The sequence below is a fragment of the Tachysurus fulvidraco genome, chromosome 10, assembly GCF_022655615.1.
Source record: "Tachysurus fulvidraco isolate hzauxx_2018 chromosome 10, HZAU_PFXX_2.0, whole genome shotgun sequence".
Taxonomy (NCBI): Eukaryota; Metazoa; Chordata; class Actinopteri; order Siluriformes; family Bagridae; genus Tachysurus; species Tachysurus fulvidraco.
In genome coordinates, this window is record NC_062527.1 from 23839423 (window position 1) to 23902282 (window position 62860).

At 39.7% G+C, this 62860-nt stretch overlaps 6 protein-coding genes and 2 long non-coding RNA genes across 10 annotated transcripts in view; 7 read left to right on the plus strand and 1 right to left on the minus strand.

Annotated features, from left to right (window-relative positions):
- The window catches only part of LOC113656494 (tenascin), a 31605-nt gene extending 24024 nt beyond the window's left edge, over positions 1-7581 (plus strand). For both annotated transcript variants that reach the window (XM_047819900.1, XM_047819902.1), the window contains 11 exons: positions 477-599; positions 1067-1210; positions 1383-1493; positions 1850-2005; positions 2095-2237; positions 2795-2927; positions 3557-3708; positions 5049-5145; positions 5755-5916; positions 6512-6675; positions 6993-7581. In XM_047819900.1, coding sequence (XP_047675856.1) covers positions 477-599; positions 1067-1210; positions 1383-1493; positions 1850-2005; positions 2095-2237; positions 2795-2927; positions 3557-3708; positions 5049-5145; positions 5755-5916; positions 6512-6675; positions 6993-7091 — 1484 coding nt within the window. In that variant the 3' untranslated portion in view covers positions 7092-7581. The remainder of the gene's footprint in view (positions 1-476; positions 600-1066; positions 1211-1382; positions 1494-1849; positions 2006-2094; positions 2238-2794; positions 2928-3556; positions 3709-5048; positions 5146-5754; positions 5917-6511; positions 6676-6992) is intronic.
- A 508-nt stretch (positions 7582-8089) lies between these two features.
- Positions 8090-9479, plus strand: LOC113656433. Its single transcript, XR_003443909.2, has 2 exons — positions 8090-8308; positions 9230-9479. It is a non-coding gene; the product is annotated as an uncharacterized LOC113656433 (long non-coding RNA).
- A 1480-nt stretch (positions 9480-10959) lies between these two features.
- psmb10 (proteasome 20S subunit beta 10) lies at positions 10960-14744 on the plus strand. Its single transcript, XM_027167791.2, has 8 exons — positions 10960-11158; positions 11709-11802; positions 11885-11982; positions 12526-12666; positions 12780-12895; positions 13500-13558; positions 13639-13790; positions 14548-14744. Exons 1-8 carry the CDS (start codon positions 11094-11096, stop codon positions 14654-14656), a joined length of 834 nt encoding a protein of 277 aa, XP_027023592.2. The 5' UTR covers positions 10960-11093; the 3' UTR covers positions 14657-14744.
- LOC125145761 lies at positions 14082-15549 on the minus strand. Its single transcript, XR_007144198.1, has 2 exons — positions 15189-15549; positions 14082-15089 (listed from the first exon to the last, which is right to left on the minus strand). It is a non-coding gene; the product is annotated as an uncharacterized LOC125145761 (long non-coding RNA).
- A 160-nt stretch (positions 15550-15709) lies between these two features.
- Positions 15710-24178, plus strand: LOC113656496 (histone H3-like centromeric protein A). The gene is made up of 5 exons (XM_027167792.2): positions 15710-15855; positions 19628-19751; positions 19834-19949; positions 23162-23236; positions 23347-24178. Exons 2-5 carry the CDS (start codon positions 19661-19663, stop codon positions 23473-23475), a joined length of 411 nt encoding a protein of 136 aa, XP_027023593.1. The 5' UTR covers positions 15710-15855; positions 19628-19660; the 3' UTR covers positions 23476-24178.
- A 9905-nt stretch (positions 24179-34083) lies between these two features.
- Positions 34084-34713, plus strand: LOC125145788 (pyroglutamylated RFamide peptide). Its single transcript, XM_047820032.1, has 2 exons — positions 34084-34140; positions 34242-34713. Exons 1-2 carry the CDS (start codon positions 34108-34110, stop codon positions 34596-34598), a joined length of 390 nt encoding a protein of 129 aa, XP_047675988.1. The 5' UTR covers positions 34084-34107; the 3' UTR covers positions 34599-34713.
- Positions 34714-39365: 4652 nt separating this feature from the next.
- Positions 39366-58478, plus strand: LOC113656382 (major histocompatibility complex class I-related gene protein-like). Of its 2 annotated transcripts, none has more exons than XM_047819469.1 (9): positions 39366-39522; positions 41232-41504; positions 41611-41898; positions 41991-42284; positions 42442-42570; positions 43128-43184; positions 43720-43755; positions 44106-44183; positions 57900-58478. In XM_047819469.1, exons 1-9 carry the CDS (start codon positions 39462-39464, stop codon positions 57920-57922), a joined length of 1239 nt encoding a protein of 412 aa, XP_047675425.1. In that variant the 5' UTR covers positions 39366-39461; the 3' UTR covers positions 57923-58478. The 2 variants fall into 2 exon arrangements, with proteins under 2 accessions (XP_047675425.1, XP_047675424.1); XM_047819468.1 differs by lacking the exon at positions 57900-58478 and adding an exon at positions 44564-45784.
- LOC125145679 (class I histocompatibility antigen, F10 alpha chain-like) lies at positions 50484-58478 on the plus strand. Its single transcript, XM_047819494.1, has 7 exons — positions 50484-50678; positions 55093-55365; positions 55569-55856; positions 55949-56242; positions 56400-56528; positions 57474-57520; positions 57900-58478. Exons 1-6 carry the CDS (start codon positions 50603-50605, stop codon positions 57503-57505), a joined length of 1092 nt encoding a protein of 363 aa, XP_047675450.1. The 5' UTR covers positions 50484-50602; the 3' UTR covers positions 57506-57520; positions 57900-58478.
- Positions 58479-62860: the final 4382 nt, after the last annotated feature.

The window sequence follows — 62860 nt, forward strand, 5'->3', positions numbered from 1 at the left end:
CATCATCACCTTCATCATCATCACTGTAACGTCTTGTTTGTGCTGTGTCCAGGATCACTCCGTGTGTGTGTGTGTGTTTGTTTGTTTGTTTGATTAACCCTTGACTTTATGTGGGTTTATGTGGGTGTCAGCAGTGTATATATGCTGTGATGTATATACTGTATATATGTTTAGTTTGTACATATATACACCAGTACATAAACCCTATGTACACTTGTTATAACACATAAGATTATAAATTAGACAGAAAATATCTTTATATATATTTGTTTATGCTCACTTCTGGGTTTTTTTTTTTTTTTTGCCTGTTTGTTTAGTTGTTTAATTTTATTCCTTTTTAAATGGTTCTGTTTATTCTTTCTTTCTATATTTCTTTCAAATACTCCTCCCTTCCTTCCTCCCTTCCTTCCATCCTTTCTTCCTTCCTACCTTCCTTCCTTTCTGTCTTTCTAAATTCTGTGTGGTGTGTCCTTTAGGTCCTGAGCCTCCTTCACACCTCTCCTTTACTGACATAACTGACACGTCACTCACTGTGTCATGGAGACGACCAAAAAGCTCTGTGTCCGGGTTTAAGGTCACATACATACACACTAAAGAAGGTGAGGCTACACACACACACACACACACACACACACACACACACACACACACACACACACACACACACACACACACACACATTTTTTCTTTCAGCAGAAAGGGGTGGATCATGAATAGGTACTTGACTTTAGCATTTTTTTTATAGTAGTATATTTATATGGCTACAGTCACCAGGGTAGGGTGAAGGTCAAGCTACTCACTCTTATTTCCATCCAAGTCATTTTACACTTGGTTACATCTTTTTATGCAGCTGAAGATATGTGTATTTTTTTACACTCACCTCTTACACTTGCCTCACAGGCTGCAGACTGAGTTTGTCCATAATAAGAGTAAAAACAGTCATACAGGAAGTTTGTCAGTTTTGTTTGTGGATCCAGTCAGATGTAGGCACTGGAGTTATTTCCTCTGGGAATGTCTGTGAGCGATTGAGTGTTTATTACAGTAGATGTGTTTGGTGTAATGACAGGAGAACCAATCTCAGTTATGGTGGACTCGTCAAGATCCACCCTCTCTCTGACCAAGCTCTCCCCTGGATCTCCTTACGAGGTCAGCGTTATCTCTGTGCTGGGATTGGACGAGAGCGATGCAATCAAGGACATGGTGATCACAAGTACGTCAGAATCAGTACATCTGACACCAAATATGCAACACAATTTATTACACACACATTTACATGTTTCCATCTTTTGATTATTTTGCTGTATTTATTTTGCTGTTGATCTTCTTGTATCTACTTCTCCTTCTATTATTTCTCAATTTGCTTTCTTTCCTTTGTATCTCAGTGCCTGACCCACCCACCAACCTCAGGGCCATAAACATCACAGATTCCAAGGCACTGTTGGTATGGCGACCTGCCCTGGCAACAGTGGACCAGTACATCATCACGTACGAAGGTCAGCTCCCTTTCTGTCTATCTCTCATGTTACAGACATAACATTAAATGTGATAGTTATCTTCATATGGATATAAAGTACAAACTATCATCTGTTATTTAATTAAACGTAGAGAATAAGAAGTAACTTACTTTGGGTTGTGCTGCAATAGAAACATAAACCAGTTCGGATTACTTTCCCATACCATCATGTCCCAAAGTGTAAATAAACAGTAATGGTTGAAAAAGTGTAACAATAACAAAACAGTTCTTTGTAGTCACTTCAGTAGCTAGCTAAAGCATGCTAGCATACTGTATGAGATCGCAGGTACACTGAAGACATGCGCCTCTGACTCTCAGCTGTATTGTGTATATTAGCTCCTGGCTCAGAGCTGAGCATCAAGGTGTCAGGTAACGCAGTTGAACAGCAGCTCCAGACTCTAAAATCTTCCACCAAGTATAGTGTCAACATCGTCAGTCAGCTTGGAGACCAGAAAAGCTCTGGCACACACACCACCTTCATCACGACCAGCGGTAAGAAACTGCTCTCTGAAACACTCGCTAATATACTGAGATGTGACTGTGAAAAGTCATAACCAAGCCTCTATTCTCTATCCTGATAGGCTCTCCTGGAAAAGGGGAGGCACCTCGAGACCTGACAGCCAAACATGTAACTGCACGTACTGCTTTGCTGTCATGGAAACCACCAGCTTCAGCTGTAACGAGCTACAAACTGACGTATTTCATCAAGGGTGGAGAGCGCAAGGTGAGACCAGGGATAAGTCACCAAACACCACATTTATATTAATAATCATTACAATGTCAGAGTGACTTCAACTTATAATGAATCAGTTAATTATCCAGTCATGGACAAGCTATCTGTCGACGTTTTGTCCATGTTATGTGGAAAGTGAGCATGCTCAGATGTTTTTTACCAGTGATGCTACAGTACTACTATTAAGGAATGAAATCATGACACAACTGAGCAAAGCGTATCGGTAGAAATTAACGTCATTGGAATGTGAAACACATTAGCATTTTAGGTACATTTGTGTGCACCGTTTTCTGACAAGGACATACATAGCTAGTAGGCACATAGCTTTTGAGTTGTGCTAATTGGTTAGTAACAGACACAGTTGTAGTTTACAACCTGTAGTGATGCTGCTAATTTTGCATTAAAGCAAAATATTTACCATAATAATGATTAACTGGTAGCTCAAGCTCTAAGTGAAAAAAAAAACATTGTTAGCACCTTTGAACTATACTTACCTGTGTACCTGATATTAAATACAATATTTGTTTTACTGTTTGGACACCAAACAGGAAGTGACCCTTAACGCTGGAGTCTCTGAACATAAGCTGGGAGGCCTGCGCCCCTCTTCCACTTATACAGCACTACTGCAGGGAGAGAGAGGCGGAGTCTACACTGCGGCCATCTCCACTGACTTCACTACAGGTGTCATTACTTTGTTTGTTGCTTGATGTTTATCAGCAGATTCTGGTGTTACTGATGTGTCCACTATATGATTGACATTGTTTGGTTTTATGACCCAAAGCTGTACAGCCAACAGCCCCAAAGTATGCTGTTGGAGCAGCGTGGACGCTGTGTTGTAGTTACAGTTTCCAGAAGAAGGTTTATTGTTCCATATTGTAATAACTCATGACTTAATAGCATGGTCCATCCTACTGTAGCTGAGAGATCAGGATGTGGAACCACAATGATGAAGTCATCAACATACTGATGCTCAAGCATGTGGCAAGTGTGTAGTTTAGATGTTACTTGTAAACACTTGGATGATAAAAGCTTGTAGTATTCCAGTCATTAGACTAGCAGTTATACTATTTTTTGTTATTTTGTTCTCTGGCTGTAAGATTCTGTGTGGTTAAGACCATACTTGGTAAGAAATTTAAACCGAAAGAAATGCTAACTGTTAATGAGAATCTTTTTTTAATCATTATTATCGTATTATTCATTCAACTTACTTTGCATTCAGACTGCATTCTGACCTCATGCTAATTTATTAGCTGATGATAATTACAAAGTTCCTTCTAAATGAAATGCGTGATGCTCTGCCTCTCTGTCAGAGACTCTGCGCTTCCCGTACCCCTCGGACTGCTCTCAGGAGCTGCTGAATGGAGAACTGAAGTCAGGGTTGGTGGAGATATTCCCTGGAGGGAAAGACGGAAAACCTGTCATGGTGTACTGTGATATGGAGACGGACGGAGGAGGTTGGACAGTAAGGGGCGGAGCAGCTCACAACACAGGCCACTCCCGCCAAATTAAACACTGTTTCTCTAATGTTATGTTTTTTGTTAAAATGTGTTCCAAAAAGAAAACATATAAGACATGGAACATATAACATCCCTTTCAGAATTACTTAATTAGCAACTATTAACAGAATAAAGAAAATACAAGCTACAAAGAAATGTGCATGTTACATCTACTCTACAAAACTACATCATTGTGATTCTGAGTAATGACCTGAATCTTAAACTTTAATGAGGGGTCTGGATTTATTATGATAAACACATGTTTATTAATGATTTTTCATGATCCATGAAAATAAATAACACATCAAGAACCTCAGAAAGGGGCTTTTTACACCTGGTCACTTGCTGTGTTTTCTGTGATCAGATATCTATCCGATGGTAAAAAGACCAGGTCTAAATGCCCTCCGAAACGTTTTCGAGAAGGATATAAATCCGATGGTACAAACCCCTTCAGGAGGTGGTCTGGGACGCGTTTCAGATGAAACTGGACAGGTGTAAATGAATGTGGTTGTTCAAGCCACATACGTCAGCGCTATACTCCTCCCAAACGGACGTACAGTACGTCACTCGCAGGTGACTCACGAGTCGCGCATCGTGCCAGAAACAAATAAATGTAAATGCTATTATTTTTTTTGTAGCATAACCATCGTAACAAGGTTTTTCGTCTTCTTTTTGATTGCGTTCTGAAAACCGCATACACCTAAACGTGTTCCATTTCAATTACCCTTGAAATGACGTAAAATATATTTGCATATTGGGCGGGAATAGAAAGATCGGATCGATATCCAATTCGCCAAGACGCATTTATGTGGCCTAATGTAAATGGAACAGTTTTAACAAATCAGATAGCTATCGGATCAGCGACAACACACAAAGTGACCAGGTGTAAAAGGGCCCAAAGAAAAGGCATGTAAGTGGTCCATTACATTTTGTTTAGACTGACGGACATCCACTAAGTTAGTTACTGTTGTCACTTATGTTATAGCAGCTACTGTATAAACAGTGGTTCCCCACCAACCTCTTAAGTTAATTAAACAAAAAAACATGTCTTGTCATGTCAAGAAAACCTCTCTGTACTGATTCACCAACATCCCGGTTTAGCCATACTTTATATGTCATATGTGTGATGGTTATGACCTCTTAATCAAAGGAATTTAATAATAGAGGAATCAAATCATTCTTGAACAGGACGTAATGATGCTAAGGCTTCACTGCTTAGCCAGTGTGTGTGTGTGTGTGTGTGTGTGTGTGTGTGTGTGTGTGTGTGTGTGTGTGTGTGTGTGTGTGTGTGTGTGTGTGTGTGTAGGTCTTCCAGAGACGAAAAGATGGTAAGACCAACTTTTTCAGAGGCTGGCAGGAGTACAGAAAAGGTTTCGGAGATCTGGAGGGCGAGTTTTGGCTTGGTGAGGAACTCAATAGACGTCATGCACATTGTTACACACGACTAAAATCTAATTAAATAGAAACTGATTGTGCCCTGCGATGGGTTGGCACTCCGCCCAGGGTGTATCCTGCCTTGATGCCCGATGACGCCTGAGAAAGGCACAGGCTCCCCGTGACACAGAGGTAGTTCGGATAAGTGGTAGAAAATGAGTGAGAGAGTGAGAGAGAGAAACTGATTGATTTAGATGAAGGCTAGCGTTAATTACACACAGGTGAGTGACATGTAAAGTATCAAAAAGATACAAAACAAAATGGGCTTCTGGTTTCTTGTAATGATAAGAAAAATAAATAGATACCATGGTTACAGATTATGGTGGATGATTATATAACAGACCATAATATTAAACTCCGATAATATTGTTCACATGTCAAGTTATTGTGACTTTCTGGTTCAGTGTGACGTTTGTAATGTACATTTAATTGTATATTTCATTCAGACAGTAAAACAGTTTCATTGTTTCACTGTCATAGACTGACTGAATAAATCATACAAGGCTCTCTAGTGCCGCCTGGTGGACACAAATAATCTACACATGTTGCATAGAAATCATAGCTCTGTCCCTCCTTAGGAAACGACTTCCTCCACATCCTCACTACAACGATGCCCATGACTATGAGAGTGGACCTGAGATCTGAAAACGAGGCGGTGTTTGCACATTACTCCACGTTCTCTGTGGACACTATGAAGAAACACTACATGCTGAGATTGTCTGGATATTCAGGCACAGCAGGTGAGCGAGCTCCTGTTGTGTGTCTGATCAACACTGTATTGTGCACCGAGGTGTTTGTTGTCATCAAATAATCTATACCTAGATCTATTTTACACAGTTTCTTACATTACCCACAATGCTGCTTGACTACTTGATAGCAGTGCTGTGCTATTTATCCATCCCTTCTTCTCTACCTGAACAGAGGGATGCAGCAGCACTTTAGTTCCTCACTCTTTTCAGTCTGGGCTTTGTTTTTGTTTGTTTTTTGTATTTTGTGTTAAATGCTATTGTAAGTACAAAAACAGTAACATGAGCTCCCCCGTGACATCACAGTGACACATAATCACTAGCTTCACATGATTAACAAGAACAACTAAAAATATAGCACCAACTAAAATATTGGTGACATAATTACAATGTAATTATCTTTAAGATTATCTTAAAGAGAAAGATAAAATAATTGCCAGTTATTTTGGAATTGGCTGTAGTTCTAAAGAGTAATTTGTCACTGGAACACAGTTGCTAGTTCATGATGTATCTGATGTACTGTACTGTAGGTGTGTGTAATCAACGTGTTGCTCAGTGTGATGTGTTGTTGTGATAATGTGGTGTACAGGCGACTCTCTGAGGTACCACGATAAACGGCCTTTCTCCACACACGACCGCGACCCTCAGCCCTTCATCACACGCTGTGCCATGTCCTACAGAGGGGGCTGGTGGTACAAGAACTGCCATGAGGCTAATCTCAACGGCCTGTACAACACACACACCAACCATCAGGTACCCATGCACACAAACACACACACACAAACACACACACTTACACACAGAAACTCACACACACAATAATGACCATCAGGTACACACACACACAAACTCACATTAATTACATTAATCACATTAGTTACTGTTAATGCTCATGGCTTTGTGAACCTACATTATCATATAAATGTGGCAAATCCTTATTGTGTGTGTGTGTGTGTGTGTGTGTGTGTGTGTGTGTGTGTGTGTGTGTGTGTGTGTGTGTGTGTGTGTGTGTGCGCGTGTGTGCGTGTGTGTGTGTGCGTGTGTGTGTGTGTGTGTGTGTTTTGTCTCAGGGTGTGATCTGGACCGCATGGAAAGGAAAGACTTACTCCATCCCTTTCGCCGAGATGAAACTCCGTCCAGCCTCCTTCAAATCACACAGTCAGGGATGAACAGTGTGTGAGAGGGAGAGAGAGAGAGAGAGAGAGAGAGAGAGAGAGAGAGAGAGAGAGAGAGAGAGAGAGAGAGACAACAGACACACTCATACATGTACAGTCACACTTCAGTTCACTGACATGAAAATTGTGTAACCACATTTTGAACATTTTACACACACACACACACACACACACACACACACACACACACACACACACACACACACACACACACACACACACACATAGGATGTTTATTCAATATATGATATTGTACAGTTTGTGGATTATCTGTTTATTATTTCCTGCCTGTATCCTGTGTATTTGTGGTATGTATGAATATTACGTGTTGTAGCTCTCACTCGACTGAGTGTGTCAGAGAGACAGACAGAGTGTCTCTACTCGGCTTGTATTTATCTATTCAGATGTGTCTCTGGTTTGTGAGTCAAGTGTTTAGATGATTGGATGCTTCAAAGAATTAAATAAACAAAATGATTAAAGTAAACCTGGCCTCAACTCTCTGTTTTTCTGTGTTTGTGTGTGTGTTTGTGTTTGTGCTTGTGTGTGTGTGTGTGTGTGTGTGTGTGTGTGTGTGTGTGTGTGTGTGTGTGTGTGTGTGTGTGTGTGTGTGTGTGTGTGTGTGTGTGTGTGTGTGTGTGTTTGTGTGTGTGTGTGTGTGTGCACACCTTTGTGTTCTTCCACACTGAACAAATGTGCATTTCAATATGATTCAGAGTTAATTCAACATGAATCAGATACAATTTAGAACTATTCTAATGGAATAAAGCTTCAGGCCACACCTCCTTCACTATTACTGACACACAGAGGCCACACCTCCTTCTCTATCACTAACAAACACAGAGGCCACACCTCCTTCAGTTTAAATAACAAACACAGAGGCCACACCTCCTTCAGTTTAAATAACAAACACATAGGCCACACCTCCTTCAGTTTAAATAACAATTAAACAATAAAATAATTAGTCTTTTAAAATAATAATTAGTCTTTTAAAATAATAATAAGTCTTTCAAAATTAAAATAAAGAATACTGTCTTAACTTAATTATATATCGATTTTGAACACACACTTTTACCTTCTCGTAACAACAGAAAAATATTAAGTTAGTGAAACTTGAGTAAAAGTTGAGTAAAAGCGGAATTTGCCCGAATGTGTTTGTCTGCCAGAGAAGGACTACTAGGAGCCGGAGAAACAGGAGAATCGAGGCTATATAGGTAAGTTAATATTTTTGCTTTGTTTTAATCTCAGCAGCTACCAACTGTATGCACAAAAAATCTTTGACTTAAGTAAAGTCCGCAGATTCACGTTTCCCGAGTCAATAACTCCTGAGCTAAACGCTACACCTCTTTTCTCTCGTAGTAATGTAGTGAGGCGGCTACAACCGCGTTTTCCTCAAAATCAGCTTTCCTCCACGGTGGACAAAATACATATAAACCTAAATATGAAACAAAATGAATGCGGCAAACTTTACTTAAGTAAATCGTTGTTGTCACACACTAAACTGAAAAGACAGCTTGAGCTAAGCTAATTCATCGATTCTAAAGATAATAGACGTTTAGCTAGCTAGTGTGTTCAAAATAGGCTTTATGTTTTGTTTTACAGTGGCAGCTAAATGATGTTACTTGATATCGAACATGTTTAGTGTCGTCCGAATTTAAAGTTTACACTGGGTTGATTAAGACTTACACACACACACACACACACATATATGCATACATACATACACACACACACATACAGTATGTATACATAAATATACAGACCTACATACATACATATACCTACATACATAAACCTGTAACAAGTTAAATAGTTAACTAATAAGCAAGTTAATTTAAGCACAATACCTAAGATGACAATGTGTGTGCACGCCATCTTTATCTGCTGTCACGTTTTCACAGTTGATCCATCTTGTAACGTTGTAAACCTTGAGCTTTTTGTAAATTTGCCATTACAACATTTGTGTTTTTATTTTTCTTTCATATACAATCTGCAGCATTATGTTTGATGGTTAGGCAGCTGACACATTTCTTTAAGTTTGCAATTTTTCATGTGTAGTAAGATTTAACTCATGTGTCTAATGTCCTGTTCCTTTCCTTGCCTTAAAACACTGACACTGATTTTGATCTACTTAGGATGATGAGGTGCCACAAATTTTGACCCAGCCAACGCCAGTATTATTATTGAGGGAACGGAAGTCCTGCAAGACTTGGATGTATCCAGTGCCTGTGCCCTGCTAGGGCTGGTATATGCTCTCAACCTCAGCTACCCAAAGGAACTAAAAAATACTTTTGAGGTGTTTCAGAAAATAATTCTTGAGCTGGATGGTCTGAAAGCTAGGCCGAAGGTAATGTCTTTAAACAATAAACTGTTGTATTCCTGAAATGTTACATGTAAAAGTTTTGTTGTGCATACACATACAGAAGCTGTAATTTGACAATTTTTTACATGAAGGTTACAGTGTTGTATTTGTTTGAGACTTTATGACGGCTGTAGTTTATGTGATGAAGGTAAAATTTAATACTTTGCAATAATATAAAAAAAAGGAAGAAAACTATTAGTTTCAGCTAGGTGGACCCAATAAGGTGGCAATTGTGTCTGTTGTAGGAATTCATTTTTCACGTTCCCTGTGATTTATTGTTATTATTTTATTTTATTTTTTTCTGATATGTACCTACCAGAAAAATACTTGATTCTTTACTTGACTTTACTTGAAAAAAATACTTTAGTCCTGGATAATTATCTTTTTGTCAAAGCATGGTTAAAACCTTCTTGTACATAAGTTGACATTGGTTTTAGAATAAACCAGTTTCATCATAAAACTGGAATTGTTGTGTTATTTCTCCTGACTGAAGTGAAATAAGTTACTTGTACTCAAAAAAATAAGGTAACAATTTGCATGGACATATCTAAGTAGAGTGGAATCAAAATAAAGAAGTTAGAATAGCTTAAATTATGTAATTTGACCACTTAATATCACCAAAACTTTGAAATTAAAATTAAGTTGTTTCAACTTAATTAAGCTCTTAGAGGTTAAGTCAAATCATGTTGGTTGTACTAAACAAATTGGGTTAGTCTAACTATAAAAGGTACATGATATCTACTTAATAATGACTCAGTTGAAGCTACTTAAAAAGATGCATGCAAATTGTTACCTTATTTTTTTTAAGTTGAGCCAACGTTTTATTTTTTAGAGTGTGGTTGACTCACTCTTGGCTGACTGCAGATATGTGTAGTCTCTGTCTCCTCTTCTTCTGTAGCTTCTGGCACTCTTTCTTCTCTTCCTGACCCTGAGTCCTTGTCCTCACTAACCTTGTACTCAGCCACAGATACTTTCCTCTCCTTTCTAATATTGACTTTCTCTGCCCTCTGTCCACTAAAACCCAAGAAAACGTCATCAGAGGGAAAGTGGAAGAAATCACAACTTGATGCAGATCATAATTCTTACCGAACACTCCTGGCCAAGTTCTCCTCAGATGTGACTTCTGCCAAGACTTCCTTCTACAAGGAAAAGCTTAAAGCTTCGGCACAAGACCCTCGGAAGCTCCACGACATCGTCTCTTCTCTACTTTACTATTTATTCAGGAAACACTTCAACTGGCACGTAATTCCCTGTTTGTTACATTTATGTTAAAAAACAAACAAAATAAAAAACTTTAAACAGTGTTTTAGTCTCATGGTATCTAGTGACCCAGAGTTCATGTATCTAATGATGGAGACTTAAGCACCCCTGTAGGTCTCTCTGGAGTCTGTCACGTGCTGTAAATGTGAATGTTTAAACTCTAACTGTAGGGAGAAAAACAGGGGAAGTGAGTTAGTGTTCATCACAAAGCTGAAATAAAACACACCCCTTTTTGTGTCACAGATGAAAGTGAAAGAAAGCGCAACTACCGGGTTTGGGCAGGAAAAGGCGCTGACGCACTGCTCCAAATCATCCACTTCATTCCATTTCATTCAGTTTGTTCGTTTATTCTTTTATACTTTTCCATTCAGCTGAAAATGTTGAGCTCCAGCTCTCAGTTTGAGGCACAGAATGGAGGTTTCTGCTTTGAGAACGCACGCAGGTGAGTGTGTGTGTGTGTGTGTGTGTGTGTGTGTGTGTGTGTGTGTGTGTGTGTGTGTGTGTGTGTGTGTGTGTATGTGCCGGATCCCTGCTCCTGATCTTAGAAAACAAAGTGTCCACTCATATATGCTTTAACCTGCCTGATTCCCAATTAACACTAACACATGCTCAAAGTCTCGCTAGTGTTCAGGTGACGTCACCAACTGATTTGCGTATTCGTTGCTTGTACAAATGAGACATATCTGATATCACATCGAAACACTCCGACTGGATTTTACTGTTAACTATGAAGTGATGAACATTACATGAAATAAAAGTACTAAGTAAAAATAAGTCAAAAATCTCTGTATTCATTTGAAATCATTAGAGGCGCTGACTCGAGTCAGTGCACCGCTCCTGACTTCACAGCCGAAGATTTAGAGCCAGTCTGATTTAGAGCAGGACAATTTCTAATGTTTTTTTTTATTTCCACCTGCTTTCTGAAATGCAGTATCATAATAATATTGTAAGTGTTTATACATTTCCTGCGATCCTTCTTCTCCTGCTGTCAGAAATGCAGTGTTGGAGGCAGGTCTGTCGGAGAAGGGCTACAGAGCCCCAAAAGCCCGGAAGACTGGTACCACCATCGGTGGCATCATATTCAAGGTCTGATTCTCTTCTAAACACAACACGGAGTAACTATTGTGATATTATCATTAAAACATGCTTTCACTCTTTAATCCTGCAGGACGGAGTGATCCTCGGTGCTGACACTCGTTCCACAGACGACATGGTCGTGGCCGATAAAAACTGCACGAAGATCCACTACATCGCACCCAAAATATAGTGAGTGGCTTGATATAAGATCTACAAAAGCTATGGTGCTCTAATTTCACATTAGAGATCAAGTTCTAATACTATGCTGGTCGAGAAGCTGGGTTTCACTTTTCTTTATAGGATGAAGATTTAGCGTTTATTTGACCTCAAAAAGAACTGCTCTGTTTCTGTTAAATCTAATCTCTCCATTTTACAGTGTTCTAATCTCATTGTGATTTTCAGCTGTAGTGTTCTAATCTCACTGTAATTGGTCAGCTGTTGTGTTCTAATCTCACTGTAATTGGTCAGCTGTAGTGTTCTAATCTCATTGTGATCGGTCAGCTGTTGTGTTCTAATCTCATTGTGATCGGTCAGCTGTAGTGTTCTAATCTCACTGTAATTGGTCAGCTGTTGTGTTCTAATCTCACTGTAATTGGTCAGCTGTTGTGTTCTAATCTCACTGTAATTGGTCAGCTGTCGTGTTCTAATCTCACTGTAATTGGTCAGCTGTAGTGTTCTTATCTCATTGTGATTGGTCGGCTGTAGTGTTCTAATCTTATTGTGATTGGTCAGCTGTTGTGGAGCAGGTGTGGCAGCAGACGCTGACATAACCACCCAGATGATGTCGTCAAACGTCGAGCTCCATTCTCTGAGCACCGGACGTCCTCCTCAGGTCGTCACAGTGACACGGCAACTCAAACAGCTGCTGTTCAGGTGAGAGAGGCGTTTTTGTGATGAACACTTGTATCAGATTTTATTCTGATTGTTTGATGTCTGATGAAATTGAGATAGTGGGCTGAGGGGATGGATGTGTCTGTGTGTGTCAGGTATCAGGGACACATCGGCGCGTCTCTCATCGTCGGAGGAGTGGATGTCGATGGCTTCCAGCTCTACAGCATCTACCCTCATGGCTCCTATGATCGGCTGCCCTTTGTTGCCTTGGGTACGAGTCCTGAGCATTTGCACTACTGACAAAAACAATACATTTTCAATGATAGATCATCTCTGTCATTTAATTAGACTAAACCATATACTCAGACACCAACAAGTAATACATTTGTGTCAGTTGGCACATGCCCTTGTCCAGAGTGTCATTCATCTCATTTAACTGAGCAGTTGAGGGTTGGTGCTCCTGGGAATTGAGCTCACAACCTTCTCATCAGTACACCAATGTCTTACTGAGCTTACTGCTGAGCTACTGCATCCAAGACCAGGTGATAGTATGTGATGTGATCCCAGTGAGCTGGACTTATTTCACTTGTTTCTCTCAAGGCAAATTCTAAATAGGGTTTTGAAAAAATAAATAAATAAATAAATTCTTTCTGAGTTTGACAAGAAGTAATATGTTCTTCTGAAAAAACTGATCTTGGCTTTGACTCAACCACATTAAAGCTCGGTCTTGTCTTGACCTGGGCTGGACCTGACACTGCTAACGATCACAGCAAACTACAACAACAAATTCCTACTGTAGAAGTCTTTATCATGTTAAACGAGTGTAATAAAATAATTATTGTACTTTTATTAGTAACATGATGAATGTTTTTCAGGTTCTGGAGCAAGTGCAGCTATCTCTGTGCTTGAAGACCGATACAAACCCAACATGGAGGTACAATATATTCTTACATTCGATTTGTTTTTTTATTTGTGGTGGAGTCTTCTAGAAAACTCTTTCACTCTGTCACTCAGCTGGAGGAAGGGAAGCAGCTGGTGCGTGACGCCATCGCCGCTGGGATTTTCTGTGACCTGGGGTCTGGGAGCAACGTTGATCTGTGTGTGATCACTGAGAAAGGAGTGGAGTATCTGCGGGGCTATGACACGCCTGTACAGAAGGGCCAGAGGTAAGACATTAACCCCTTTAACACTGCTAAATTCTTGAATCTGGTTGGTCAGGTGTTAATCTGTCGGTCAAGAGCAGCTTTAAGATCGCACGTTATTAATACGTTGATTTACAGTGACGTGTTTGGCAGCTGCTCCACAAAATGATTGATAAATGTTCTGTAAATCTTCTTGTTTAACATTCATGGAAGGAATCTTCGGTGTCAGCGAGACAGGAATCGGGTGGCATCAGTGATTTTATTGGTGCATCCAAAAATTATAGTCACAGTTCAAAGTGTAGATCAGGAAGAGTCAACAGAGGAACGTTTGTATTCACAAATCACACAATAAGACGTCAGAAAACTGGGAAATCAAACAAAGAACATGGATGAACATGGAACACTGCATCATGGAAAAACCTGAACACAATAATGACAATACAGGGGTGGAGACACGACTACAGGTAAAATACATGCACACTGAAGAGTAAGGACCAGAAGGCGTAGTGTGCAGTAAGGACAGATAACATGACAGTAACAGTCAGAGCTGAAGCTGAGAGTTTTCGACAGAACAGTTTAGGCTTCTTTGCCGTTTCTCAGTGACATAAACTGCAGAAATTTTGTCTTATTAACTTGAAGAGAGAGATTAAAAAGAGGCTCCAGAGGGAACGACTGATTAAATATTTCTTACATATTATGATCAGCACCATGATGTGATTCCTCATCTGTCTGATTTCCACTCAGCTGACTCCTTCTCTGTGTTCCACATTCTCTGCTCCAGGAAAGGCGACTACAGCTACAAGCAAGGAACGACACCAGTTCTGACGAAGACGATCACGCCGCTCGCTCTAGACACGGTGGAGGAGTCTGTTCAGATGATGGACAGTTAGTGAAGCTCCACCATCGTTTTTTTACTTCCTTACTATAACAGATTACTGATGAGGAATTGAAATCTATGCATTAAAGCATGAGATTGAATTATGTGTGTGCAGGTGTGTCATTTCTGTCTAGTGTGTGCAGTGTGAGTGTCGGTTTCACATAATCAAGATGGAAATCATTCCAGCATGTGGAAAGGTCTAAGATGAAATTATTTTTCAAGTAGTCTAAAAGCCCTAGAATAAAGATCAGCAAAAACTGTACAGGACAAAAGAAACGGACTAATGATCCACCTCTGACTTTCAGCATTGACTTTGCAGTCGTAATAAAACACTTTCCTCACCATACAAAGCTGTATCTTCAAACAAGGCACAATAATAATCCATCTTTAAATGTCCCATATATATGAAGTCACGTTACATTCCATGTGTGTCACCTGTCTGCATCCTGTGGGGATTAAATTCAGTCATTTCTCTCTATCGGCTAATCTGCAGTAATTATTGTCTATTAAGGAGTTGGGCTTCTAACAGTACCTTTAAACAGTACCTGAATGTTTGTACACAACATGTCCAAAAGTATGTGCACCCTGACACACTTTACAATTAACAGGATTCTTGTTAAGGCTATAAATGCTGTCATTTACAAACCTGTGAAATCGTTAAAGATACTGAACTCACAAGAACACATTAACACAATAACAAATGAACTAATTAACACATTAACATATTAACACAACACATTAATATACTAACACATTAACTTATTAACATATTAACACCTTAACTTATTAACATATGAACACCTTAACTTGTTAACTTATTAACTTATTAACACTAGCTTTTTAACATATTAACACAATAACACATTAACTAACTAACATATTAACACAATATATTAACATATTAACAACACCTCCTTATTTTCACTTTTCATCATGCAATTAATTAACAAACAAACAAACAAACAAAAACAAATAAATAAATAAATAAATAAATAACGCGTAAAACCCCCTCTAACAAAGACGTCACGTGATTTAAAAACTACAACGAACTCTTTTGTCCCCGCGTGCTTTCCGTAGTAACGGTCTTTTCTGTGACGCGACGGTTAAAGCTCTTCTCTGATTGGTCGGCTATGAGTTCCTGTGCTGTTTAAATCCCTGTTAGCGCTAAGGATAAAAACAGAGTTCGGTGGGAGTTAAAGTTAAAGTTTACAGGTGAGAAGCGCTTTTATTGCCACTTTACTGAGGGAGAAAGTCGTTAATGTAGCTGGGTTTAAACAGAGAAAGTGCACAGTGATGAAACTGTGTGTTCGTGTAAATAAACCGCAGTAAAGTACAGATACATGTGTTCAGTATCAGTGATGTACGATACCACTTAATTACTATTCGATCCGATACCAAGTAATTCCCAGGCTGGTATTGCCGATACCGATACTTTTTAGGTATTTTATGTGCAGTGTGATATGACAACTAGTTTAACGTACAGTAAAAAAAGTAGGCTGTAGGTTTACCAGTTCCAAATTATAGCTGCATAATGACAAGACAATAAACTGCTCTCATATTATTTAATTATAAAGAAAATCTCAGACTTGTAAAACAGGTTGAAAATTACACACAAATAAAAAAAAGACTCTTAACCTTGTCACAAAATATTCCATATCCACTTTTTGCTGTTCTTAACAACACGTAAATCAGGCACGCTTAAATCAGTACCTCGATTTTATTTTACAATAAACATAAACATTTGTATTGAAACAAAATATTCTGTAGCTTTTTGTTGTTCTTTACAACACGTAAATCAGACACCCTGTAAAGCGTTACCTCACATTGTTTTCCCAAAACATTCATGTTTACAAAAAAATAAATAGAAATAAAAATAAGCTCCCCAGTAAAAGTTAAACCTGTCTGTCCTGAAAACTGTCCTTATTCACAGGGTTTTGTTTAATAGGAGCATGTTTACAGTTTTCCCCAAAATAAAGGGCTGCAGCGGCCGGCTCCGTCACAGAGCCGCAGTGCACACACACCAGACCGCGGAAGGAGAAGTAGTTCCTTCCCCTAACCGGATATAATTAGACTTTTCTGGTGACAGCGAGTTACTTATGATAACATAAACACTCACTCCAAATGACTGAGTTTAAATATCGATCTTTTTATATGAGAATCGATACTAAGCAGGAGACGTTGGGATCGTAAATATCGATACTTTAGTATCGATCCGCACATCACTATTCAGTATTGATGTGTTCAGTATTAATGTGTTCACATAGACAGAGTGCTTATTAGTAATGATATGTTTAGTATTAATGTGTTCACATAGACAGTGTTCAGTATTAATGTGTTCACATAGACAGTGTTCAGTAGTAATGTGTTCACATAGACAGAGTGTTTATTAGTAATGATATGTTTAGTATTAATGTGTTCACATAGACAGTGTTCAGTATTAATGTGTTCACATAGACAGTGTTCAGTAGTAATGTGTTCACATAGACAGTGTTCAGTAGTAATGTGTTCACATAGACAGAGTGCTTATTAGTAATGATATGTTTAGTATTAATGTGTTCACATAGACAGTGTTCAGTATTAATGTGTTCACATAGACAGTGTTCAGTAGTAATGTGTTCACATAGACAGTGTTCAGTAGTAATGTGTTCACATAGACAGAGTGCTTATTAGTAATGATATGTTTAGTATTAATGTGTTCACATAGACAGTGTTCAGTATTAATGTGTTCACATAGACAGTGTTCAGTATTAATGTGTTCACATAGACAGTGTTCAGTAGTAATGTGTTCACATAGACAGTGTTCAGTAGTAATGATGTGTCCAGTAGTAATGATGTGTCCAGTAGTAATGATGTGTCCAGTAGTAATGTGTTCACATAGACAGTGTTCAGTAGTAATGTGTTCACATAGACAGAGTGTCCAGTAGTAATGATGTGTCCAGTAGTAATGATGTGTCCAGTAGTAATGATGTGTCCAGTAGTAATGATGTGTCCAGTAGTAATGATGTGTCCGGTAGTAATGATGTGTTCGGTAGTAATGTGTTCAGGTAATGATGTGTTCAGGTAATGATGTGTTCAGGTAATGATGTGTTCAGGTAATGATGTGTTCAGTATTAATGTGTTCAGGTGATAGCGTTCACATAATGATGTGTTCAGTAATGATGTGTTCAGGTGATAATGTGTTCACATAGACAGAGTGTTCACATAATGATGTGTTCAGGTAATGATGTGTTCAGTATTAATGTGTTCAGGTAATGATGTGTTCAGGTAATGATGTGTTCAGTATTAATGTGTTCAGGTGATAGCGTTCACATAATGATGTGTTCAGTAATGATGTGTTCAGGTGATAATGTGTTCACATAGACAGAGTGTTCACATAATGATGTGTTCAGGTAATGATGTGTTCAGACAGACCCAGTGTTCAGGTAATAAAGTTGTTTTAAGGGATTTAGACATAATATAATGTTATGTAATTATCAGCTGGAGAAACATTAATAGAAACAGAAATATTAATCTGCAGTACAAACTGTTTTAAAAACGACGTGTTATAAAAAGTTGTACTGCAATAATCTTGTAATAAGTGTTAATGAGTCTGAATAACGACAGAAGAACTTTTTTTCTCATTAATGTGTTGGATTATTCCTCTCTAAACATATTGTGCGTGTACACATTGTGTTTATCTTTAATTCATCATTCACATGTTTACAGATGGGTTGTATTTTAGTGTGTAAACATTATTCACACTTCTGCCTTAAACTGACTGGATTAAAGAACCAGGAGAAGACCAACACTTTATATGGGGTTTAATTGTAACTGCTACAGATATATTACACATTTTGTGTGTTTATCGTGAACATGATGCATTTTTAATACATGACATAATCTATAGGCTGTGCGTCTACACTACGTAGTGCACTCTATGTCCACTACAGTGACCCTACACAGGACACGACACAGTGAGAAGAACATTAACACACTGCTGACAGGTTCGAGTGGCACCTGTCAGTGCTGTGATTATTACACTGTGAGTCTGACTGAGAGAACATGTGCAAGTGTAAAGATATGAGTGAATTTAACTAACTAATGTCCAGACAACAGGCTCAGAACATCTCTAAAACATCAGGTCTTGTGAGGTGGTGCAGGTGTTCAAGGGTTAATAAACAGGTACAAAGAAGGAGAACATGTCACATGGACACACGTCTCAATGACACGTGTGAGGAGTGAAGGCCGGTCCGTCTGAAGAACTGAATGGTGTATCTGAGAGAAAGCAGTCGGTTTAAACGGAGCATCACAGCTCAATGTGTACTGAGTTACGTAGCTGCAGAGCATCAGAGTGACCATGCAGACTCCTGTACACCACACAGAGCTCCTACAACGGACATGTGGACATCAGAAGTGGAAGAAGGAGGCAGGAGGCCTGGAATGAAGAATCCTGATTACTTTAAAATCATGTGGAGGCCATGTGCATGTGAAGGCACCGGGATGCACTACGGGAAGAAGGATTGCTGGTGGAGGCAGTGTGATGCTCTGGGGAATGTTCTGCTGTGAAACATTGAGTCCTGTTCATCTGGATTGTACTATGACATGTACCACTGACCCACACACTGCTTCAGACCAACTACACCCCTTTACTGCATTTACACTCCTCATTCACCAGGATGCTGCTCACTGACACACTGCTCAGGAATTGTTTGAGGAACATGACGAAGAGATCAAGGTCTCCAACTTCCCCAGATGTCATCTGTGGGATGACATCCACCTTCATCTGTGGGATGTGCTGGGCAAACCTCTCCGGTTCTTGGAGGCTTCACCTCAGTACTCTCTACTCTACTGTCCCTATACCTTAAGTTCTAGATCTATGAGAATTTTAGCTAAGTGCACTCTAGGATGTAGGGGGTATTATTACATGCTGTTAGAGATGCTGTTGTGTGGCACAGTGGAATTTAGTGTGTGTGTGTGTGTGTGTGTGTGTGTGTGTGGTCATCAGTGTATCTATCCTTACGTGTTGAGCACTAGCGCGATGCGGCGCGACACGTCCTTACACAGACGGAAGCAGGGGACTCCAAAGCGCAGGACTCCACCACGCCCACGCAGGAACAGTGGACCTTCAGGTGTGTGTGAGTGTGAGTGTGAGTGTGAGTGTGAGTGTGAGTGTAAGTGTGATACTGATACAGGGTGTGTGTTTCTGTTCAGAGGCGTCACCGAGAAAGAAGCGGCGGTTTCGCCCGGGCATGAGAGCTCTCATGGAGATCCGAAAGTATCAGAAGTCTTCAGACCTGCTGCTGCGTAAATTGCCATTTCAACGCCTGGTACGTATACATACACACACACACACACACACAAGGGTCATGTGACCTGATCATATGTCAATAGTACTGTATAAGCCTAGTTATTAGGCCAGAGTTCCCTGAATCCTACACTAGAATTCATGTTCTTGGCCCCCACCCTTCTTGGCCCCCACCCTTCTTGGCCACACCCCTCTTGGTTCCACCCCTTTGAGGTAATCAGGTTATTGTCTAAGAGCACAGGTGAAATGTTTTCTTTTCTAATTCGACACCAGAGTTTTCATTACAAGTTACATTACTGACAGCAACTTGAGTAAATGATGATTTTGAGAGTTTCGTACCATCTGGTGTTAATGATTGTACACTAGGTGTGTGTTAATGACTGTACACTAGGTGTGTGTTAATGACTGTACACTAGGTGTGTGTTAATGACTGTACACTAGGTGTGTGTTAATGACTGTACACTAGGTGTGTGTTAATGACTGTACACTAGGTGTGTGTTAATGACTGTACACTAGGTGTGTGTTAATGACTGTACACTAGGTGTGTGTTAATGACTGTACACTAGGTGTGTGTTAATGATTGTACACTAGGTGTGTGTTAATGACTGTACACTAGGTGTGTGTTAATGACTGTACACCTGGTGTGTGTTAATGACTGTACACCTGGTGTGTGTTAATGACTGTACACCTGGTGTGTGTTAATGACTGTACACTTGAGCTGTATAAGCTCCACCTGATTGTATAAACCCTGGTGGTCACACACACTGCATACACACACTGCGTACACACATACACACACTGCATACACACACTGCATACACACATACACACACTGCATACACACACTGCATACACACACATACACACACTGCATATACACACTGCATACACACATACACACACTGCATACACACACACACGGCATACACACACACTGCATACACACATATACACACACTGCATACACACATACACACACGCTGCATACACACACGCTGCATACACACATACACACACGCTGCATACACACATACACACACACCCTGCATACACACCTACACACTGCATACACACACACACGCTGCATACACACACACGTTGCACACACACACACACACACACGCTGCATACACACACACGCTGCATACACACACACGCTGCATACACACACACGCTGCATACACACACACACGCTGCATACACACACACACACGCTGCATACACACACACACACATGCTGCATACAAGTCTGAGAAGCAGGTCTGTGACCAGCACCGAAGATAAAGGCTGCAGGACCTGATGGCTGCTTGCCTGTGCTGGATTGCTTGCATGTACACGCACACACACTGCATGTATACACACTGCATGTACACGCACACACACACTGCATGTATACACACTGCATGTACACGCACACACACACTGCATGTACACGCACACACACTGCATGTATACACACTGCATGTACACGCACACACACTGCATGTATACACACTGCATGTACACGCACACACACACTGCATGTATACACACTGCATGTACACGCACACACACACTGCATGTACACGCACACACACTGCATGTATACACACTGCATGTACACGCACACACACACTGCATGTACACGCACACACACACTGCATGTACACGCGCACACACACTGCATGTATACACACTGCATGTACACGCACACACACACTGCATGTACACGCACACACACTGCATGTACACGCGCACACACACTGCATGTATACACACTGCATGTACACGCACACACACACTGCATGTACACGCACACACACTGCATGTATACACACTGCATGTACACGCACACACACACTGCATGTACACGCGCACACACACTGCATGTACACGCGCACACACACTGCATGTACACGCGCACACACACTGCATGTACACGCGCACACACACTGCATGTACACGCGCACACACACTGCATGTATACACACTGCATGTACACGCACACACACACTGCATGTATACACACTGCATGTACACGCACACACACACTGCATGTATACACACTGCATGTACAAGCACACACACACTGCATGTACACGCGCACACACACACTGCATGTACACGCGCACACACACACTGCATGTACACGCGCACACACACACTGCATGTACACGCGCGCACACACACTGCATGTACACGCGCGCACACACACTGCATGTACACGCGCACACACACTGCATGTACACGCGCACACACACTGCATGTACACGCGCACACACTCACGCGCACACACTGCATGTACACGCGCACACACTGCATGTACACGCACGCACACTGCATACACACACTGCATACACACACACACACTGCATGTACACGCACGCACACTGCATACACACACTGCATACACACACACACACTGCATATACACACACTGCATACGCACACACACTGCATATACACACACTGCATACGCACACACACTGCACATGCACACACATACACACACTGCACATGCACACACATACACACACTGCATATGCACACGCATACACACACTGCATATGCACACGCATACACACACTGCATATGCACACGCATACACACACTGCATATGCACACGCATACACACACTGCATATGCACACGCATACACACACTGCATATGCACACGCATACACACACTGCATATGCACACGCATACACACACTGCATATGCACACGCACACACACACTGCATATACACACGCACACACACACTGCATATACACACACTGCATACGCACACACACTGCACATGCACACACATACACACACTGCATATACACACACTGCATACGCACACACACTGCACATGCACACACATACACACACTGCATATACACACACACACTGCATATACACACACTGCACATGCACACACACACACACTGCACATGCACACATTGCATATACCCACACACTGCCCACACATACACACACACACTGCACACATACACACTGCACACACACTGCACATGCACACACTGCATATTCACACACACACTGCACACACATACACACACATGCACACACACACACACTGCACATGCACATACACACACTGCATATACACACACTGCATATACAACAAATAAAATGATCTTTTCATTAAACTCAATCTCTCTCTGTCTCTCTCTCCCTCCATTCCCCTCTCTCTCTCTCTCTCTCTCTCTCTCTCTCTCTCTCTCTCTCTCTCTCTCTCTCTCTCTAGGTGAGGGAGGTGTGTCAGATATTCAGCAGGGAGAACCTGAAGTGGCAGGCCTATGCTATCTTGGCCCTACAAGAGGTGCTGTGTGTACACTCACACAGACACACACAATTTTTAGTAGTCCATATTCAGTACATTTATGTGTAAGGTTAACTCTGTGTGTGTGTGTGTGTGTGTGTGTGTCTCAGGCTGCAGAGGCCTTCCTTGTCCGTCTCTTCTCCGATGCTAACCTGTGTGCGATTCATGCTAAACGAGTGACTCTGTACCCTAAAGACATCCAGTTGGCTCGAAGAATCCGAGGAGTGGACAACATGTGACCTGATTTACTTCCTGTTTTAACTGCACATGTGAGGTACTAATCACAGTCTCCCACACACACTAGTGTTCAGTGCTTCTAAATGTTCATTAGCTCCTGCTACATCGCTCCAGTGCAACAAATAAAATCTCCAAATTTAGTGAATCGACGATAACTGATGTGTGATGTGAAGGTTACAGATCAACTGCTGTCAAATATTAATATTATATAACAACAACGTGTAGAATTTCTGCAGTTTTACTCTACTGTAATTAAAAGTACTATAAAAATTATTACAAATTATTTATTTAATCCATGTTTGTGTTTTTTTTTCTCTCTAAAAAAGAATAATAAAGATGATAAAGTGTGATGAAGTTTCTGTAATGTACATTAATATGAAAGCAGCGTAGTGAGTGGGGATGAAATAATTGTTCATTTATTACTTCTTCCTGGATGAGGATGAGGATGATGTAAATGTGACATGTTCTCTCCTGAGCTGAACACCAGGGGGCGTGATGGTATCTATACGTGTTTGTATCTTATGATTCTCTTATAAACATGTGGAGTGTTGGGATTCTTATTATTAATAATAATAGTTATTAATTAAAGTATAAATGTCTCCTCTTATTTTATCATTTTTGAACATTTTGATGTTTAGGATTTTATTTTTGTATTTTATTTTGTACATAATGAACTTTTTACTGTTAATAAATTGTTTTGTAAGAGCGCTGAGTGTTCGTGTGTTTTTTACACAACATGTGTGTGTTTATAAACTGACTCCATAATGAGTGACGCTGTGGTGGTGGTGATGATGATGATGATGATGATGATGATGATACTCCACCTCGATGCTGATTATTTCCTCAGCTCTCACTCTTTATCAGTTTATAGGTACATTAACGTTGGGTCTGTGAGATGAGCGACTTCTCACTGACATTATAGCAGATTTTAACACTTGTCCCTTCAGCAGCTTCTTTGTTCTCTCTTTTAGACAAAAAAACTAAATGTGGGAAAACCTAAAGTTTGAGCTCAGAATCAGCTTTATTGCCAGGTCTGTTTACACATGCGAGGAATTAGTTTTAGTGACATAATCTCCACAGTGTAACAGGATGTCATATGCAGTATAGAAGAAATTGTATGTACACATTTATTGGTGTGAAAATGTGCAGTTTAAATAAACATATGAAATATACATATAAAAATTAAATAAGTATACAATATATACAATTTGTATGTACACATGTGCTGTTGTGAAGTGTGCAGTTGGAGTAAACAGTACAGACAATATGTATGTGTGTATGTACAGAGTATGTATACATAGTGCAAATATTAGGTGTTGTGTGTTCCATGGTGTTAAGTGTTCATCAGGTGGATTGCTTGAGGGAAGAAACTGTTCCTATGTCTGACGTTCTGGAGCTCAGGGCTCTGTAGCACCGACCAGATGGTAACAGTTCAAAAAGTGAGTGTGCTGGATGTGAGGGGTCCAGAGTGAGTGAGTGAGTGAGTGTGCTGGATGTGAGGGGTCCAGAGTGAGTGTGCTGGATGTGAGGGGTTCAGAGTGAGTGAGTGTGCTGGATGTGAGGGGTCCAGAGTGAGTGAGTGAGTGAGTGTGCTGGATGTGAGTGTGCTGGATGTGAGGGGTTCAGAGTGAGTGAGTGTGCTGGATGTGAGGGGTCCAGAGTGAGTGTGTGTGCTGGATGTGAGGGGTCCAGAGTGAGTGAGTGTGCTGGATGTGAGGGGTCCAGAGTGAGTGTGTGTGCTGGATGTGAGGGGTCCAGAGTGAGTGAGTGTGCTGGATGTGAGGGGTCCAGGGTGAGTGTGTGTGCTGGATGTGAGGGGTCCAGAGTGATTTTCTTTGCCCTTTTGCTCACTCTGGAGGAGTACAGGTCTTGGAGGAGAGTTGTGCCAATGATTCGCTCAGCAGTCCGGACTACACTCTGTAGTCTCCTGAGGTAGAATTTGGTGACTGAGCTGAACCAAACAGTTAGTGAGGTGCAGAGGATGGATTCGATCATGGCAGTGTAAAACTGTTTCAGCAAATCCTGTGGCAGGTTGAACTTCTTCAGCTAACGAAGAAGCTTCATCTCTAACTCATAAATCTCTGACATTGGAGACTCCTTCAACATTAGTAACATAATACATAGATCACACACACACACACACACACACAGGTGTGGTATCACACCAAGATCTTTCCAGCTTTACTCGGTCAGTTCTGGGATTTAAAACTCTCTACTCAACACAATGGCTGTGTAACAGTGCATACACACACTGCACACACACTGCATACACACACTGCACACACACTGCATACACACTGCATACACACTGCATACAGTACACACTGCATACACACTGCATACACACACTGCATACACACTGCATACAGTACACACTGCATACACACTGCATACACACTGCATACACACTGCATACACACACTGCACACACACTGCATACACACACTGCATACGCACACACACACACTGCACACACATTGCATACACACACTGCATACGCACACACACTGCATATACACACACTGCATACGCACACACACACACTGCATATACACACACTGCATACGCACACACACACTGCATACACACACTGCATACACACTGCATACAGTACACACTGCATACACACTGCATACAGTAGACACTGCATACACACTGCATACACACTGGACACACACTGCATACACACTGCATACAGTACACACTGCATACACACTGCATACACACTGCATACACACTGCATACACACTGCATACACACTGCATACACACACTGCATACACACTGCATACACACACTGCATACGCACACACACACACACTGCACACACATTGCATACACACACTGCATACGCACACACACTGCATATACACACACTGCATACGCACACACACACACTGCATATACACACACTGCATACGCACACACACACACACTGCATACACACACTGCATACACACACTGCATACGCACACACACTGCATACACACACTGCATACGCACACACACTGCATATACACACACACACACACACACACACACTGCATACGCACACACACACACACACTGCATACACACTGCATACGCACACACACTGCATATACACACACTGCATACGCACACACACACTGCATACGCACACACACACACACACACTGCATACGCACACACGCACACACACTGCATATACACACACTGCATACGCACACACACACACACTGCATATACACACACTGCATACACACACTGAATATACACACACTGCATACGCACACTGCATACACACACACACTGCATATACACACACTGCAACTGCATATACACACACTGCATACACACACACACACACACTGCATACGCACACACTGCATACGCACACACACTGCATATACACACACTGCATACGCACACACACACACTGCAACTGCATATACACACACTGCATACACACACACACACACACTGCATACGCACACACTGCATACGCACGCACTGCATACGCACGCACACACACTGCATATACACACACTGCATATACACACACTGCATACGCACACACACACTGCATATACACACACTGAATATACACACTGCATACGCACACTACATACGCACACACACTGCATATTCACACACTGCATACGCACACACACACTGCATACACACACACTGCATACGCACACACACACACACTGCATATACACACACTGCATACGCACACACACTGCATATACTGATCTCTGACCACAGCTATTGTCTCTCTCTCTGTCTCTCTCTCTCACTCGCACACACACACACATTTACATTTCTGGCATTTAGCAGACAGCCTTATCCAGAGTAATTCACATTTTATTTCAATTTGTTTTATTTCTCACACACACATACATAAGCATACACACACAAACATACATATATATACTCACACACACACACACACACACACACACACACACACACACACACACACACATACATACACACCGGTAAATACATACCCACTTACACAGGAAACCAGCTCTACTGGTTTCTGTAGCTTTGATGTTATCAGGTATTTTTCAGTGAGTTACAGGAATGTGTACACACACACACACATACACACTCTCACACACACACACATACACAGACTCACACACACATACACACACTCTCACACACACCCGAAACGTTTAAACAGGGCTGCCAACTTTTGAGTTCAGCTTAGAGTGAGATTTTTGGGGGGCATGTGATGGTTATGGGGGAGGGGCTTGTGGGGGCGGGTTTTGGTGTGGAAAAAAAATACAAACACAAAATCCTTGCATTAGCAGAAGTGTATTAAGTATATACTGATTGTCAAAGTATTTGGTGTGTGTACAGAATTTCTTGGGACATTTACATTACATTTAAATTTCACAAACGTTATAGAAATAGTGTCTTTTCCTGCTGCTTCTCAGGGACACAGGACGTGGGGGGCTGATAATCTGCCCACATTCATACAAGTCTTCTTTTCCTGTCTGTCCCTGAATCTTTAGATAACATTCTATAACAGAAAATACAAATCTATCCATACTGACACCACACTGACACCACACTGACATCATACTATCATACTGACACCATACTGACACCATACTGACACCACACTGACACCATACTGACACCATACTGACACCATACTGACACCATACTATCATACTGACATCATACTGACACCACACTGACACCACACTGACACCACACTGACATCATACTGACACCATACTGACACCATACTGACACCACACTGACACCATACTGACACCATACTGACACCATACTGACACCATACTGACACCATACTATCATACTGACATCATACTGACACCACACTGACACCACACTGACACCACACTGACACCATACTGACACCATACTATCATACCGACACCACACTGACATCATACTGACACCACACTGACACCACACTGACATCATACTGACACCACACTGACATCATACTGACACCACACTGACACCACACTGACATCATACTGACACCACACTGACACCATACTGACACCACACTGACACCATACTGACACCACACTGACACCATACTGACACCACACTGACACCATACTGACACCACACTGACATCATACTGACACCACACTGACACCATACTGACACCACACTGACATCATACTGACACCACACTGACACCATACTGACACCACACTGACACCATATTGACACCATACTGACACCATACTGACACCATACTGACATCATAATGACACCACACTGACACCACACTGACACCACACTGGCACCATACTGACACCATACTGACACCACACTGACACCATACTGACACCATACTGACACCACACTGACACCATACTGACACCACACTGACACCATATTGACACCATACTGACACCACACTGACACCACACTGACACCATACTGACATCATACTGACACCATACTGACACCATACTGACACCATACTGACACCACACTGACACCACACTGACATCATACTGACACCACACTGACACCATACTGACACCATACTGACACCATACTGACACCAGACTGACACCGCACTGACACCATACTGACACCATACTGACACCACACTGACACCACACTGACACCATACTGACACCATACTGACACCACACTGACACCACACTGACACCACACTGACACCACACTGACACCATACTGACACCATACTGACACCACACTGACACCATACTGACACCATACTGACACCATACTGACACCACACTGACACCACACTGACACCACACTGACACCATACTGACACCACACTGACACCATACCGACACCACACCGACACCACACCGTGTGGCGTGAGAATATGGGGGTGTGGCGTGAGAATATGGGGGTGTGGCGTGAGAATATGGGGGTGTGGCGCGAGAATATGGGGGTGTGGCGTGAGAATATGGGGGTGTGGCGTGATAATATGGGGGTGTGGCGTGAGAATATGGGGGTGTGGTGTGAGAATATGGGGGTGTGGTGTGAGAACATGGGGGTGTGGTGTGAGAATATGGGGGTGTGGCGTGAGAACATGTGGGTGTGGCGTGAGAACATGTGGGTGTGGTGTGAGAATATGGGGGTGTGGCGTGAGAACATGTGGGTGTGGTGTGAGAACATGTGGGTGTGGTGTGAGAACATGTGGGTGTGGTGTGAGAACATGTGGGTGTGGTGTGAGAATATGGGGGTGTGGCGCGAGAGCGTGAGAATTCAGTCAATTGCGTGGGTCTCACGTGACAGTTGGCAGCCTTGGTTTAAAACACACAATTATTTATGTGACTATTACAAACAATTCAGTAAAAAATTCAAACATTGATTACATTTTGTATTTGTGTTAAACAATTTCTATGGCTTCACCTTTATGTCTGTTTTTTTTTTTTTGAAAGATTGAAATGTTAAAACTAGTTTGTGTGTACTGTGTGTGTCAGGGTTTAATCAGCACTATACAACATTACCCATCAGCCCCTGTGTGTCACATGACACGGTCACATGTCTCACTAACTGTACGTTGTGTTGCTTTGGCTTTAGTTTATTCCTGGTCACTGTTCTCACCGTCTCAACATCAGAGCCACTAAAAGTCACCAACAGGAAGTCCCACTGTGTCTCAGTTCTGTTCATCTGATCACATGAAGAAGATGAGTGAAGATGCAGCTTGGGCCAGTTCTCAGCATCATGTGGTGCATCACATTAACAGGTTAGAAGGGGTTGTGTTTAAAATAACAAGTGTGTGAGGACTTTAGGGCTTTAATGACAAATAAAAGCTTTTTCTACATTGTTTCGTCATCAGTGCTGATGTTCACAGCTCCAACCTCTGTTCATCATCATCATCATCATCATCATCATGCTCCTCTCTCTGTTCATCATCATCGTGCTCTTCTCTCTCTCTCTCTGTTCATCTTCATCATGGTCCTCTCTCTCTCTCTCTCTCTCTCTCTCTCTCTCTCTCTCTCTCTCTCTCTTTCTCTCTCTCTCTCTCTCTCTCTCTGTTCATCATCATCATGTTTTCTCTCTCTTTCTCTGTTCATCTTCATCATGGTCCTCTCTCTGTTCATCATCATCATCATCATGCTCTTCTCTCTCTCTCTGTTCATCATCATCATGCTTTTCTTTCACTTTGTTCATCATCATCATGCTCCTCTCTCTCTCTCTCTTTCTCTCTCTCTCTCTCTCTCTCTCTCTCTCTCGCTCTCTGTTCATCATCATCGTGCTCTCTCTCTCTCTTTGTTCATCACTGTGCTCTTCTCTCTCTCTCTGTTCATCTTCATCATGGTCCTCTCTCTCTCTGTTCATCATCATCGTGCTCTTCTCTCTCTGTTCATCAATCTGTTCATCTAATTAAATCTTAAGCATCAGTATCCTCTTTCTGTTTTTCCTTCCATGGAAAATCTTTGTCCGTATCCTCCGTTTCTTTTGTAATGCGAAGCCATGGCGACAGTCACTATGACGCCCTCTCGTGATGCTCTAGATCATCAGCTTCGATCTGCTTGTTACTCTCTAAGGTTTTTTCTTTGCTTTGATTCTAAATCCTGTGACACAAAACTGCCCACAATCACAAACACGCTGTTTCAGTGTGAGACGTGTGTTTGTCCCTCTGTGGGAAGAACTTTAGCTGATTATGAACAAGCACTAGGAACATCTCATATATCACCTCTAGTATTGTAGAGAAAAACATATAGTGATGAAACTCTACAGAATTTTAAAGTCCTGAGTGTCTAATTTTATATGAGCTTCATATTAACACCACTGTGGAGTGAGACATGAGGAAGACGTTCAGTCATCAACACGGGCACGAGACAAACAGGAAGAACCTTTTTGGGCCTCAAAGAACCTGTGAAGAACCTTGTGTTTTATCTACTTTGTACTTTTAATGGAAATGAAGAGCTACCAAAGCAAAGAGAGATGATTTATTTTGAGTAAGAGCTGCAGCTTCATGAACAACAGCAATCTGCTGACTAGATGTGGACGTCTCCAGTCCAAAAGACACCGTTGTCAAAAGTTTATGCAAATATGGAAGAACTTGGTACAGCGACTACTGACGCGAGTGAAGAGAGTAGATTTCCGGGTGATCTGTGATAAAGAGCTCACACACTTCTCCTTCATCTCGTATGATAAGATGCAGATGCAGCTGAGGTTTAGACCCAAGCACCAAATCTCCCTCCAAATGTTAGATAACATTAGAAGTTCCAGCTGTTGGTTTCTCATCATAAACACAATGTGTGTGAATGTCACAATGTCACATGTAATGGAATCATCGACTGTCAGAGTCACAAACATAGAAGCACTAACAATAAAAAACAAAAAAGAATAAAATAAAGAAATATAATAAGAATAGTACAGAATTCCGCACGGTCCCTGCATTATTATTTTTTCTTTCTTTTCTATCTTTTATTTTTTTAAACTGAATGCAGATCACTTTCTTTTTGATGTGTGCTATTATAGTGTCATTAAAAAACAACCAGGTTCGAAGTGTTCCCCTGGTTCTCCTACAGGCAGAAACTCCTCCACTTTCTGTTTGTGAAAACCAGGTTAACCGGATTAACATCTCTATTAACCACAAGGTAACATGACTCCACAATTAACTCACACCCAACATTTACGTCATTTTGACGTTAGGTTCAATCACCAGTTCAGGTCCAAGCTCTAGTGGTTCTGTACTATAGCTGACCTCTGACCCTGATCTCTGACCACAGCTAATGACGGTAAAGGCTGAAGAACCAGCAGGTGTGTGAGGTTAAAGAATAAACTTGTTTGTGGAGTAATTACTGCAGTTTTATCATTCCACTTTGACTTTATTGTTTTAATGTGCTTTCATTGTCAGTAAAATATTTGAATGTTTGAAATGTTTGATGGTTATCTGTGAGTGTGAGGTGACTTCCACTCTGTGAGTGTGAGGTTACGTACACAGTGTGAGTGTGAGGTTACGTCCACACTGTGAGTGTGAGGTTACGTCCACTCTGTGAGTGTGAGGTTACGTCCACTCTGTGAGTGTGAGGTTACTTCCACTCTGTGAGTGTGAGGTTACGTCCACACTGTGAGTGTGAGGTTACTTCCACTCTGTGAGTGTGAGGTGACTTCCACTCTGTGAGTGTGAGGTTACGTCCACACTGTGAGTGTGAGGTTACGTCCACTCTGTGAGTGTGAGGTTACGTCCACACTGTGAGTGTGAAGTTACGTCCACTCTGTGAGTGTGAGGTTACGTCCACACTGTGAGTGTGAGGTTACTTCCACTCTGTGAGTGTGAGGTTACGTCCACTCTGTGAGTGTGAGGTTACTTCCACACTGTGAGTGTGAGGTTACGTCCACTCTGTGAGTGTGAGGTTACTTCCACTCTGTGAGTGTGAGGTTACTTCCACTCTGTGAGTGTGAGGTTACGTCCACTCTGTGAGTGTGAGGTTACTTCCACTCTGTGAGTGTGAGGTTACGTCCACACTGTGAGTGTGAGGTTACTTCCACTCTGTGAGTGTGAGGTTACGTCCACACTGTGAGTGTGAGGTTACGTCCACACTGTGAGTGTGAGGTTACGTCCACACTGTGAGTGTGAGGTTACTTCCACTGAGTTGTTTTACATTTACATTTCCAGCATGATCACAGATGCTCTTGTCCAGAGCGACTTACATTATCTCATGTTTATACAACTGAGCAATTGAGGGTCCACCAAATGTGCTAACCACTAAGCCACCGTGCCCCCAAAAGTTTCAAATGAATTTAAAAATATTAAAATGTATGAACGGGGGGCACGGTGGCTTAGTGGGTAGCACGTTCGCCTCACACCTCCAGGGTCAGGGTTCGATTCCCGCCTCCGCCTTGTGTGTGCGGAGTTTGCATGTTCCTCCGGGTATTCCGGTTTCCTCCCCCGGTCCAAAGACATGCATGGTAGGTTGAGTGGCATCTCTGGAAAATTGTCCGTAGTATGAGAGTGTGTGTGTGAATGAGAGTGTGTGTGTGCCCTGTGATGGGTTGGCACTCCGTCCAGGGTGTATCTTGCCTCGATGCCCGATGACGCCTGAGATCGGCACAGGCTCCCCGTGACCCGAGAAGATCAGATAAAGCGGTAGAAAATGAGTGAGTGAGTAAAATGTATGATACTATATATATCTATCCCTGTCCCTAATGAGCAAGCCAGAGGCGACAAAAGCAAGGAAAAACTCCCTGAGATGATAAGAGGAAGAAACCAGACTCAGAAAGTGCTTTATGTTAGCATCAGATTGGTTTCAGTTCTGCTCGCTTTCTTTAAAAGCGGCCTTATTTTTTATTTGTTGTACATCTACGATCCCAATCTTACATCATAAGAATGTGCTAACAACCCTTCCTTTAAAATAACGTTATCGCCTAAATAGTCACATTCTTCTAGATGTTTCTCTGAGTTCCTTATGAGATGGATCAGTGTATCACGAACATAATGACACTGTTTATGTGTTATGTGTCGTAATGAATAGATTGTGAGCGGTCACAGTAATTGGCCACTTAAACAGACTGTGTTTCCAGGACTGAGGAATGTTGATGGCTTTGATGTGTGCGTCATGGAGGTCGTAACCAATGGCAGCTTCGAATCTGAGGCTGTGACGGTGGGATGAGTTTAAAGCGATACGTATTTAAAGAAAAGGATGATGAATGGGGAAAAGACACAAGGAATTCTGCCAGAAGGTACTTTCTAGAGTGTCCTGTATACATTTGGTCCATTTATGCGTCTTCCTTGGCGTCACTCTTGAGATCACTAAACACTCTGCTTTTGTCCTTCTGTGTAGATGAAACTCCAGACATTCCACATCTGCTCGTCTCTGCTCATGTCATTGCCGTTGCTCTGTCCTGAAGGAGGTCTGAGCTTCCCTCTGCATCCCGTCTTACCTGATTATGAAGCTGCACTGATCGAGGCCTGGGTGAAGCTGATGGAGAAGGTGGAGATGATGGAAGCGGGCAGGAGAGCTCTCGGACCCTCTGTGAAACACCCGATGGAGATGACGTACTACAAGAGAGGAGAAGAAGAGGAAGACATGGATGAAGGTGCTATACAACGAAATGAAGTGCTCTCGTCCATCGCCGGGGGTCTGCAAGCTTTCAACAGACAGAAAGGAGGCTTCGGATTCCGTTTCGGGAGGAAGTGATAAAGAAGGAAAGAAAAGATGTGTGTTTGTATAGGGATTAGTACATATGTATATTTATACATATATATTACAGTATATGAATATATCTGTGTGTGTGTGTGTGTGTGTGTGTGTGTGTGTGTGTGTGTGTGTGTGTGTGTGTGTGTGTGTGACTCATTTTAAGTGCACATACATGAGACAGTTCTACGATGGTTTCTGTTGTCGTACATAGAAGTTTCCACATGTGGTTAAAAATATTAGTGAATCCTGAATCAAATAAAACACTAAATATATTTGCCATAAATCTTTGACTAGTTTTCACTGTTTCTGCTTTTAGGATAAAATACAATGAAGGTAAAATAACAGTAGTGATTTATTTATATATACTTGTGTGTGTGTGTGTGTGTGTGTGTGTGTGTGTGTGTGTGTGTGTGTGTGTGTGTGTTTGTGTTGGTACTGCACATGGGTGATATTTTTAGTTGTGTTACACAGATCATTGGAGTCATGGAGTTTTACACCAGCTGGTCGAGGAATATTTATGGCATCACAGAGCTTTGAATTGATCAGGGCACATAAATCCTCACAGGGTGTGATCTTTACTGATGATGATGATGATGATGATGATGATGATGATGTTGATGATGATGATTATAATAATTATTATTATTAGCTAAAGAAAGGAGGGAGGTTTAAAAGAAAATAAATAACATGATTAAAATAAATCCATAATGAGAACAAATTAGATTAGATTAGATTCAACTTTATTGTCATTGTGCAAGGTACATGTACAGAGCCAATGAAATTCAGTCAGCATCTAACCAGAAGTACATAGACGGCTTATTTACAAGTGGCAGTGTAATAAATAAGGGCATGAGGTTATACCAGGGGTCGGCAACCTTAAACACCCAAAGAGCCATTTGGACCCGTTTCCGACAGACAAAATATCACAGGGAGCCACAAAACCCTTTTGACATCTAAAATGAAGAGAACGCCGCATATATCGTTTTTTACCTTCATGGAAAGTAGAGAAAAAACTGTAGTGTGTTGCATTTATGAAATCAATTAACTGCTACCGATTAAACGCAATTTTATTTCTGCAGACAAACAAAAATATTTTGAACAGTTTGAACTAACCTTAAGAAAAAAGACGCTGGGTTGAAGGTTATATAATATATAATAGTATATAATATATAATATTAATTATAATTATTATATGAAATATAATGTATAATATATAATATGTTTAATATATAATTGAGTCCTTCGTATTCATGACCAGGGCTCTCAAGTTTTGAAGACAGGCAAGCATGACATCTCCAACCCCTCGCTTTTTTTCATTGGATGTTGCGTTAAATCTTTCCCCGATAGTGCTATTTTCTGATTGGCTATTGTGTAGACTCTTTTTTGATTGGCTGATAAGTGTCAGGCGAACTAAGAACGACTAAGAACTGAGACGCGCTTGATTCCTGCCCGGTTCCACAGAGACAGCAGTGCGGACTGATACGTTTTGGGCGCTGCGGCTTATATATGATAGTCAAAAAGTTTTTCTGCGTGAGAATATGATGTGCGGTGGGAGAGCGTGAGAAAAGACCGACATGCGTGACTGTCACGCTCAATGCGTGACACTTGAACGCCCTGCATGACAAAAAATGTAACTTGCCGGCTGCAGCAAACCAAAACTGCGCCTGCTTCTGTGTGTCGGATTTCGCAAGTCGGCAGTTATGACGCATGATCTTAGAATTTAGAATTACATTTTTTTTTAAAAACTAACTAACAAAAATAAAAAAATTAAATTAAATATTTATTTTCCAAATCTACAGGGAGCCGCAGCAGAGGGATGAAAGAGCCACTTGCGGCTCCGGAGCCGCGGATTGCCGACCCCTGGGTTATACAGAAGGTGTAGTAATATGTACATGTAACTGAATAAGGGTTTATATAGTGTGGTGTTTATATAAGTATGATACAGTATGAAGTGGTATGACAAATATTGCTGTACAAAAGGAATGTCATTATGGAGATATATATATACACACACACAGAATAAACTGAATAAATATGGATGGACATACAGAAGTGTATAATGACAGTTTTTGGGTGGTGCAAGGATGCATGATTTTAAAGTGGTGCAAAATAGTGCAAAACACAGACGAATGAAGCTCCTAATGCTCCAAAATCTAAGCAACACACCACAATGTCATTTACATTGCTGAACATTTCACACACGTTCTTTACTATTTGTTCTCAAAAAGCAAAATTACACTGTTACTTCTTGCATATATTTAAATATTAATATAAACTTTAAACTTTCTCCATGATCAGGAACTACAACAATTATTGTGCATTTGTTTCCAAAATATTTGTAAGACTTACAATTTACAGTAAACTGACAACAATTAAATAATAATAATAATAATAATAATAATAATAATAATAATAATAATAATAATAATAAAACAGGTTAATAAATAATATTAAACGAGACAACAAACATGTTTTATCCAAATAATTTATGATATATTCTGTATGTTAGTTAGTAGTTCCAGAGCTGAGGTGCAGAGTAACCGAAAGCTCTATTCCCCATTGTTACAAGACGAACAGAGGGAACGATGAAATAAGTGGAAGAAGAAGACCTAAGAGTGCGAGTTGGTTTTGGAGTATGAAGAAGATCAAGAAGATATGAAGGTGCAAGATTGTGGATAGCTTTTAATGTTAGAAGAAGAATTTTATACTTGATACGAAAAGTAATGGGAAGCCAGTGTAGCTGTTCCAGAACAGGTGTAATATGATGGATAGAGCGAGTGCGAGTGATAATACGGGCAGAAGAGTTTTGAACGAGTTGCAGCTTATGAAGGGTTTTGTGAGGAAGCCCAATAAGAAGAGAATTACAGTAGTCAAGCTGGGAGGTTACTAGACTGTGAATAAGAGTGGTGGTAGATTGAGTCGTGAGAAAGGAACGAAGCCTATTGATATTTCAAAGGTGAAAATTTGCAGCCCGAGTAACATTATTTACATGAGAGGTAAAAGAAAGGGTACTATCAAAGATGACACCAAGACTCTTAACCTGAGATGAGGGAGCTATGAGAGATTCATCAATGGAAATAAGAAAATTGGAAAATTTGTTAAGCACAGTTTTTGTGCCTATAATGAGAAATTCTGTTATTACAGAATTCTGTTATTACTATTTAGTTTAAGAAAGTTTAAGAATGATTTTATGTCAATGAGGCAATCAGAAAGAGCAGATGGAGGGAGTTTGGAATGTGGTTTTGTGGAAAGGTAGAGCTGGGTGTCATCCACATAGCAATGAAACTTAAAATGATGTTTATGAAAAATATGTCCAAGGGGTAAAAGGTAAGTAATAAATAACAAAGGACCAAGGACAGAGCCCTGGGGAACACCAGAGGTAACGGAAACTACAGAAGAGGTGAATGATTTTAGTTGAACAAACTGTGTGCGATCAGAGAGATATGAATGAAACCATTTCAGAGGCGTGTTGGTGATGCCAATAGTGGAAAGCCTGTCTAAAAGAATATCGTGGGAAATTGTATCAAAAGCTGCACTCAGATCAAGGAGAAGGAGGATGGATAGTAAACCAGAATCAGCTGCTATAAGCAAATTTTTGACTTTTAATAGAGCTGTTTCAGTGCTATGTAATGGGCAAAAACCAGATTGGAATTGTTCATATAGATTATTGCCAGACAAGTGGATATGAAGTTGAGCAGCAACAACGTTTTCAAAAATTTTAGAAATAAAAGGAAGATTAGAAATAGGACGAAAATGATTAAGGTTGTTGGTGTCCAAACCTGGTTTCTTTAGAATTGGAGTTACAGCAGCTTTTTTGAATAGAGAAGGAACAACTCCAGTGGTAAGGGAAGAATAAATAATATCCATAATAAAATGGGACAGAGAGGAAGCAGTAGCCTTAACAAGGACAGTTGGTAAAGGATCAAGAACACAGGTTGAAGATTTAGATTGATGAATAAGTTTTAAGATATCATCAATTGTGGGCAGAATAAACTCAGAGAACAATTGTGTAGGAACAGGTAGAACTGAGACACATGGAGTAGAAACAGGAGTGGCCATAAGTTGACGATGAATGCCTTAAATTTTTGAGGTAAAGAATGATGCTAAAGTATTGCAGAAATCAGATGAGTACAAATGGGAGGGAAGTGAGTCGGGGGGGGGGGGGTGTAAAATTTTTCAATAAGTAAAAAAGAACCCTTGAATTCCCTTCATTAGAACCGATTAAGCCAGAATAGTATGTAGATTTAGCTTTAGCAATAGTGTCTTTATAGTGAGACATATGTTCTGAATACATTTCCTTGTGGACAGTAAGGCCAGTTCTTCTAAAAAGTCTCTCAAGCTGTCGTCCTTTTGCTTTTAACCAGTGACCTAGGACTTGTTCATTAGGGATAAATACAAACACATTTAAATATAAGTCTAATATTAATCTTGATATTTTGTATTTTATTATTCTTTATATAAACTTTTCTGTTTTATGCTTATGTTCTGTAAAGCTGTTCTGAGACAATGTTCATTGTTAGAAGTGTTATACAAATACATTTGAATTATTATTATTATTATTATTATTATTATTATTATTATTATTATTATTATTATTATTATTATTATTATCTCACCCAAACACTACAGTGTCATTTCCAGCGTCTTTAAGCTCTGATTCATTTCAGAACCCTGAACATGTTCAATCTACCTGGATATTAATTACAGCCCGACGCTGATTGGTTGGATGCAGATAAAAAAACTGTCATTGGTTGGTCTTGACCACGCCTCTTGTCTCCTGGAGCTTCCGTGTACTAACTGAGTAAACAAGTCAGTTTGTGTATCAGACTTCTGTAACTGAGGGATCGACCTGAGCTCCACACCATGGGGCGGATCACGGTTGTGTTTTCACTGCTCTTCTGTGCCTTTGTGCCAGCTTTCGGTGGTCAGTGTCCGTTTATATTACTTTAATATTGTGTGTGTGTGTGTGTGTGTGTGTGTGTGTGTGTGTGTGTGTGTGTGTGTGTGTGTGTGTGTGTGTCTGTGTGTCTGTGTGTCTGTGTGTCTGTGTGTGTCCGTGTGTCCGTGTGTGTGTGTGTGTGTGTGTGTGTGTGTGTGTGTGTGTGTGTGTGTGTGTGTGTGTGTGTGTGTGTGTGAGTGTGTCCGTGTCCGTGTGTGTGTGTGTGTGTGTGTGTGTGTGTGTGTGTGTGTGTGTGTGTGAGAGAGAATCAGAATCGAAAGTAAAAGAGTAACAGGAAGATTTTAAAACAATCAGTTTTTCGTCGCTTTAATTGTATTTTAGTCGTGTTTCAGCTGAGATCCTGTGAATAATGAACACTTAACACTTAACACTCAGACCACAGGGAGGAACTTTAGTGTTTATGGAAGAACTTTAATGTTTGTATCTCATTAACATGGCGGATTTCTTCTGACTGCGCCAGTGTTTTGTTCACTTCGTTTCCGTCACTGATTTCTTTTCTTTCTCAAATGAAATCAAGCATCAATTATTTACTTACAAATTAGAACAACATTAATTAGTCATTTTCTTTTTTTCTAATTGGTTGTTGAATTTTTTTCTACAACCATTTTTTTCCAAAAATTCTTTTTTTTTTATATTTTTTAATAATAATATTTTTATGATTTTAAAATCTGTGTTTCTGTTCACAAAAACACACAAATGACTCGGCTTTTAATTTGATCATGAAATGGAACATTAAGGAGACAATAAGAGTCACAGTACAGTAACCTGTTGGCATTGGGCCCTAAGGGTGGGGGCAAAGTGAGCAGGAAGTGTGTTTTATTGTGTTTTATTGTGTTGATAAAAGTGTTTTGTGCACTGAAACAGCAGGAATTATTTATTTATTTGTTTGTTTGTTTATTTATTTATTTATTTATTTATTTATTTATTTATTTATTATTTCTTGTATACTCTTTTCATCAGTTGTATATCTAAGTGTACACATTATAGAGCAACACAGAGTCCATGTGTGATATGTAGATTGATGTAACCTAAGAAGAAAAAATGTTTGCATGTGATTTGTGTGTTGAAGAGAAAACAGAAAGTTTAAATCTTTTTCTAAAACTGAAAGTAAACGTGTGATGTGACAAAATACAGAACAAAGTGCCACATAATGTTCAGCCTTTTTCTCATTTTTATTGGATAAACTGTGATGTGAAATGGAATTAACTAGAATTATGTCATTCAGTGACAGAATAGTAGCCCATAATGTTCAGAGAACTGTCTGAGAAATTAATTACTTACTACTAGTTTTATATAGTAATTAAAAATGTATAGATGCGATTACATGAAAATTCACATGACACTGGAAAAACAAAAAACTGTAAATGAGATATTTTGGGAATACACGCTGTTAGAGCTTCATATTTTATTTAACTAATAAAGTATTTGTAACTCCTTTAGTGTGAACCGAATTTAATGCGCTTTTTGCCGCCCCCTAGTGGACTGACAGGGACTTGCTCTTTTTACCAGTCACTAGACCAAGTTGATTTCTAAATTCATTTTATGATTTAGAGATTTTACAGAGCATCAGTGAGGTGTCCAGTGAAAATTGCCTTGTGTTAGGGTGAATGTATAAGATTGGTTTCTTGTTATAGTGAGTGGCCACACTTAGTTCTTTTTTCCCTCTCCTCCAGGTGAACACTCTCTGTTTTACACCTACACGGCTTTGTCTAAACCTCTCGAGCTGCCTGGAATCTATGAGTTCACCGCACTGGGCATGCTCGATGACCGAGAACTCGACTACTACAGCAGTAAGACTCAGGTTAAAGTTCCTAAACAGGACTGGATGAAGGAGAAGATGGAAAAGGATTACTGGGATAAAGGAACTCAGTCCCGTAAGAGCAAAGAGCAGTGGTTTAAGGTCAACGTGGACATCCTGATGGAGCGAATGAGACACAATAAGTCTGGTTAGTTCAGTTTTATTTATCATTACTCATTAAATGTCAGATGTCATTTCTTTATGATTCTTAATGTCACACAGTTCTTATCTTTACTGCACTGTCTCCATTTCAGACCTTCATGTTCTTCAGTGGAGACATGGCTGTGTGATTGAAGCTGAAAACGGTAATACTAAATTTCTGAGAGGAATTGATGAGTACAGCTACGACGGCTCTGAGTTCCTCTCCTTTGATGATAAAAACTCGAGGTGGATCGCTCCAGTTCAGGCTGCTGAGCCGACCAAAAGGAAATGGGATGACGTGTCCATCCTTAACACGTACACCAAGAGCTACCTGGAGAAAGAGTGTGTGGACTGGCTCATCAAGTTCATGGGTTATGGACAAGAAGAACTGAGAAAACATTGTGAGTGTCCAGGATTTGTTAATGAAATCATTTCTACTTTGACCTGAGTCTTACTGCTGTAGTAATATTTGAAAATGTTTCTGTCTTTTCAGCTGAACCAGATGTTCAAATATTTGCAAAGAAATGTGTAAAAGACACTAACAAGTTGACCCTGTCCTGCCTGGCCACGGGGTTCTACCCTAAAGATATCCAGATGTATTTGAGGAAGGGCAGAACTATTCTACCTGATCACCTGGTAACAACAACAGGAGTGAGACCCAATGGTGATGGAACATATCAGCAGAGGAAGAGTCTTGACATCCTGGTGGAGGAAAAAGATTCTTATGATTGTTATGTAAACCACATCACCCTCGACAAACCAATAGTCATTGATGGTAGAGATGGAGGTAAACATAGTGGATTACATACTATGATATAATGTCTTTGAAATAGTTTATATTTAATGCTGTGATTAGTAGAGGTTTTATTATTGGTATGGAGGGAAGTTGTTGTACCTGCTGGAAGTTCCATTATTGAGGTTTTTGTTTTGTTATTTCTTTGAAGAAATCCCATGCCTAGATTGTACTGTACCAAAGATTCAGGGTGGTATCATTGGGGGAGCGATTGGAGCTGTGCTCACCTTGCTTGTGGTTGCAGTCGTTGTCTTCGTCCTTAAAAAGATGGGAATAATCTGTGAGTATAACCAGATAATGCCGAAGTTTTATACACATTCCTGTCACAATTCAATTCAGTTCACAATAATGTCTTCTTCATTAATAAATCAAAAATTGATATGAACAAAGCTTTAATATTTTGGCCAAAATATACTACAGGTTCACCATATATTAAAAAATACATATAAATACATCTCTAAAAATGTTTTAAATTAAGTATGTGTCCTCTGAAAAATGATTGACTGAAACATTAGGAGCTCTGTGGCAGCACACAAGGTGACATTTTAAGCCAAATTGAAGCTCCAAAGTGGCTAAAATGACCCCATGTCCTCTTAGTCAGGCTCTATTGCTCTGTTATAGCTACTGAGTGCAGATGATTCCTAGTAACAAGTACTGAGTGCTCTTTGTATATTTTAGTAAAATTACACAGATTAGAACCTTTGGTCTTCAAACAGTGGAACACATCATGTCACATCACATCAAATGTTCATTAAAACTTTTTTTACAATAGAAAGACCAGTATTTAGTAATGTGCATATATATTTCTAAGTTGTTCTTTTTCTTTAATCTGTTTAGCTTGGCAACGTAACAGCAGTTCCTCAGGAAACAACCCTGCCGATGTGCCGCTTAAGGGTAGGTGGTATTTATGCTTGGTCATTTAATATGAACTGGTGATTAGGACCTTAATGAAAGAAGTCATTTTAAGCACAAAAAATGGAACATATAAAGAGAACACTTGTGTATTGTGTATAACCAAAAAAGCGCTGTGTAAATTAATTTTAACTGTCTGATCCAGCGTCTGCTCCAGTGTCTAATGGTAAAAGAATATTCATAATAACTTATTTATTTAAAGTTTTTCTAGTCCTTGATTCTGTTTAGTTTGGTAATAGATTTATTCAGTAATAAACCTGGTACAAAAAGGACAACTGGAGATTAACTGGTTAGGGACAACAGGACCTTAGCAAGAAAAAATATGCAAGTGTTAATATAAACTATACGGTCTATTTCACCACAACGCCTTTTATATTCTTGTCAATAATACCTTATCCAAAAGTTAGTCCACTGTCATTGGCTATATTTTAAACTTTTGATTTCTTTATAAATGAGGAAAGTGTGATTGATTAAAGAAATACGAATTGTAACTGACCTGTTTCCCCTTTTTTTTCAGATGCTAAAAAGGAAGCTGACCGCTCAAGTGCCTGTGGTAATTTTTAAAAAAGAAAATTTTATGCTAAATGTCTGGGCCATGTTTCCTTTAAACCAAGACCGTGTCTTTAACACTTAGAAGGTTGAATGGGAGAAACATACAGGGGAAATGGCACTGTGATTTAAAATGTATAGGCTCCGATCGGCAGAGATCAGAGAAGAAAAATAACTGCCACCCTCTAATACAATTGTGGTAATATTGTTCAAATCAATAAACACCTTTAGCTTAAAACTGCAGTTTGTGACAGGTTTGGAGTGAGTAACAGTTACCTTGTACAGAGAACTTGCCTACTATAAAAGTAAAAACCTGTAAATAAGAGTATAATTGTAACTGTAATTTGGTTCCAGACTCTGCACTAGGATCCAGCAGTAATGCCTCCAGCAATGAGGAAATACGTCCAATGATGCAAGAACAAAATAATCCTGGTAATCCTGATCAATTTATCTATAAACAATTTTGGTTTGAAAATAGTATGTGAAGGATTCTGATGTTCTATCTGTATAAAGAGCTGTTTGAGATGTGGGACATTTAACATACAAAGTGTTTAACACTCAGAGCTTAACACTGTACATTTACTTAACATTACTTGTAGTTAGCCAGTGTCAGTAATATGTAATGATCACTTTAGCCACAAGGTTAGTTTTTATCAGCAGAAACATTTATAACCTGTAAGATCAGTGAGTACATGATGTGATCTGTTACCTATTGTTTTCTTTTTAACACTCGAATGAAACGTCAATGAAAATCTTTTACAGTCATATTTATTTATCTATTTAATAATGAATATCATTTATATTTCTTTTAGATGGAGGTGGAGAGAATGTGTAAACTTTACATACGTCCTGTGGATAAAGAGTTTGATCTTGCTCAAGTCTGATCATAATTGGATTATTTCTTGACTTGGAAGTCATTGATTCAGCCTTCCATCGAACTGTCAAACCTTCAAACATAAACATCTACTAATCTATTACAAACCTGTAGATCTTTTTCCCCTCAGCTCTGATCATTACTGAAGGTATCAGTCATTTTCTGGGCTCTTTACAAGAAAGCACTTTTCTTTACAGCTTAAAAAATCACAGCCTGTAATAATAAGCACTTTTAATCAATTTAGCAAAAATGTTTTTATGTAAATAAGCTAAAAGCTGATCTCTTTTTAAATATCCCAATAACACTGGATTTATTAGCCTCAGGAGATAAAAAGAGGTCACTGCTGAGTGCTGTAAGAAAAGTTAGAAATGTCAGAATAAATTGTTATAAAACATTCAGGTACAGAAGAACGTGACACGTTTATGGTATTTGACAGACAACCTCTTCCATAACAACATACATTTATCTTATTTTATAAAACTGAGTGTTAAGGGCCTTGCTCAGGGGCCCAGCGGGGGCTTAGTGGACCTGGGATTTGAACTCAGGACCATCTGATTGTTAGCCTAACAACTTTAACCTCTGAGCTGCCACATCCCCTGTAGTCATTACAAATTAAGCATTAATTACAAGTTTAACACATTGCTTATGCTGTGAAAGCTTTAGAAAGGAGACGCAAGATAAAGCAAGTCTGTGGGATTGGAGTAAGTTATAATCAAACACATATTCACACACTCCTTGCCTGCTCGCTGTCTTCATCTTCATGGCTGAAGGTGAAAACATAATGAATAGAATAGACTTTGCTTTTTCTGTCCAAATAATCAGAGCTTCTATTTCTGTAGTAATGAAATAAAAATCGATCTGATTTCTCTATTTTAATCTAATGTTGACTTTATACTAGCAACTCATGTGAGGTTGGTCCTTGTTAGCTGACTGCTGAGGTCCGACGTTTACTTTTCACTTTATACTTTACTTCACTGTGTAACAATTCATAATTTCACTGATTTATAATAAAAGTGAAATATTTTATTTGTACTTGTTTTAGATAAGTTTTAAGTTTGTTTTTGGGACAGAATACTTTAAGTATCTATGTAATGATATTTTGGGTTTCTGATGTGTAAAATGTAGCTTTGGTGAAATGATTAAATATATTTTTCTGAAATTCACGTCTCAATTCAATTCTGAATTTTTTGTTCACGTTTATTCTGTTTTGCTGTAGTAATAGAGAAAATTCAATAGAGTTCTAATCAAGGTCATATTCAAAAAATGTATTTGTTTTCAATTCTGAAAATAAAGAGTAAATGAGTGTGCGGTGCTGTTCTGGTGAAATACTGACAGGGTGGTGTCATGGTGTGACTACATGACTATGTTTTTATGGTAAAATTATATTTAATGTTGTCACACACAAATTAGTGCCTGTTTCTCACGAACATTCTAGCAGATAAGTGTAAAGTCCTCTGTGATGATGTCTGAAAGCTTAAAGGTTCAGCCTAAAACACTGAAGACTGCTTTCAGAAAAGGTCGATGATGAACCCAATATGTCCTTAAATAAATAAATAAATAAATAAATAAATGTCAGCTTATTAAGAATTACACACAGTTTATTTATGTTCAGCTCCTCTGTACAAACCCCATGAATCAGCTGTTAAGTCCAAGTTAAAGAGGTTAGGAAATATTAACACACAAGAATAACACAAAGTTTTATAAGATAAAGATGTTATGAACATATTATAAAGTGTTTAATCCATTTTTATGGACCAGTAAAATAAACAAGGCTGAACATTTTCCCCTGTAAGATTAGCATTAGCATTAGCATGACTGAGTGAGAAGATCTCTACTTTAAATTCATATAGAAATAAGCAGCACTTAGCTAATGCTAGTTAAAGTGACTAGCTGGTTAATCTGATGTAAACCTGAACGTGTCTCTGTACTCTGTTAGGAAGAACTTAAGATAACTCGATAACGGAATTCAAGCGAATCGATTCATCAAAGCTTCAGAACCGACACTTTGTTCTCAATAGCGCTACACTCAAAAAAAATGGTTTTGCAGCACTGTTTGTTTTACTCAAATATGTTTTTTTTTTTTTTATAAAATAACACATACATTTCATTCCCCACCAAAACACTAATGTATTGTGTTTAATTAACTTAAAATGTGTCATGTTCCACTATACTTAATAACCAGTCGATAAACTAACGTAAAGCGTTTAATTTCGCGATTCAAAAAATCGGAAGTGACGATTTCCAACGTATTGGATGAAGACGGCGCGAAAGAGGGAAGATGGTGAATGGTGTCAGATGAGGTTGTTGGAAAGCACTTTGAAACGGTGAGTGTAAATAGTCTAATATATAGAAATCTTTCTGACAATAAATGATTACTCTTAAACCGATGTTCGTTTAATGTTAATTAATGTTAATAATTTTTGTTTGTTTGTTTCTAGTAGCAACTTAAACTGTTTAAAAGATGTAGTCATTAGCAGATGTTCATTAACAGTGAAAGTGATGGAAAAACATGTACCATTTCTTGCCTACATCAAGATTGTCTGTGCACATTTAACTAAATTAATGCACTTAAGTTCCACTTGTCTAAGATTCCAAGTTTAATGCTTTATTGTTGAATAATGTATTTTCCTCTACTGTATTGTTAACATTGTGAACTTGAGTACATTATAGTGTTACCTGTTTTTTGTCAATGAGGTGATCAAGGAACCACTTATTTTAGACTTCAAAATCAGGTGGCCTGCTCTTTTTAAAATAGAAGAGGTAAGTGAAAGTTTTTAAGTGAAATTTGTTCATTGTTAGACTATATGGCTGTTTTGGTAACAAATTACTTTTCATGTGTTTGTAGATTTTTGCAGAATTTGAGAGAATTACAACAATTCCATTGGCATTCCAAGCTGGATGGATACTCCGGAAAGCTGATGAAGATCTTTGCAAACAGAGGAGGAGTAATTGGACAAAAAATTAAACACCTCTTGGTGCTCTCTACACAGGTATGGAAAACTACGCTCAACAAAATCGTAGGTTTAAAGTGTTAGTTCACCCAAACAATTCAATTTCAGTCACGTGTTCTGCGTTCAAATAGTGAATTGCATATCTACATCCAAGAGGGTCCATATTCAGATGTTCAGATATTGAACCACTTTTGCATGTCCACAGACGTCCATAAGGTGTCCTAGTCAAACGTTCAAATTGAACCCATTTTGCATGTCCACTTGTCCCAAAACGTTCCCAGTCAGACAGATGTTTCATGTATAACACTACTGTATATGGACAATGTTCTGCATAGTTTAGCTCAAACTTACCCCAGCATAACAGCCTCAAATTTTAAAACTTTGTTCTTACTTGAAAATCTTTAGACTGATGACATCGAAGTGAAGAGAGAGTGTATAATCAAAGCTCTTTGTGCCTACCTAAATGAAGAACCTACCAGACCGGAGTGTTTTGTGAGTATATGTTTTTTAAAATGGATTCTAAATGCTTTTTTTTAAAAAGCTGATAAACAGGAATTTAAGAGTATTGTGTTTTTTTAATATATCCACTCTATGATACAGACAATGCCACTGCACAGGAGGCGATCCAGGAGACTGTGATGGGGATTTATGTCACACGGCTTGTAGGTGCAGAAATGGAAGATGTTGGAGTGGTGTTGGAGGGGCATAAGGTTCTTCAAAACCTTTGCAGTGTCCCATATGCAGCAGCCACGTTAATGGGACTAATATATGGACTAAATCTAAGCTACCCTCCTGAATTGAGGTACACTTTCGAAGCACTTCAAAAGTTGATCTTGGAGCATGATGATAAGTTGTCAAACAAAGTTCAAACACTAAAGAGCAAGTCCTTCTGTGTTTAAGGACTGTTCCTTGTATGCTAAAATGTTAATGTTGTGTTTATATAAAAAAAAATGTTTTTTATGTTCAAAATTGTTACACTCTGAAGTTATTTTGAAATTATTTTCTAACTCTCTCTTAACTGATAGCTTACAACAGTAAGATCCTGTACATGGTTTTTAATCTTTTTGCAGACCATTGCTTCAGCAGTCGTATGAAACAGTAATGTAAGTGTAATGACGAGGAGGCATACGGCTGGGGATCCATTTGCAGCAGTAGTTTATTGAATATAAACACAGGCGAAGTCAAACAGGCAGGGATCAGAACCGGCAAAACACAATGTCAGACAGTGGGCAGAATCAGAATCGGGGACAGGCAAAAGGTTGGGGCAGGTGGCAAACAATCAGAACGTCAGAAAGAGAAAGCAGAAGTAATAACAGGAAAACGGAATACAGGAAACGCTCAGAATGACTGCAGAAAAACATGTCGAGACCTCGCACAGGTATGAAGTTCAAGCGTGGTTTTATGTGAAGGGGAGATGAGGAACAGGTGGCAGTGTAATCAGGAGGAGAGGTGGCTGATGGGAAGTGTAGTCCGGAAGCGCGCTAGTACTCTGGAGACGCGTCTCTACGGCGACGCTCCCGCGGTGGTTCGTTGCTCATGACAGTAAGTCAATATCATGACAAAAACTTACAAAAACAGCTGGTTATTATTTTTTAATAGGGTTCATTATTTCCAATGCATACTCACACTCGTGCAACATTAAGTCCTAGCTTCATTTTCATGAGGTTTAGAAAGCAAAATGAATCTAGATTTGTTTTTCTTCTTCCCCTAATCAGAGTTGTGGTTTAAATTGTTACACTTTCAAGCTGCCTATTTGGTGCTTAGTTCATCTGTTAATTTCCATAAAAGATTTCTAGTTCATTTTAGCAGTGATGTATGGCATTTAATAATTGTTAGACATCGTTACACATCGTTACCATCTGGACATTTTGGTTGTATGTTGGATTTCTTTTTTTTTTTTCATTTCTTGTAAATATAGTTTTAATTTTCACCTTCTGACTTTGTTTTCGAATCAAAACACTGCAAAGTTATTTTAGATAATCTTATATTTTGCATAAGAATTTTGCACACGTTCAAAGACTCTTTAATATATTGACTGAGCAGGCTGTTTAAAACACTGTTTATTGCAAGTTTGGCAAATACAGTTTTATAAATTGTTACATATCTTTGTAGGTTTTTTACTCTACGAGACAATCACACAAACAAATGCTGTTAAAGGGAGTAACTTTTAAATGGAAATCATTGAGTAAAAGTAACAAAAACCAATCGGATGGAACCACTGTCCATAATTTAACTGAGTTATTTGAAACTAATCTCCTTGTGTTGGTTGAATGAAACCTGTTTGGCCAATTTGAAATAAACAAAATTATGTCCAGTTAAGTTAACCAGTTTAAGTTACAAGGAAGCAATTCCATTGATTTGGTTGGACATTACTATTTTACATAGATTCATCCCAATTCTGTTGTGTTGTCACAACACAAGATGTTTACATAGATTCAAAACATTCCATTAATGTTAATGAAACACAAGTTGCTTATGTGGAACCTCTGTCCATAATTGAATTAAGTAAGATGAACAAATCATTTTTTTGAGTGAGAGCCGACTCTTTTGGGAATGACTCTCAGTCAGTACCATAGTGCTGCGGTGTCTGTAATTTAGAATGATTCGCTGATATTTTGCTGATACATTTCAAGCTACCGCACGCTGAAAAGCTTTGAGAACCACCGGTCTAGGCCTAGTCTCACAAACACACACACACACACACCACACACACACACACACAGAAAAATTAATAAATGGAAATTGAATAAATACTTTATATTTGGTTTATTGTGTTCAGTGATCATTGGTGTGTGTGGGTGGGTGGGGGGAGTTTAGATGTCACTCCTGATGATATCACTATCTAACGGTTAAAGCTGTATTCTCTGTGTGAGTCCTGCGCATGCGCAGTTCACCTAGAAACTGTTTGAAGCTCGTGTAGGGGAAGCCCGATACGCTCATAGCGCGTAAAGATCAGCTCACAACACGCGTGTTATATAAGTGGGTCAATATTCATATTAATCTATCTTTAGTTTATATGATAAAGGATGATGAAGATGAGGAAGATGATGGCTGCAGTGTGTTTGTGTGTGACACTTTGTGTCTTCGCGCCTGCTTTGGGAGGTGAGTGTCCGGAAACAGGAAGTAAACCGCAAGTACTTTATAAAACTTTATAAAAAACTTTATAAAATCATTATAACTGAATAAAAAGACACAGAGATATAAAATATTATTCTAAATACATGGCACAATGTTTGCAGTTATGGATTTAGTTCAATTCTGACAAGATATTCGTTGAATTTAATGAAATTTAATGAATGTCACTTCCGGTCTGAACGACGGCTTTGTTTCCCGTTATGTTTCCCGTTATGTTTGTTACTGAAAATAACCTTCTGCTTTTAGGCTTTATTTTATATTATATTGTATCTGGGGTCTGTAGAATATATAGTAAATATATATTTATTGAGTTTACACAGTTTAGTGGATGGTGAGTGAACTTTCGAGTGTGATTGTAGTTTTGTGTGCATGTTTTTAAGAGTTCTACATGCTCATGAAACCACAGTGTGTTAAAAGTAGCGAGGGTGTTTCCTTTGTCGTGTGTCATCTGTGCAAAAGATTTCCAGTTTACTGCCCACTTTTTTTGTACCAATTTGCCCATAATAAGTGATGCATGTAAATGAATTTAAACAAATCATCTTCACCCTGCGTTAGAAACAAAGAAATCAAATCAAAACAAATCAAAACAAAAATGATTAAATGTAATAAAAAATGTGAACAGATTCACTTTGTTCCAGAGTGAAAATGTTATTAGTAATAAAATAGTATGGGACTTTGAGTGAAGTTATCAGCTGATAGAATTATGGTACTTAATGATTTGTCCAAAGTAAAGAAAACATTTCCAGTGTAGGAATCACATTAGATCAGAATAAACCAGCCTCGAGCCAACAAGTCTACTGAACCCTGAGTCTCAAACAGAACTGCTAGAGAACGGTTGAGTTTGTCAGTTCAGTCAGATTCTCAGTTACAGAGAATAACAAGTAACATTATTTCTTTTTATTACTTCTTTTTGGGTCGTCTTTTTTCTGTTTTTGTTTAATTTCAGCCTGAATATTTCAGTGGCATTTTTGGTGTTGAATGTAAGTCAAACTTACACTGAAAGGGTTCATCTCACATTCAGCACAGATTATATTTGTAGTAATGGAGGAAGCTGCACTGAGATCAGGGAGAGAGGCAGGGCTGTGTCTGTTAATATCCAACAGGTTAAACACCAGTGTACAATGCTTGTGTTGTTTCAGTGTTTTCTTAAAAAAATAATAATAAAGAAATAGAGGAGATCAGGAAGAGGCAAAAACTTTTTAACAGTGCTGTAGATCAGTCGCTCTGCCCTACATTCATATGGAATTTACATTTACAGCTGTCAGGACTTTGGCCATGTGCATCTGTTTATGTTGCCCCGCCTTCATCTGCTCCTCCCTGTCTACACACCTGTTTCCTATTGTGATTACCCTTTCTATTTAACTGTGCCACATTGCCTTGTGCAGCGCGGAATCTACTGTTGTCTTTGTCCTGTCTTCAGTCCGTGTCGCGTTTTGTGTTTCCTTTGTTATTAAACCCTGTTTGTTTTGCTATCCTGTGTTTGGGTCCGTTTTTATCCTGCGATCATGACAACAACATTTAGCAGACGCCGTTATCCAGAGTGACGTACATAAGTGTTTAAATCTCTGTCATTGAATACATTAATGCTGGTTCACTAGGTTACGTACTTAAGATACCATGAGTTAAAACATTTGTTCAAAGTTACAATGAAAAAGTGTCAAAGTTTTTTTTGTTTTTTTTTAATGCAAAAGATAGGGAAAGAAGTGCTAGTAAGAAGTGTTTCCTGAATAAGTAGGTCTTCAAGTGGCGTTAGAAAATATCCAGTGTCTCAGCAGTCCGGACCACTAGGGGAAGTTCATTCCACCACCTTGGTGCCAGAACAGAGAAGAGTCTTGTAGTCAAACAGATGTTGTATAGATGCAAAAGATCACACAGAGTTCACATCTTTTTAGTATAGCAGAGTCTAAGTGTAGCTGGTAGATCTCTACATGTCTCAGGATTCGCTGGGTCGGCTTCATCTCAGTGGTCCAAAAGACGATCAGGTCTGGTACAATTTCTGGATGCCTCAGGATGGGTAGAAAGAGAGAAGCAGTGGAGAGGGATTAACATATCTGCTGTTCATAATATTTGCAAGTCTGATATGATAGTGCACAGTATTATGGGACGTATTATGTGTACGCCTGACAAAAGAGTGATGAGGGCTTTGAGGTAAGAGGGAGCTGGTCCATTTTTGGCTTTGTAGGCCAGCATCAGTGTTTTGAATCTGATGTGTGCAGCTACCGGAAGCCAGTGGAGGGATCACAGCAGTGGGGTGGTGTGGAGAACTTAGGCAGGTGTAACACAAGCCGTGCAGCTGCATTTTGGATCATTTGCAGAGGACGGATTGCGTTCGTATGTAGACCTGCCAGCAGTGTGTTGCAGTAATCCAGTCTAGAAATGACAAGAGACTGAACAAGTACCTGAGCAGACTGTGTGGACAAAAATGGCCGAATCCTTCTAATGTTGTAGAGAAAAAAGCGACATGAGCAAGTTACATTAGCTATATAAGGGGAAAAGGACAGTTGATTCTCCATGGTTACCCCAAGGTTGCGAGCTGTGGCTGAAGGAGAGATCAGATCATTGTGCAGGGATAAGATCATGACCTGGGGATGAATCACCTGGGATGAACAGCAGTTCAGTTTTGCTAGGATTGAGCTTTAACTGATGAGCAGTCATCCATGATGATATTTCTGCCAGACATGCTTAGATCCGATCAGAAGCTGTGGTATCTGACGGTGGGAAAGAAAAGATAAGTTGTGTATCATCAGCATAGCAGTGGTAAGAGAACCCATGTGAGGAAATAACTTCACCAGGAGAGTGAGTATACAGGGAGAAAAGAAGAGGACCAAGTACTGAGCCCTGTGGGACGCCAGTGGAGAGTCTGCATGGAGCAGATGTCACTCCCCTCCATGTTACCTGATATGAGCGTCCTTCCAGGTAGGAAGCGAACCATTCCCAAGCTGATCCGCAAATCCCAAGACTCCTGAGGGTGGATAAGAGAGTCTTGTGGTTGACCGTATCAAACGCTGCGGAAAGGTCAAGGAGGATGAGGACGGATGACAGTTTGGCTGATCTAGCAGCATGTAGTTTCTCAGAGACATCCAAAAGGGCTGTCTCTGTGGAATGAGCTGCTTTAAAGCCAGACTGGTTGGGGACTTGGAGGTTGTTCTGTGAGAGATAGACAGACAGATGATTATACACAATGCTTACAGAATTTTTGAAAGAAACAAGAGAAGTGATACCGGTCTGTAGTTACTGATGTCTGATGGATCCAGAGCAGGTTTCTTTAGGATGGGAATAACCCTTGCTCTCTTGAAAGTAGTTGGTACCTGACCAGATGCTATGGATCTATTGATGATAGTGGAAATGAAGGGCAAGAGGTCTTGCAAGATGGTCTCAAGCATAGTGGAAAAGAGTGGATCCAATGGGCAGGTGGTAGTATTGGAAGACTGGATGAGTTGTAAAATCTCTTCTGCTGCTACAGTTGAGAAATGTGACAATGAAGGAGTGGAGAATCCATACTGTGAGATGTAAGTCCAGTCGAATGGTTTATGTTACTTTCTATTAGGAAGAAAAAGAAAGACTGCACTACTGGAGTGTTTCTAAATGATAGTTTGTACTAGTGTGTCAAAACGTCACCAATATAATATAATATAATATAATATAATATAATATAATATAATATAATCACCACTTGATATGGTGACTCTGTAATCCTGTGTAGAAATGAACAAATTGTTATCATAGCTTTCAGTTATTCAGTAATAACAATGATGACATTTTGTATGAACATTCATTAAAAAGTGCACTAGATGGACATCAGAAACATGACCAAAGACCGTCAGAAGCCAGATGATATCCAGTGCACGTTAAAGGTGGGGTGCACGATGTTTGAATTCACCAAAACAAACATGCCCCTAACCCATATCCCCTGGACGAGGGGATATTTTATAAATAAATGAACACAATGAGTAATATTATGGTAATACAAATGTGTTTTTGTAGTACTGTGTGTTGTAGCGTGAAAGGTTTAGCTCTGTTTCATGTGGAACACAACGTTCAACACCTAGAACCCGAGGCAGAGGTAACGGCACGTATCCGCCATGTCAATGTTTCAATCGCTTTCGGCTAATGTCAGACATCCGCACTGAACACTCTCTCCACTGTATATTGACAAGACACGCCCCTTTCTGCTCATTGGCTACACGTTTGTTTTGTTAGTCGGCCCAACTAAGTTTCATGAAGCATTTTTGAAACATCGTGCACCCACCTTTAATGTAGAACATCTAAACCTGCTTGCATTGTATTTCAGCTGCATGTGAACATAAAGATAATAGAAGTAGGACAGGATTTGGTCTCAAACAAAAGTTGGTAAGATAACTTTCTATTCCCTCTCCTCCAGGTGAACACTCTCTGTTTTACACCTACACGGCTCTGTCTAAACCTCTCGAGCTGCCTGGAATTTATGAGTTCACCGCACTGGGCATGCTCGATGACCGAGAACTCGACTACTACAGCAGTGAGACTCAAGTTAAGGTTCCTAAACAGGACTGGATGAAGGAGAAGATGGAAAAGGATTACTGGGATAAAGGAACTCAGTCCCGTAAGAGCAAAGAGCAGTGGTTTAAGGTCAACGTGGACATCCTGATGGAGCGAATGAGACACAATAAGTCTGGTTAGTTCAGTTTTATTCATCATTACACATTAAATGTCAGATGTCATTTCTTTATGATTCTTAATGTGTGTGTTCACTGCTGTGTGTGTGCACTTTGGAAGGGTCAAATGCAGAGAACGAATTCTGAGTATGGTTCACCATACTTAGCAGTATGTCACGTCACTGTCACAGTTCTTATCTTTACTGCACTGTCTCCATTTCAGACCTTCATGTTCTTCAGTGGAGACATGGCTGTGTGGTTAAAACTGAAAACGGAAATAGTAAATATGTGAGAGGAATTGATGAGTACAGCTATGATGGCACTGAGTTCCTCTCTTTTGATGATGAAAACTCGAGGTGGATCGCTCCAGTTCAGGCTGCTGAGCCGACCAAAAGGAAATGGGATGAAGTGTCCATCCTTAACACATACACCAAGAGCTACCTGGAGAAAGAGTGTGTGGACTGGCTCACCAAGTTCATGGGCTATGTACAAGAAGAACTGAGAAAACATTGTGAGTGTCCAGGATTTGTTAATGAAATCATTTCTACCTTGACCTGAGTCTTACTGCTGTAGTAATATTTGAAAATGTTTCTGTCTTTTCAGCTGAACCAAATGTTCATATATTTGCAAAGAAATGTGTAAAAGACACTAACAAGTTGACCCTGTCCTGCCTGTCCACGGGGTTCTACCCCAAAGATATCCAGATGTATTTGAGGAAGGGCAGAACTATTCTACCTGATCACCTGGTAACATCAACAGGAGTGAGACCCAATGGTGATGGAACATATCAGCAGAGGAAGAGTCTTGACATCCTGGTGGAGGAAAAAGATTCTTATGATTGTTATGTAAACCACATCACCCTCGACAAACCAATAGTCATTGATGGTAGACATGAAGGTAAACATAGTGGATTACATACTATGATATATTGTCTTTGAAATAGTTTACATTTAATGCTGTAATTGGTAGAAGTTTTATTATTGGTATGGAGGAAAGTTGTTGTACCTGCTGGAAGTTCCATTATTGAGGTTTTTGTTTTGTTATTTCTTTGAAGAAATCCCATGCCTAGATTGTACTATACCAAAGATTCAGGGTGGTATCATTGGGGGAGTGATTGGAGCTGTTGTCATGCTGGTTGTGGCTGCAGTCGTTGTCTTCGTCCTTATAAAGATGGGAATAATCAGTGAGTATAACCAGATAATGCCGAAGTTTTATACACATTCCAGTCACAATTCAAGTCAGTTCACAATAATGGCATCTCTAAAAATGTTTTAAGTATGTGTCCTCTGAAAAATGATTGACTGAAATATTATAAGCTCTATGGCAGCACACAAGGTGGCATTTTAAGCAGAAATAATGCATATAATGCAAAAAGCATATAATGCATGTAGGCTTATCCAGAGCTACTGAGTGCACATGATTCCTAGTAACAGCACAAGCTTTCCATGAAAGTACAGGATCATGTGACCAGAGTGCTCTTTGTATATTTTAGTAAAATTATACAGATTAGAACCTTTGGTCTTCAAACAGTGGAACACATCATGTCACATCACATCAAATGTTCATTAAAACGTTTTTACAATAGAAAGACCAGTATTTAGTAATGTGCATATATATTTATAAGTTGTTCTTTTTCTTTAATCTGTTTAATGCCTGCTCATTAAATATGAACTGGTGATTAGGACCTTAAAGAAAAATAACTGCCACACTCTAATACAAATTATTGTGGTAATATTGTTCAAATCAATAAACACCTTTAGCTTAAAACTGCAGTTTGTGACAGGTTTATTAATGGAGTGAGTAACAGTTACCTTGTAAAGGTTCACGTGTACAGAGAACTTGCCGACTATAAAAATAAAAACCTGTAAATTAGAGTATACAGTAATTGTAACTGTAGTTTGGTTCCAAACTCTTTATTTTGCCTCCAGACAGCTCAGCCAGGAAGATGTGAATAACCTACAGACCACTGGATCAAAAAATCCTACTAATTTTGATCAAATCTTTAACAAACAGCTTTAGATTTAAAATGCCTTAGGTGTATTAATGAAGTAAGTGTGTAAGAATCCCCAGTGACACTGAAGCAGAAAGAATAAATGTCATTATTAATTGTCTATGTATTCCTCATCAGGATGCAGCAGTGATGGCGATGCAAGGATCTGACCCAAAATAATCCTGGTAATCCTGATCAATTTATCTATAAACAATTTTGGTTTGAAAATAGTATGTGAAGGATTCTGATGTTCTATCTGTATAAAGAGCTGTTTGAGATGTGGGACATTTAACATACAAAGTGTTTAACACTCAGAGCTTAACACTGTACATTTACTTAACATTACTTGTAGTTAGCCAGTGTCAGTAATATGTAATGATCACTTTAGCCACAAGGTAGTTTTTATCAGCAGAAACATTTATAACCTGTAAGATCAGTGAGTACATGATGTGATCTGTTACCTATTGTTTTCTTTTTAACACTCGAATGAAACGTCAATGAAAATCTTTTACAGTCATATTTATTTATCTATTTAATAATGAATATCATTTATATTTCTTTTAGATGGCGGTCACAAGGAAGTGTAAACTTTACATAAATCCTCTGGATAAAGAGTTTAATCTAGCTCAAGTCTGATCATAATTGGATTTTTTCTTGACTTGGAAGTCGTTGATTCAGCCTTCCATCGAACTGTCAAACCTTCAAACATAAACATCTACTAATCTATTACAAACCTGTAGATCTTTTTCCCCTCAGCTCTGATCATTACCGAAGGTACTATATCAGTCATTTTCTGGACTCTTTAAAAAAAAAGCACTTTCTTTCCAGCTTAAATAACCAGAGATGGGGGACTCGAGTCGTATGACTTGACTCGAGTCAGACTTAAGTCGCAGATTTGAGACTTGAGACTTGCTTGACCGATATTAAAAAAGATTCGACTTGACTTTGACTTGACATTCATGACTTGATACTTACTTGTGACTTGCACACATGTGACTTACTCGCATCTCTGTAAAAAAAAATCACAGCCTGTAATAATAAGCACTTTTAATCAATTTAGCAAAAATGTTTTTATGTAAATAAGCTAAAAGCTGATCTCTTTTTAAATATCCCAATAACACTGGATTTATTAGCCTCAGGAGAAGAAAAAGAGGTCACTGCTGAGTGCTGTAAGAAAAGTTAGAAATGTCAGAATAAATTGTTATAAAACATTCAGGTACAGAAGAACATGACACGTTTATGGCATTTGACAGACAACCTCTTCCATAACAACATACATTTATCTTATTTTATAAAACTGAGTGTTAAGGGCCTTGCTCAGGGGCCCAGCGGGGGCTTAGTGGACCTGGGATTTGAACTCAGGACCATCTGATTGGTAGCCTAACAACCTTAACCTCTGAGCTGCCACATCCCCTGTAGTCATTACAAATTAAGCATTAATTACAAGTTTAACGCATTGCTTATGCTGTGAAAGCTTTAGAAAGGAGACGCAAGATAAAGCAAGTCTGTGGGATTGGGGTAAGTTATAATCAAACACATATTCACACACTCCTTGCTGCTCACTGTCTTCATCCTCATGGCTGAAGGTGAAAACATAATGAATAGAATAGACTTTGCTTTTTCTGTCCAAATAATCAGAGCTTCTATTTCTGTAGTAATGAAATAAAAATCTATCTGATTTCTCTATTTTAATCTAATGTTGACTTTATACTAGCAACTCGTGTGAGGTTGGTCCTTGTTAGCTGACTGCTGAGGTCCGACGTTTACTTTTCACTTTATACTTTACTTCACTGTGTAACAATTCATAATTTCTGATTTATAATAAAAGTGAAATATTTTATTTGTACTTTCTTTAGATAAGTTTTAAGTTTGTTTTTGGTACAGAATACTTTAAGTATCTATGTAATGATATTTTGGGTTTCTGGTGTGTAAAATGTAGCTTTGGTAAAATGATTATTAAATATTTTTCTGAAATAATATTTTGTTCACGTTTATTCTGTTGTACTGTAGTAATAAATGAAATTCAATAGAGTTCTAATCGAGGTCATATATTAAAAAAAATCGTTTACAATTCTGAAAATAAAGAGGAAATGAGTGTGTGGTGCTGTTCTGGTGAAATACTGACAGGGTGGTGTGATGGTGTGACTACATGACTATGTTTTTATGGTAAAATGATTCAGTATTTAATGTTGTCACACACACAAATTAGTGTCTGCCTGTCCAGAGGTATTTTCCTCAGCCATTCGCGTCCGAACAATGCAGGCCCTCCATTTTCCAGTACATACAGGTTGAGCTGTTGCTGATTTTCTTTGTAATTCACAGTTACTGGTAATTTTCCTTTTGGAGACACTTTTCACCAGTATAAGTCTTTAATATCACTGATGTCTGTTGCAGAGTTGAAAACAGTCATTTGTAATCAGCTGCTGAGATGACCGATAAGGCAGATCCAATGTCTAACTCCATTTTGAGTTTAACACCTGACACTTCTGGCGTAAGCCAAATAACTCTTCGATCTGTCTCTTTAACACTGTACAGTTCCAGGCATGAGAGATCATCAGTATCTGAACTTGTGTTCGCTTCATTTTCAGTTACTTGATGTACCGTGGCAGATTTACGTTTCACTTTGTACATTCTGTCTTTATGTACCTTCTGTTTATCCATTTAGCATACTCTCGCGATGTGCCCCCTTTTATGGCATCTTCTACACTCTTTATCCTTGAACCAGCAGTCCTTTGCATCATGAGACATTTTTCCCCAGCGATAGCATTTCTGTTTTTTTTTTCCGATTTCAGTGCCAGTTTATTTGTTGCACATTCTATTGATTTTTGTTGCAATTCTAATGCATCTTTTGCTCCAGTCTCCATGGATATTGCGATGTTCAATGCACGATCGAGTGTCAAATCTTTTTCTGTCAGCAGTTTTTTTTTTGTGTGTACTTTCATTATGCATTCCACAAACAAGTCTGTCTCTTAATGCATCTGCCAGTCCAGCTCCGAATTGACAATGCTCTGACAATCGGCGTAACTCAGCTATGTATTCGGAAACACTTTCTCCTTTAGCTTGGTTCCGCTTGTGGAATCTGAATCTTTCCGCAATTACTAATGTTTTGGGGCTCAAACGTTCATTTAAAATGTCCACTACTTGCTGGAACGATTTATCCGCTGGCTTTTCAGGGGTTAACAGACTACGAAGTCTTTGCTCCCATCACGCTCAGCAAAACAGCCACTTTCTTATTATTTTCAATGGCATTGGCCTCACAGAATACAGTAGCTCCACTCTTTCCACATAAGTTCCCCAATCCTCAGCATTACTATCAAATGCGGTGATGGTTCCAATCATTGACATTTTTGCTGGTTTGCAGTTTCACTTTAGACATTAATTGGCTTATCTTTCTTATCGTTCAATGTAACTCACGCGCTCTTTCCGTGAATATTCCTTTCCGTTTCTTGTCCATTCAGGTCTTTTTGTTGCATCTGTGGTTGTCGAGCCAAAACTCGTCGCCAATTCTGTACCATAGAGGTAACATCTCACAGTGTGGCCTCTGAATCCTGACCTATATTGTTCTGTGTAGTTGTGTAGGTCAACGTGGACATCCTGATGGAGCGAATGAGACACAATAAGTCTGGTTAGTTCAGTTTTATTTATCATTACTCATTAAATGTCAGATGTCATTTCTTTATGATTCTTAATGTCACACAGTTCTTAACTTTACTGCACTGTCTCAAATCAGTGCTTACTAAATTCCATCAGTATGTGGACTTTGCAACGAGAGGAGAAAACACGCTGGATCTTGTTTGCTAGCGATTGTATTTACTGACATCTTCAACTGTTGTTCCTAAGTAAATCAAAACAACCACCATCGTCCCTGTCCCAAATAAGTCTACAGTGTCCTGCCTCAATGACTATCATCCTGTCACACTCAAACCCATTGTAATGAAGTGCTTAGAGTAGCTCGTCATAAGGCACATCGAAACCCAGTTACCACCCTCACTGGACCCCCTACAGTTTGTGTATCGTTCAAACCGCTCCAGGGACAATGCCATTGCCACGGCCCTTCATTTAGCCCTCACCCACCTGGAAAATAAAGACACTTATGAACGAATGCTGTTCATAGAGTTTAGTTCAGAATTCAACACAATCATCCCTCAGCACCTGATTGGGAAGCTGAGCCTGCTGGAACTAAAGACCTCCCTCTGCAACTGGGTCCTGGACTTCCTGACTTTATGTCAGAATCGGGAACAGCATCTCCAGCACCTCCGCACACATCAAGGCTACGTGCTCAGTCCACTACTGTTTACTTTGCTACTCATGACTGTAACAATGCACAGATGAAACCATATCATCAAGCTCACGAGTCAGCATACAGAGAGAATGTGCAACAACTAACTGCCTGGTGTAGAGCCAACAACCTGTCTCTAAATGTTGATAAAACCAAAGAGATGGTTGTTGACTTCAGGAGAGCACAGAGTGTCCGCTCTCTGTTGAACATCGACAGATCATCGGTAGAGATTGTCAAGAGCACCAAAGTCACTTATCACCAGCTCCATAACCAAGAAAGGCCAGCAGCGTATCTAATTCTTACATTTGGGAATAGCACCATCTCAGACCCTGCAGTGGATAGTGAGAAGAGCTGAGAAGATCATTGGAGTCTCTCTTCCCTCTATCATGGACATGTACAAAACACACTGCATCTGCAAAGCCAAAAGCATTGTGGACTTCACATACCCTTCACACACACTCTTCACCCCACACTTCCCTCACACACACTCTTCACCCCACACATCCCTCACACACACTCTTCACCTTCCTGCTGTCTGGAAAAATGGTACCGTAGCATTCGGGAATACGACCAGACTGTATAACAGTTTCTTTCCACAAGCCATCTGACGCCTTAATAACTGAATTGAACTGTACTGAGCACAATAAACACACAAAGATCACTACTGATTGATAGTGAACACACACACACACACACACACACACACACACACACACACACACACACACATACATTGTTGAAATGAGAATAAAATCTTCGTGACTTGACTTGAGATGGCTCAGGGCACATTTCAGGGTACACCTGGACAGGCTTCCAGTCCATTGCAGGGAACGATCACACACATTCACACACCACAAACATTTTAGAAAATAATTAGCCTACAGTGCATTCCTTTGGACTGGAGGAGGAAACCTGAAGGAAACCCAGAGGCACGGGGAGATTATGCAAATTCCACACACGTTTTGCAGGCAGGAATCGAGCCCCAGCCCTGGAAGTGTACACACACACACACACACACACACACACACACACACACACACACAACGTCCTGACGGGTAGCATCACTTCCTGGTTCGGGAACAGCACCATGCAGCACAGGCGAGTCCTCCAGAGGGTGGTGTGGTCAGCTGAACATACCATCCACACTGAGCAGGACATCTACAGCACGCTGTGCCGGACCAGAGCCAGGAAGATTGCAAAAGATCTCAGCATCCCAATAATGGGCTCTTTTCTTTGTTGCGTTCAG

Bases quoted from the DNA above. Each gene is read 5' to 3' on its own strand.
- LOC125145788 (XM_047820032.1), top strand. From the start codon at position 34,108: ATGGGGAAAAGACACAAGGAATTCTGCCAGAAG. The intron at 34,141-34,241 runs GTACTTTCTAGA...CCTTCTGTGTAG, and splicing joins ACAAGGAATTCTGCCAGAAG to ATGAAACTCCAGACATTCCA.
- LOC113656496 (XM_027167792.2), top strand. From the start codon at position 19,661: ATGCGGCGCGACACGTCCTTACACAGACGGAAGCAGGGGACTCCAAAG. The intron at 19,950-23,161 runs GTACGTATACAT...CTCTCTCTCTAG, and splicing joins AATTGCCATTTCAACGCCTG to GTGAGGGAGGTGTGTCAGAT. The intron at 23,237-23,346 runs GTGCTGTGTGTA...TGTGTGTCTCAG, and splicing joins CTATCTTGGCCCTACAAGAG to GCTGCAGAGGCCTTCCTTGT.
- LOC125145679 (XM_047819494.1), top strand. From the start codon at position 50,603: ATGATGAAGATGAGGAAGATGATGGCTGCAGTGTGTTTGTGTGTGACA. The intron at 55,366-55,568 runs GTTAGTTCAGTT...TCTCCATTTCAG, and splicing joins AATGAGACACAATAAGTCTG to ACCTTCATGTTCTTCAGTGG. The intron at 56,243-56,399 runs GTAAACATAGTG...ATTTCTTTGAAG, and splicing joins CATTGATGGTAGACATGAAG to AAATCCCATGCCTAGATTGT.
- psmb10 (XM_027167791.2), top strand. From the start codon at position 11,094: ATGTTGAGCTCCAGCTCTCAGTTTGAGGCACAGAATGGAGGTTTCTGC. The intron at 11,803-11,884 runs GTCTGATTCTCT...TTAATCCTGCAG, and splicing joins TCGGTGGCATCATATTCAAG to GACGGAGTGATCCTCGGTGC. The intron at 12,896-13,499 runs GTACGAGTCCTG...AATGTTTTTCAG, and splicing joins GCTGCCCTTTGTTGCCTTGG to GTTCTGGAGCAAGTGCAGCT.
- LOC113656382 (XM_047819469.1), top strand. From the start codon at position 39,462: ATGGGGCGGATCACGGTTGTGTTTTCACTGCTCTTCTGTGCCTTTGTG. The intron at 41,505-41,610 runs GTTAGTTCAGTT...TCTCCATTTCAG, and splicing joins AATGAGACACAATAAGTCTG to ACCTTCATGTTCTTCAGTGG. The intron at 42,571-43,127 runs GTGAGTATAACC...TAATCTGTTTAG, and splicing joins TAAAAAGATGGGAATAATCT to CTTGGCAACGTAACAGCAGT.